The sequence below is a fragment of the Schistocerca nitens genome, chromosome 2 (genome assembly GCF_023898315.1).
Source record: "Schistocerca nitens isolate TAMUIC-IGC-003100 chromosome 2, iqSchNite1.1, whole genome shotgun sequence".
In the NCBI taxonomy this organism is placed as follows: Eukaryota; Metazoa; Arthropoda; class Insecta; order Orthoptera; family Acrididae; genus Schistocerca; species Schistocerca nitens.
Window position 1 is genome coordinate 546,092,012 of NC_064615.1, and position 72,089 is coordinate 546,164,100.

Genomic DNA, 72,089 nt, shown 5'->3' on the forward strand with positions numbered 1-72,089 from the left:
AATACGTACAACAACCAAGACGGAATAATAAGAGTTAACGATTTAGAACAAAGTGCTCGTATTAAGAAGGGTGTAAGACAAGGCTGTAGCCTTTCGCCCTACTCTTCAATCTGTACATCGAGGAAGCAATGATGGAAATAAAAGGCAGGTTCAGGAGTGGAATTAAAATACAAGGTGAAAGGGTATCAATGACACGATTCGCTGATGACATTGCTATCCTGAGTGAAAGTGTATAAGAATCTGCTGAACGGAATAAACTGTCTATTGAGTACACAGTATGGTTTGAGAGTAAATCGGAGAAAGACGAAGGTAATGAGAAGTAGTAGAAATGAGAACAGCGAGAAACCTAACATCAGGATTGATGGTCACGAAGTCAATGAAGTTAAGGAATTCTGCTACCTAGGCAGTAAAATAACCAATGACGGACGGAGCAAGGAGGACATCAAAAGCAGACTCTCTATGGCAAAAAAGGCATTTCTGGCCAAGAGAAGTCTACTAATATCAAATACCGGGCTTAATTTGAGTAAGACATTTCTGAGGATGTACGTCTGGAGTACAGCATTGTATGGTAGTGAAACATGGACTGTGGGAAAAACGGAACAGAAGAGAATCGAAGCATTTGAGATGTGGTGCTATAGACGAATGTTGAAAATTAGGTGGACTGATAAGGTAAGGAATGAGGTGATTCTACGCAGAATCGGAGAGGAAAGGAATATGTGGAAAACACTGATAAGGAGAAGGGACAGGATGATAGGGCATCTGCTATGACATGAGGGAATGACTTCCATGGTACTAGAGGGAGCTGTAGAGGGCAAAAACTGTAGAGGAAGACAGAGATGGGAATACGTCAAGCAAATAATTGAGGACGTAGGTTGCAAGTGCTACTCTGAGATGAAGAGGTTAGCACAGGAAAGGAATTCGTGGCGGGCCGCATCAAACCAGTCAGTAGACTGATGACCAAAAAATAAAAAAGAAAGGGGAAACTGAAAAGAAACCAGAAGACTGGAAAGTGGCTCTCATACATCTCTCGCACAAGAAAGGTGATAAGCAAAATGTAAATCTTTGTTGCCAGTGGGTTATAAAATTTTTCAACAACACTACTAAACAAGGTAGAGGCAACAGTTGGTAGCGATTTGGGAGAATATCAGAGTGGATTTAAAAAGGTCAGATATTGCGTAGAACAGATTTCCAACCAATAGTCCACATAATTCGTCACAGACTTACAAACTCCAAATATATAGTTGTAACATTTGTAGATTTTAAAAACGCATTTGATTCGATTGATAGGAAAACACTAGATAAAGTGATCAGATAATTTGGCATTAGATCTAGGTCAGCAAACCTTATTCGTTAACGCCCACAGACATCAAATTGAAAGTAAGGTTTTGGGGTGAAATATCGAAGGTATTCAACACAAAAACAGGTGTAAGGGAAGGTGATGGTATGTCTCCACTGCTCTTTAACTGCGTACTACAGAAAATTGTAAGGGAATTGAAACAAACACTAAAAGTACAGAAGCTATCACCAATCAGACTGGGAATTAAAAACGAAGCTATTGAAATTCAGTTTAACATTTGCGGATTATTTTGCCATTCTTTCTGAAAACCTAACAATTGCTGGAATACAAATAAATCTCTTAGAAGAAATAGCCCACAAAGCAGGTTTAATAATACCTGAAGAAAAAAAAACAAAATTTATGACTAATATAAATAATTATCCAGAATGCGTAGCAACAGATATTGGTCAGATAAAGAGGGTAAATAAATTCAAATATTTGAGAGAAATTATCCAAGAAAACGGGTTAGAAAAATTCGCTGTAGGAGAAGAGTACATAAAATGGAGAGAGCTTATGAAATAGCTGGAAATATTTGCAACAAAAGGTGTCTGTCTAAAAATTTGAAGATACTCCATTACAATACATTAGTAAAACGTGAATGTCTCTATGCAAATGAGTGTTTAGTACTGAACCACAAATTACACAAACTTGGAGTCCTAGAAAGAAAAATTAGTACTTGGGTCCCAAGAAATACAGAAGTTTATCGCAACATAGAAACATAAATGAAACGCTACAAAAGAGGCAAATGCTATTTTTAGGACACTTAAACAGAATGATTAGCAAAAGTTTAACCAAACAGATTTTTAAATATCTTTGCGATTAGAAGTCAACAATAGCCTGGATTCAAGAAATTGGAAAATATTAGGAAAGAAATGACATAATTGAAAAAGATGCAACAGAAAGAGAGAATTTTAAGAGGAAAGTTTTAAAAATGGAAGGATTCCAAGGCAGGAATGAGAAGAAGACAGTTTCAAAATGGTCCAAGGAGAGAAAAAGGGTACGTAGTGAGAAGATGAAAGAATACTGGATAAAAAAGAAAGAACGACAAAGAAGGATGCATTGAAATTGATGTGTGGTTTTTAGATGACCTTAGAGAAGAAGGAAAGGATAACAATAACAATAATAATATAATAACAATTTTACCCACTGTGTGAAGCAACAATTCCGTTTTTGTTTGTTTGGGTCTCTGTTCTAGATCACGTAATAACTGGTCTATTCAAGACGCAGAATGACTAGCTAAACGTATTATTGAGAAATGTAGGTTAAAAAATGGGAAGAATACACCAGCGATGGATTTTAATCCCCGAAGAAATGTATCATAACTAAGTAGAACATTATGAACAAAAGTTTCACGTTCTATTTAATTGTTATGAGCGGTTTCGAGGTGTTGCAAACAATGCAACTGAACTTTAATACCTCTTATTTAAAAGTGCAGTAATCGTTTTTATTTCTCTCGAATCTAGTGAAACTTTACTAATTTTCATATCATAGAACAATAAATAAAATCATTGGCTTCTCCCGCAGGGGAATGAAATGCTGGTTTCTGTATACGTAACCAAGGTCAGTAACAACTTTAATGCATAATTTGATCTTATGTTGATCTCGTTGTTTTCATAGTTCAGGTTTAACTTAACACACTAGTAAATAACGATCAATGACAGCAGTTGAATTTTTCCTATCAGATTCATAAAAACGGGGAGCAGTTGTTCGAGTTAATGTGAATAATCCTACTGACATGGAGACAGACGGTTCTTTGCCTTTCCTGCACGTTTTAGTTATACAGAAGAATGAAAGCGAGAACAATTCAGCTATCGTAAGCTCACTCATGCCGATTTATATTTACAGTAGTCCACTTATTGTATACTGATAGCGTGAATAAATAACCAACACAGAGATACATATAGTTTGGCTAAAGAGCTTCCCCACGTAAACTAGAGTTATTAGTGAAACGAGTCGCTCGGCTCGTTTCATGTAGTATATTTTATTTTTGTCACCTGTGCATCATATAGTATTAAACTATGTTAAACCTCTCGAGAAATGTAAACCAAGCTTTTTATTTCCTTTCACTTGTCCCAGTAAACCTGTTTCCGTCTATTCTGATTTCCATGAGTGATTTTCGTTGGAAAAGCAACCGTCGGAGAAGAAAGAGGGTGGGGAAGCTAGGAACGGAGCGAGGAATTTGGGTGCGAATTTCACAGGAAATGACAGCCTACCCACCACTTTTTAAAGAAAGAAGCCGTTCTCTAGCCAGCATCGTTTCACATACTGGACAGAAGAAAAAAGGCATTAAAAGAATGAAAAAGCCAAGCATGGAGTGGGAAACCTGGTTGAATATTTCAAACTCGAGGATGCACTCCACACCACTCTTACAGCAGAGGAAGCAAATCACCAGCAGTCGTAGGTTTCAGACTTCATGACTGGTTCACTGTCAGCTGTGCTTCTCAGAGCGGTCGTTTCTGGTCTTGGGAGAAAAACACCAAATGTGTTAATTCTGTGATTTACAGTTTCTTTTACGTTTGCCTGGTTATTATGTGGAAGTGTCTGGTGTTACGTATCCAATTTTAACGGTGTCGTGGGTTCTTAGTGAGCCGAGCCGACTCGTATCGATCAATCGATCGCTAGATCGCGGTAGAGTGTACGATCTTTGGAGGTTTCCACTCAAGGAGCTTTGACCAGGAAGAATTAGAAGGAGGACATGCAGGAGGTTTGCCTCTGCTATCTGGAGCCGATAATAAACGGCTTTTGCAGATCACGGACTTCATCCCTCGAATACGGTGTTTTGGGTTCGCTGTGATGGCGATGTGAGTCTGGAAATTTGACTGTGACGAGCTTGCGGAGATTTTGAGCACCACTTCTCTACCGATTCGTCAAATATTTTGATAAGATTCTTTCTGTGGCTTCTGCGCCTTGTTCTGTTAAAGTCGAAGCGCTGCAACTAGATTCTCCTTCCCGGAAGGTCTGCTGTGTTCGTTACAAAAGAAAGGAAGTTCACTTTAAAGGAAGCGACGCTATTTCATTACAGACTTTAGTTGCAACATTTTGTGAAATGTGGGGAAGTTGCGTGGTCTGTGTTACAGAGTTAGTGGATTTATGTTAATCAGAGCTGCTTGTTTAAGTTGGTCGTATTTCGAGTGACTTACCGTGGACCACCTTGGGGGTTGAAATGTGTGTTGTTCTTCCTTTAAATACAGTGAAGTCTAACTTTGCCAGGGCCTTTTAATTGTAATCATTTTAATTAACCATTTAGGTTTACTCTAATTTAATCAGAGTGCCTTTTTATATCAATCATTTTAGATAGGTATTTGTAAAACAGTTTGGTGGGGTTGTTAGTTGAGCCGCCCCGACATTTTGTATCGTTAATTCTGCTAAAATACAAATGTAAATTTCCAAGGTAGTTCTTATGGGCAACCTAGTAAACGAAGTTTGACATCTTAGATTCGGTTGATAAACTGTTTAAAATAGTGGAATTGACGTTAATAAGAGCTACCCGAGTCGTTACTTATGGATAGTGTCTTACTGCAGAACTTGTTATAAGCCAGCAAGTTTGACTTCTCTTCCATTTCAAAATAGTGTTTAAGGATTGTTCCATCTGTATAGTTCGTACAAGCATCTGTCTGCCAGTTAATGTTGGGGGTGCGTAAGCTTTATTAGTTCCCTCATTCTTGTAATAGGTGTGCTAACCAGTTGTTAAGTGATTTGTTGCTTATCACCATATTCGCTGATTGGGAAGACGTTTCTTTATTCATTTATTTTTGACTCTTAAATGGTAATACAATAAAATATGTGCCGCCCTTTGTTAAGCAATGTATTATTATTACTTTTCTAAGGTTAGTTCTTAGTCTGATGTAGTTCACGTTCTGAGGGACCTGTGCCATCTATTAGCACCCCTGTGGGTGGAGAGCTGACACCGTCAATCCTGTCTGTCGGATTATCACGCCTCTCGCGGGGCTGAATTTTACCTGTATCACTACTACTGGTTCTGAACTTATGTCACCAATGCATGCGACACATCGCTTGGGGGACTGTTAATTGCTAGGAAATTTGCTGCAAAGATCTAAAATTTTGTATTCAAAATCCAATTCAAAAATGATGTAAGAGGTTTTGATTATTAATATGTAACTTCGCTGAATTCATATACCTCTTAACATATAACTAATTGCCAGGTTTCTTAATTGTTTAAAAGTGTTAATCACATTTCTTCGTAAATATTCGATAAGTTGTGTAATCTCTTACCTGTTTTTAGACGCTATTTAACTGACGTCACAAGGTTATTAACATCCATTTACATAAATTATTACGCATGTTATCAACTTTGAACGCCAAGTTCTTGCCTTCTTTTCAAGCCGTACCACTCAACAGCCTATTACGCTGGTAAGTTGCTTTAGCGTAACGACACCCAATTTACTTAGGAGCATGTCATGAGGGAGAGTTTGATCATCACAGTAATCAGTCATGGATGGGCAACTCTTGCAGCTGATGATATTCTGAGATCACTTATAACGAGTTTGCTGAAATAAACCATTCGTGGGTGTGAGAATGACTAGGCTGATATTCTTCAATGTGCTACCGATTATTCTTTATGCTCTGATGCTACTAGCTTTTGTCACGATGCCGCGCATAGTGCTCAGGATATCGGTCATAATGAGCACGTTTATACTTACGGGATTTCGTTAAAATATTGATTTTTTGAATTTTAATAGTTTCGTGGACCTCCAGTTTCAACACACACAGTACTTACTCATAATGCGCTCATCACAGTATACCATAGTGAATAATAGGACTATGAGATTTCTGTACATACCATAAATGAATGTGAGAGAATAAGAGCCCGTTATCACAAGCAATTACCTGAGTTCCTCGGTGATGCGTGCAATTTCTCTCATTTTAAGTCACTGTCCCACAAAATCTAAACCATTGTCTGTTAATGGACCACTTGATGATTGTGGTGAATGTTCTGATAATCATATAAAGAAGAGAAAATGGAAAGTAGTCACTGAAAACTACAGAAAGGTTTTACTGCTTACTTAAAGCATAAATTCCTAAATTATATATTCCAAGCCACACCTCATCTAATCAGAAAGAGGAAGTGGGGCTGCATACCAGTGTCCTTTTAGAGTTCAATCACATTAAAATTGAATTACGTGGAATAGGTCCAAATGTTGTATGTGCTACGTTAGCTCACTTTCCATCACCTATTGCTCATTTCACGTTACTCCATGGAGCGTAATTATATTAACAATTCTTTGGACTGTGAACATGACCTGAGAGAGAAAAGAAAAAATGTGGTTCAATAACAAAGCAGTAAACTTTCATATCGGGACTCTGCCAGAATATATTGCTCTATAAAGATAAGAAGCTTTCATCTAACGACACTGCCAGGATCTCACATTCACAGAAATTTTCTTTAAAACGGGGGGACTTTACGAAGCTTAATAACCCATACTTTCTTTCATGGTAAACTCAATGCCCCTAGTGTCAAAATCCAACATTGTGTAAAGGTGTTGTTAACGAAATAGTGCATGTGCAACGACAGGAATGAGTGTTACTACAAGTTCAAATACTAAAGTCTTAAGCATGATGGGCAGTCAAGAGCATGCTGTAGCCTAAGGGAGCGTCCCACTTCGCGAGGGCGGAGAAAACGACAGCGGTGACGTTAAGCCAAACAAAGGAAGATGCTTATTACGACAATGGAGAGGACGCTAAACTCGGCGCAATAAGCCCTGCAAGGAGAGACGGATGTGAAGACACATTTATTACGCCAAGGGTGGAGTCTGTCCAGATAGTCAACAACCAGTGTTACAATGCCCACTGCACACACCTACTAACCGAAATATTCATGCTATTGTTACAGGGACAACGAGCATTAAATAAAATGACCAATAATGACAAACATGGTAAACAAGGAGTTAAACTGTACTTGCAGAGGATGGGGCTATCACGGAATCCACGTTTCAGAAGGTGATCGAAATTAGGAAGGAGCTTAGTGTGATCACCCAATGGAAAGATCTAGGGGTACCAAAGTTTAGTAAGATTCAACGGAACCAGAACTGGAAGTCACAAATTGGCGACAGAATATGAACAGATAGTGAGATTCACTGGGACAAGAGCAAACAGCGGTGAGATCAGAGATGTAATTGTGGAGGTATATTACGAAGACCGGGAAACTCTCGTACGATTTTGCAGACAAGTCACCCAAGAGTGTTAATGTGAGCTTAGTCATATCTTAAGCTATTTTTGTTATCAATCACTTGCCACAGGATCATTTCCATTATTTGTGGATGATACAAACATTGCAATAAATAGTGACCGAAATATAAATTTGGGAAGGGCAGCTAATCAAATTTTTACTGAAATTAATATGTGGTGCGCAGCCAATTCACTGTCATTACACTTTGAAAAGACCCACTATATGCAGTTCAGAACTTCCAAGAGATTTCCTTCAGGTGTGTGTATAAAATATGATGACATGGAAATAGAAGTAGAGAGTGCAAAATTCTTGGGATTACAACTTGATAAAAAATTCAGTTGGGAGCAACATACTAACGAACTGCTAAAGCGTCTAAACAAGTCTGTATTTGCAATGCGAATGATGTCAGACATAGAAGATGTAAATATTAAAAAAACTGGCTTATTTTGCTTATTTTCACTCCATTATGTCATATGGTATCGTATTTTGGGGTAACTGCACAAACAGAGATAAAATTTTTAGAGTGAAGAAGCGTATAATAGGGGTAATGAGTAGTGTAAATCCAAGAACATCATGTCGAAAACTATTCAAAGAACTGGGCATATCAACCACAGCTTCTCATTATTTTTATTCCTTAAGGAAGTTTGCTGTAAATAATACATCTCTTTTTCCAGCTAACTGCTTAGATCACAGTATCAATACTAGGAATAAGAACAATATACATAAAGATTTAAAATCACTTAATCTTCCCCAGGAAGGAGTCCAGTATTCAGCAACGCATATTTTCAATAAGTTACCAGCAACCATTAAGAGTTTAGTTTCAGACAAGGCACAATTTAAACATAATTTAAAAGAATTTTTGATGGCCAATTCCTTCTATTCCATCCATGAATTTCTCAACAAGTGCAGTAGACCATTTTAATGAAAATTTATTATACTTTAATTTTTGACAGTACTTGGTTGTAACAGCCAAGTAACTACCTACAGTGTGAATGATGGATGTATGGAAAGCAGATGTAAGTCTTAAGTCTGTAAATAGTGGAAGTTTAATTTTAAATCTTGTACATAATCTGACTATTCTTAACTGAGGATCACTGAAATGGATAATTTAATTAATTTTTGACAATACTTGGTTGTAATAGCCAAGAAACTAACAAATGTCTGAATGATGGATTTAATGAAGCAGGTGTAAGTATTACACCTGTAAACATTAGAAGTTTAAATTTAATTCATGTACACTATTTTACTGTTTATTGACTGAGGATCATTAAAATTAATGAAAGTCAAGTTTTTCTAATTACATTTTTGTAATGTGTTTATCTGACATGTTCCACACCCAGCAGGATTTTCTCTTTTATGGGTCTATGGAACAAATAATTAATCTAATCTAAGGGGACTGTCACGAGAAACTGATGTTGTAGTTCACAAGTTAGTAGAAAAATAGATGCACTAGCGGCAAACACAGAACAAATTTCGTTACGCAGGCAGTGGCTGTAGGACAGAGTGAAGAAGTGCAATCCCTGTTACATGTTAAAGAAATTGATTTTAATATTAACGAGCAAAACTGGGAAACACTGCACTATATTTGGCAGCTGCAATCAGATGAGAATTAACTGCATGCAGAAGGATCTGCTCGGGAATTGTAAAGAAAATAACGTGATAAGTGAGAGAAATTGTGCGGACTTGAAGATCACAAGGAAGGACTACAGGAGCTATCGCATTATCTGGAACGTACGTAATGTTTGTTACCGATGATGTTGATTGCCAACAACACTTTATTTTGGTGAAAAGTTATTTTTTATTTCCAGTATCTGAGGAAGTAATTGGACCAAATTGCACATTCGTTACTGCCTTCATAGAGGCCTCTGTTAAATATGAAGTATGTGTGAAGCCAAATAAGAGAGGAAGCACCTGCGAGGAGGCAAATTTCAGTGGACCACTGAAAAAGGCAATTCTGCAGTGCATTTTTGAATGAATTCTTGCCTAAGGGTAGCAGGATTGTGAGAAATTAGGTATCGAAATTATGGATAACTACAGTAACATGAGGAAACACAACCAATATCTCAACTATCCAAATGGTATGGCAGAACTTATCCATATCTCCCTCAAAACGCTGCCATGGAAATAGTGACACGAAATTTTTAGAGTGTGGAGAAACATAGAGGACGTTTACAATTTTTCAGAATTTATTACAAGAATTAGGATATGAGCGTAGGTTAGAGAGATGACAATATGCGAATTTCAGGAGGAGATTCTCCGCTGGATCCAGGAAACAATGATTTAAGAAATTGGCTTCCAGGATTTTCACAAGTCTGGAATAGTACTTGTTGGCAGAGAAACCACAGCCTTGTTTCATGAAGTACACGTCGATACAATGACGAACGATGGCACTTCTATGGGGCTGCGTTGCCCAGAAACAATCGACGGTCAAACCATGCAGTAGAGACGTGGTCAGCTCAGCCACAGATTATCGAAAATCGAGAGAGACAGGCTGGAAACGCGCGGCGTCGAATATAAGGTGCGAAATGACGGAGTTCATTTGTACATCCGTTACCAGAGTAATAAAGAACCACTGCTGGAAGAGGATGAAGCAGTAGAACCATCAGATTTCCCATTGTTAATATCAGTTAATGTGATGTTAGTATCAATGGATGTTATGATCCCATGTATTCTTGCTACAGGCAGCTGAATTTCCATCTTAAGAGAAGTTGTGTACAAGGAATGTAGGTAATGAGAAAATGACCCAATGCGCCCACTGCAGAAAATGAAATTTCGCAGAACATTCCATTGGAAAAAGTGTATAAATTGGGTTACAGTTAAAACTCTAATTTGTTTGCCAAGCACTCATTTGCAGTGAACTTTTTGATTGTTCTGGAATTGGTAGTGAAAGTGAGCCACAGGTAAGGTTCCTTGAATTTGCGTTAGGTGATTCTTCATATAAGAGAAAACATGCCATTTTAAAAGCAAATGGCGACACTGCAACGCTAACTTTAGAAGACAATATTACCAAGATTGATTCGTGCGAGAGCCACTCATATTATAGTGAACTTCAACGCTACATAAAATAACGTCTTAGAATAGGCCATAACGAGACCTAGTAAACGAACATCCTTTCCACCCATCGGACTAAGGTGACATTATGAGACTGTGCAACTATCTTCCACATTAAAAAAGTAGAAAATATTAAGTGCACAGAGAACGGGGAGTGACAGTGCAAGTCCTAGCCAAGTCACACAGGGTATCAAACTTCTATGAAACAAATTTTCGTTGTGAATTTTACTAAACAAAAGCGGTTACACGGCCTTACAATCCAATCGTCAAAGGAAAAAGGAAACAAATAGGTAGTACTTCCATGTTTCGGTCCAAGGTGAATAGACAAGCAGTTGGAGAAGTTAACGCTTACACTTACTAATATCTAATAACCGAGTCAAAATAAGCAAGCACATGTCTCGGCTTATCCCTAGATACTCGACCGATTCTGAAAAGATTACGTCAAAGTTTTCGATGTACTTTACATTACTTTTAGCGCGCGATATTCTCAGGTGATATGGTACCACACAGGCTAACTTGGCGGCCTGTCATCTTTACACCCCTTGTTCGAAACCCGATTACTGTTTTTTATTTTTTTTATTTAAATGTTTCATTTATCTACCCATGACGTAGATAGTCATTAGATGGATGTTTCTTATCAGGTCGTACATTCATTGTATAATATATGTGTGTATGATGTTTGCAGGGGAAGCACCTTTTTAAAATTTTCATGCTCTTATGTTTCATTCTTATATTGTATTCTTGGGTTTGCCTCGGAAAAAGTATATTTGTGCCATCATCTGCACAATTTAATATTTATTCTCTGTCATGTTCCATTGATACAGTCATCTTGAAAAAGAAAAACGTAGTGCGTCAATGTATTAGCCACATACATTAGAAAATATTTGTTTAGATAAATGAGAACAAAAATAAAAATAATAATTGAATTTCGAGCATGGGGAGCTGAAGTGTGAAGCGGTGACGCTATCCACTGGGCTTCCACTTCATTTGAGATAGTTAGGCGCTCAGTGGCACATAAAGTAAATTTGGCGGTCGTTTTCCCGGAAATGGTGGACTATCTACGCATAAGCCTTGTTCGTTCATTTTGGTCCCTCTTCCAGAGAGCAAAGTTTCTGGAAAATCGGTTTGTGGCAATTGCAGTGTTCTCCTCGTGAATGAGCAGAGCACACCGACTCAAAAGATCACCTTACGCTCAGATTCGTGCGAACTCTCGCCTCTGCCGGATTCCGTATGCCGCACGTTGCTCAGGAGAAAGCGTCGGGTGGACAACGCTATTGTGACACGAGCCGTAGTCCCGTAACGCGACTGGTCGCTTACTGACTGCATAGCTTAGTGATCCTGCTTTTTATGCGGATGGAATGTGATGCAACTGTATTAAATCTGGTTCCTGACATTGGGTTGTGACTATACAGGGTATATCAAAAAGAATCATCCGATGTGACCCTTTCTATATTTCTGAAAGAAATACACATATACAATGAACTTTGTTTTTTGATGAGCGGGAAAGTCAAAAAGGCTTTTATTCATACGTTTTCATAGGTGCTTAATATACCCCTATTGAGATGCACGGCGTGTGTGAATTTGTTATTCAGATAGTTCCCACACTGCAGCGAGCATGTCTTGAGTTACGCCTTCCACACCTGCTGTCACGCGGTGTATCTGTTCGTTCATTTTTGTAGTAACGGATGCACATAAACAGAGCCTTTTATAACCCCCCCCCCCCACAAGTAATAATCACATACAGTCATCTCCGGTGACCTTGGAGGTCAGAAATGTAAGAATGAATTATTTGGTACAATGCGATCTATCCATCGATCCCTAATCCTTTGATTTAAAAATTCCCACACTTCCAGATTCCAGTGGGCCGTGCCTGATTCTGTTGGTAAATGGAATTGTTCGAATCAGTCTCAAACTTTGGGGAAAGAAAGTTCTCAAGCATGTCGAGATATGTGCTTCCTATAATATTGTTCTCTATAAAGAAAAATGGACCATATACGTTTTACCGTGAAACGGCACAAAACGCATTAAATATTGGTGAATCCCTCTCATGTTGTACAACTTCATGTGGTTGTTCCGTAGCCCATTTTCTCACATTATGACGGTTCACCTTTCCATTTCAATGGAATATTACCTTGTCACTAGACACCAAGTGTGGAGGACAACTATGATCCTCCATCTTGTCAAGAATGAAATTACGAAACTCCACGCCTCCTTTTTGTTAGTCTCCTTCACGAAGAGCTTTCAGTAGCTGAATGTTATATGGTTTCATGTGCAAACGTCGACGCAGCACATGACAGAATGACATCAGGGGTATGTTGAGGTGTCGAGCTGCGCGGCGAACGGATTTCTGCGGACTCCCTGTGAAACTATGGACACAATACCTAGTACGAAAGTCACGCTGAACAGTTATTACTGACCCGCACTGCGCAAAACAGTTTCTGTTAACCTGACAGCATTTTACTAGAACTGAAGTGGGCTCAACTGCTGCTACATAGCGGGAATCATGTAAAACTCGAGAGTTTGCTCTTTCCAACAGTACGTTGCTCATGCACATATCTCAAATAACATAACAACAGTTATGACATTTTTAAATCGGATGATTATTTTTGATATTCCCTCTATAACTTTTATCTCATTTTTGACCAATCATCAAGCATTCTATTAACCTATAACAATGTTCAGTAGGGTACTACTGTGTAAACGTTAAAATATGATTATTTTTATGACCGTAGGTCCACTTACGGCTATGCAAAGAAAAACTTTGGTATACCTTCCTCTGTACCAGTGTTTCTTTCACTGTTTTGATATCAGCTTCTTTTCTAGCCTACAGTAAACTGTAGAACACGATTATTTTAGAGTGAAGCTAATATTACTTTTGTAATTTTTCATGCTGAGCGTATTTAAGACCACTTAAAATAATTAGAAATTTTGAAGGCCTGGCTCCGTATGACTATTTCCTTCATTCTGTTGGTGAGTGATTGCATTCTAGCTTGAAAAAAAAAATGCTTTGCGGCCTTCCTATATGATGGTAAGAATTGGGTTTTATATAATATTATTGTTATTATGAGTAGTATTACCTATAGTCTAACCTAATTTTTTCTGGTACTGATATAACGATAATTGTTTAACGAACAAATTATAAGGAAACGCTGTGAAATATTCAGCAGGTGTTCCACACGACTACAGCTACAGTTACAGTTACTGGTCAGCAGATGATGGTTAAGTGATCGCTATAGCTATATTCTACTAATACCAGTATTTTTGGCCCTGTTTTGATCACAATAGAGACTGAATCTTCCTACACGTCGGTCAGGGGCCTGAAGATGGAGTAGTAAAACACCGAAACTGGATGCCAAATAAAATAATATTGGAAACTAGACGGCTAAAAGGTGTTTAATTTGACATCTGGAACACGGTTAGGTCCTTCCCTAACATTTCGGCTGAACGTATCTCCGGCTTTAGTGAGTTTTCAGTTGCTATAACGATTTGAGCATCAGAGTATTCTACTAGCGCTTGGAGCTCTGTTACTTATAATTTGTATACCGATGGTTCCTACATCTAAGTTCTTCCTGTGTTCGACTTGTACCCTTTGAGACGGAAGACCTTTTTGTGTTTCCCCTAGACCCTCTAACACAAAAAAAACACCCAGTGCACACCACACAGCCCCCGCTTGCTGCGTGTAATGGACTCCTGATCTTCTCAGCGGAACCCGGAACTTATGGCACAAGTCGAGGAATCTGCAGCATACATGGTTGCAAAACCGTCTGAGCCTCTGATTCAGGCCCTCCACTCGACTCTAAACCAGAGGTCCTCAATCGGTACTATCGACAATGATGCAAATGGTAAGCTCTCGCCTCATCTCGCAAGCAATACTGGCAGGCTTTACTTCAGATTTTCGCTTGAAACCCGACAGAGTGTCTTCTGATATGAAGCGACAAGTATCATTGGTACCGATGTGAGCTACCACCTTCAGTTGGATGCAACCTGTGTTCTTCGTGATATCCGGAAGGACCTATTCCACGTTTGTAATGACTCTGCTCGATATAAATACTGGCTTTTCTCCCTTATTTGGCAGCCATGTCCCTAAGAGGCTCAAAACTACCAACTCCCACTGTTGTTGTGTTGTGGTCATCAGTCCTGGGACTGGTTTGATGCAGCTCTCCATGCTACTCTATCCTGTACAGGCTTCTTCATCTCCCAGTACTTACTGCAACCAACATCCTTCTGAATCTGCTTAGTGTATTCCTCTCTTGGTCTCCCTCTACGATTTTTACCCTCCACGCTGCCCTCCAATGCTAAATTTGTGATCCCTTGATGCCTCAGAACACGAAAATACTTTGAACATAGCTGCTAACGTTCAGTGACCGTGCCAGAATTATATTAGAACAAATAAGCCCTCGGTCAGAAATATTAAGTCAAAATTGACCAGGTCTCCTCGCTGCTATGAGCGTCGTCTTCAGAATCAGACTAACTATTCTAAAACATGTTAGGTATATAATACATAAGTCTTGTTGCAACCCTTGTTCACAGTACGAGCAGCCCTTAGCAAGACAAGTCTTGTTGCAACCCTTGTTCACAGTACGAGCAGCTCTTAGCGGCTCGCCATCTCACAACTATTCATGACGTCGCCTTTCCGGCTTAGATCTTTTTTGATATGTGACTTGTAAGTACTGCATCTTTTCCAGTCAGTACAAACTTTAATTTTATTAATGTATTATATACCTAACATGTTTTAGAACAGTTAGCCTCATTCTGAAGACGACGCTCGTAGCAGCATTGGAAACCTGGTCAATTTTTACTTAATATTTCTGACCGAGGGCTTATTTGTTCTAATATAATGCCTCAGAACATGTCCTACCAACCGGTCCCTTCTTCTAGTCATGTTGTGCCACAAACTTCTCTTCTCCCCAATTCTATTCAATACCTCGGCATTAGTTATGTAATCTACCCATTTAATCATCAGCATTCTTCTGTAACACTACATTTCGAAATCTCCTATTCTCTTCTTGTCCAAACTCTTTATCGTCCATGTTTCACTTCCATACATGGCTACACTCCATACAAATACTTTCAGAAACGACTTCGTTACACTTAAATCTATACTCGACGTTAACAAATTTCTCTTCTTCAGAAATGCTTTCCTTGCCATTGCCAGTCTACATTTTGTATCCTCTCTACTTCGACCATCATCAGTTATTTGGGTCCCGCAATAGCAAAATTTCGTTACTACTGTAAGTGCCTCATTTCCTAATCTAATTCCCTCAGCATCACCCGACTTAATTCGACTACATTCCATTATCCTCGTTTTGCTTTTGTTGATGTTCATCTTATATCCTCCTTTCAAGACAATGTCCATTCCGTTCAACTGTTCTTCCAAGTCCTTTGCTGTCTCTGACAAAATTACAATGTCATCGGTGAACCTCAAAGTTTTTATTTCTTCTCCATGGATTTTAATACCTACTCCGAATTTTTCTTTTGTTTCCTTTACTACTTGCTCAATATACAGATTGAATAACATCGGGGACAGGCTCCAACCCTGTCTCACTCCCTTCCCAACCACTGCTTCCCTTTCATGCCCCTCTACTCTTATAACTGCCATCTGTTTTCTGTACAAATTGAAAATAGCCTTTCGCTCCCTGTATTTTACCCCTGCCACCTTGAGAATTTGAAGAGAGTATTCCAATCAACAATGTGAAAAGCTTTCTGTAAGTCTACAAATGCTAGAAACGTAGGTTTGCCTTCCCTTAATCTGTTTTCTAAGATAAGTCAACTCTCCCTCGACTACGGTTTAGGAATCAGCCTCAATGCGAACTGTAACTGAGCTGGGCCACGGGTGCGGACCGATCGGCGTACTAGTGTGTCGAGCTCGACGTCCGTTGAATGCCGCCGGCCAGTCCACAGCAGTGATGTCCATCCACTGCAGCCTCAGGCTGTGGAATCAAAGCCAACACATCCCGGAGCTGACAACGCAGTGTCATCAACTCATCTCGCATCGGCAAACATCAATCACAGCCGCTATCACTATTAAAGACGTTGGGAAACTACGCCACGCAGACAAAGAAAACGACTATCGACTGGCGCTGTGGAACTCCACTATAGACAATCACAAAACGCAGGAACTGTGTCAAGCGCATTAGATCTACATGCAGTGATTGAAAAATTGAACTGCCAAAGCACACAGGTGAGACCACATAATTCGCTCCTTGTTAGGAACTCATAAAATGTCAGAAAATCTGTTACTTTCAGGCAAAAACGAAAACTCAAGAACTGTGCCAAGTAAATATTAAATTAACTCGCAAAAATTCGAAAACTTAACTAATGAAACACACAGGTGAGACTAAACAATTCGCTACTTTTAAGGAACTCGTAAAATGTCACAAAATCGGTTACTTCTCTCTTTCTGGTGTCGCTCCGTCGGCGGCTGTTGGCACACTGCATGACTCACATTAAAATGGACACCGACAGATAAGTTTCACTATCTGCTAGTCTCTGCAGCTGCATATCCCCACTTCGTGCCATACATGCTAGTCCTTACACTAGCTCAGATCAGCTGTGAGTAAATTGGAAGACTATCTTATGAAGTGAGAATACTAGAAAATCGGTAGATGTACTAGTATTTAAAAACAGATGACAAACATCGAAAAAGGTCGAGGCCAGTTAAAGAGACAGTTTGCTTGCTGATGATACTTGCGGTTATTTTATTGCTGAAAATCAAATGCTAACAGTATTTGTCAAGGAGCATGCTACTCTACGTGGAACATACAATATCTACATTCAGTCGTCTCACATAGAGCTGGACTCAGACGCTACAGCGTAGTTATCGACCGATCCTAATGACAAATTCGAGGGGTTAGGAAAACGACAAATCTTTCCACAATATTCTACTCTTCCAGTAATTACACATACTTCCGTCATAAAAGATTCCAAGGTGGTTTTTTATGGTGTTTCAGAAGCGTAACTTGTGCGCTAATTCGAAATACACTGACATCTCACAATGTTCCTAGACGTTAAACACTATATTAGCTCTTAAAGTAAATGAGTTAAATGTCGATAAAAACTACAATGTATTTGCAACTGAAATCTGTGGGACACAGTTTCTTTGGTGTTTGCATGTTCTGTTTATTAGCTGTAAGAATACAGGGATAACGTCTCTGAAACGGAGTACCAAGAGGAAGTCGGCTTGAAAACCGATGCTTAGGTTTTGAAGAATAAAAGTTTGTGTCTCACGTGCTAACTTGTATTTGATTGTGTTATAATTAAAATTAGTTGCTAATAATTTATAGAAAAGACAATTAAAGGAGCTGGATGAGTTTGAGATACATCCTTCGCTAAATAATGATTGCCAAGGTCATAAGTGGCGAGTAAAGATGAAGAGGAAGAGAAGGATTGTCCCATAATACTGATCGACTGATATAATCAAGAGAAAGGGATTGATTACATTCTATGCTACCCAATGAGTACTTTTCCCTTTGGTTGAGGAGCCAGCCAGCCTGGATGTGGTGTATAGGGGCGTTGCCACATCTACACAGGGTGAACAGCAATAAAACCAACAAACGGCAGGGATGGATCGCTGAATGGAATGAAGGATGAAAGGTGTAATGAAAATGTGTTCGGAAATGCGTCGTTGAGACTCTAGTTGGCACTTACCTATAACAGTTCCTCTGTCCTCGACTGGTTGACTGGTAGGTTGGCCCGTGGAAGGGACTAAACAGCGAGGCCATCGGTCCCGTTGGATTATGGAAGGATGGGGAAGAAAGTCTGCCGTGCCTGTTCAAAGGCCTCGACGGGCTGTGTGTCCCTTGCGTGTTACATGTGATAGTAATGGTTTTCATGCAGGACACACATAATTGTACTTTGAGAACTTATAACATGGAAGCGCGTCGGCAATCGTGAATAATTTAATGATTATAAAGAATCCGCCTCGATTGCAAATAGAAACAGGATGTTGACCAGGGTTTCGGCGCGGATAACCACGCCTTCTTCGAAACACACTAAAACTACAAACAGCCTAGAGAGGCATGGTCCAACATTAATACAGAACGCCCAAAAGGGCAAAAGACTTGCACAAAATGTAAACTAAACCGTACTTGAGTACCATGCCAATAGCTGTACTTAGCTCAAACGTCAGAAACGTGCTTCCTCACTCCAGCCAACGTTCGGTGGGCCGCGGGCTCTCAGGTAAACCTTCCATTTCCAAAAAATCATCATTACTAGAGATCTATGACGTCATTCAATACGAAGCACCTCCAACAACCATACATAAGGTTTCAATACTTCGTCACGATACCCCCTGACAGCAGTTAAAACTTGCCGATTTACCCGTACAATTTAATGAGGAGGTATTCGAGTCCCATATTATTAGCTATCCTCCTCTACATCTGTCTCTTTCCTTAAAGTTCGGGTCTCGAAATCATGTTCCACATTCAAAAAAATGGTTCAAATGGCTCTGAGCACTATGGGGCTTAACATCTGAGGTCATCAGGCCCCTAGATCTTAGAACTACTTAAACCTAACTAACTTAAGGACATCACATACATCCATGCCCGAGGCAGGATTCAAACCTGCGACCGTAACGGTTTCGCGGTTCCAGACTGAAGCGCCTAGAACCGCTCGGCCACTCCGGCCGGCGTTCCACATTCCTTTCAGATGCGAATCCGTCGATAATCACCTTCCAGACCAAATCGGGACTCACCAGTGAAAAGAACATTGTGCCGCTGTTGGACTCTCCACGGGGCATGCTGACGACTCCACTCTAGACGTTCCCTCGTGTGAAAACACGCCGAAGGCACACATACAGCAGGTCTCCGACAATAATGGCCACTCTGTCGAAGTCCTGTCTTCACCTTTTGCCTCGATACAACGTATCTAAGAAATGCTGCTAGTTCAGATGCCAGTTGCTGTGCCGACCGTTGTGGCCGTGCGGTTCTAGGCGCTTCAGTCAGGAACCGCGGTGCTGCTACAGTCGCAGGTGCGAATATTGCCTCTGGCATGGATGTGTGTGATGTCCTTAGGTTAGTTACGTTTAAGTCGTTCTAAGTCTACGGGACTGATGACCTCAATGTCAAGTCATATAGTGCTCAGAGCCATTTGAACCAGTTGCTGTGCGGTCCTAAGGAGGTAGTGTCGTGCTCCCTTTCTGGTGTCACGTGGCCCTGCTGTGGTCTTCGGGATACAGTTTCGGTCTCCATAAACAGTAGCCACATCCGAGAAACAACTGAACGATTCACGTTAAGCCATCGGGCAATATGAATTTTCGACTGTCCTGCTTCCATTGCTCCTATGGCCCTCCACAGCAGAGACTCTGGTAGGCGTCTTCTCTGTGTCATACTACACTGTCTGTGACTGTGTACACAGCGTCTGTGGATGTGGGGCATCTGTTGACAGTTTGTATGATTATATCGTGAATTAGACACAGTATCGGGAAATAGCGGTTTATTGCTTTAATTTTTGACATCATTGTACGTACCACCTCAGCTCCTCGCGAAAAAAAGGTGTAGAGAACGTGCGCACACAGGCACAGTACTGAATATTATGCTACGTAAAACGAGACTACACAATTTTTTTTTCATGTTTATGGAAATTAAGTGAAAAAGCTACATATATAAAATTTGATTTTTTTTAATAATTCTATAAGCAACTGATCTGTAAAATATGTTAACTAGGAGCCCCCTTGATAGGAAGGGGAAAGTGTTATAATCTGCTATGTACACTTTTCAGGCTTCTGGCACTATCCTGTAACAACGTATTTTCGCATTTTATTTTTAAATGATGGAATTTACTATTCCGGAAGTTACAAAAGTTGCTCTGAAAAATACAGCTTTTTCAGTAAGTGGATCCATATTCCATTGGACAACAAGCGAATCTAGGAATAAATATTGTACTGACATTGAAAAGTGCTACAATTAAAAATGTTTTTTTAAGCGCCTCTAATGCTCTGTCTGTTACATTATTACTCTCCTACACACCAATAGTTAACAAGTGAATCAAATTAATTATAAGAACTACTAAAAATTTAAATACTTCTTGAAATACATCTGACTGGATAATAGTACAATTTGCCATTTTCAATACAGGTAATATCGTTAAGGCATTGTGGAAAGCTCAGTTCCTTTCCAAATATCAAAGATTCCATGGGAAAAATCCCTCTTCCGTCTCAAGATACAATATGGTATACGAGGGACGACTTACGACTTAACTGACCACATGTTATATAAATAGTAAAAAACCATATAGCATTTACTCAACTTCAAAAAACTATTACACCGCACATAAATGTACGGAACGCGTAATGTTTACAGATCCTTCCCAATATTCAACGCATGTCAAACAACACCAAAACCTCTAGAAAGGGCGGAAAATGGCATGGAGGTCCCCAATGGGCTACAATATAACAAGGAACTCGTTGATTGCGATGACGCAAAAGGCGAATCATGTTTACGTCATTCGACGCCCCACAAATTGTCTACCAAGCAACCAAAATATTGGCTGCTGACGGCAACAGGGGACGGGACTCGAGGCATCCAATGATGTGGCGTATAAACATCATGCAGATGTGGCATATATAACCCAATGAGAACATAGAAACAGCTAAATTTCACTTAGACTGCACAAGAAAACATAACCTCACAAAGTTATCATAATTTTGAAATCGCCAATAGCCAGCATTCATTAACTCTCTGTCGCAAACGAAATTCTTAAGAGAGCCCACCACAAAATTTAGGCCACTTAAGGGCATGAAGAAAGATTGCGTTAGTTTGCGATTTTATTTGGTATGGTTAGTTTTTTCAGTTGTAAACTTATGCTCACATTTTTGGTGCTAATCATTTCCTCCACTAACCGAAACTTCATCTAAGTTTTATCTGGTGGCTTTAGTTCATGTCAGTCCTATCCCGTGGCTATATAAAATTTAATATCATGTAGTATTATCTAGTAACGATGTCACTCACTGGGCCCACGTCTTTTTAAAGTTTTGAGAATATCAGTTCGGCGTTAATGAATAGCGAATGGTACACGTTTCACGTTGCACATCTAAAGATCTTTTGTGATTCTTCAGTAGTTGTCCATTATTCAACCTGATTACCGTCTGACATAGAAAGCAATTTTCCTCTCGGCCAACTGGTCATATGAACCAGAACCTACTGAAGTAAAAATGGGTTTTCAATAACCATGACATTTCTTTTAAAAATTCAGAACTTCACACGGATAAATTAAAAGAGTCAAATTTCCATTGCCATCATCTTCGTATAATCCCAGTTACGCTCTCACAACATGTTGGTGTTAGTCTAACACGGGTTTACATAAGGGATAAATTTTACAGTTGACGTCAACAGTGTGTGGAGGGCTAGTGACAAGTGGCAGTCTGTATACCGTTTATGAAGAGATGTCCTTAATGTTTCAGTAGGAAGGGGTACACCCTTGACTCTCGATCCCGAAAAATATTATTAGTGCTCAGCTGTTTAGATCTCGATATCATACCAACATATGTAAAAATAGATCTCAAATTATGCAGTCTTCATTAATGATTACAATAATTATTATTCTCACCTGAGGTCTCGTACTGTGCATTTTATGTATTTTGTTTATTACTGCTGCATTGACTGTGCGCATTAATTCATTTTACACGAATATGAGCCGGTTTACGAAACACATGACAGTGATGACTTTGTTGCCATGAACATATAAAAAAACCAGGAAACCGTACCACAGCATAAGAGGCATTGCAAAATCTCAGCGTGTAAAGTCGTCAGTTGGTTATTATACAATAAACATTCAGTATTCTGTATCTTTTGGAACGTTGTTCGTAAGAAAATAGGGAACAAGATGAAAATAAAAGATTTTTAATTAAAAACGGTCTAAGATAGCAAGTAAGTTGTAAAAATTGAAGATTTATAGATCAGGTTATCATGATTATCAGTGCTGCATAGGGGGCTGCACCACGCTACCCTCTCCACAATTGTCATAATGGAGTGTTAATAGTCTGACGATGGTCCTACCACGATCGAAACCAGTCCCCTCACTAAAAGATTTAAAACTGTAGCAACTTACATGCTATCTTACCCTTTTATACTGAAAAGTTTTTATTTAGTATTTTTACATTATATCTTCTTGTCGTGCACCAAAATCCGTTTGAAAATGAGATACAGAGAAATGTTTAAGTTTCAAATATATGTTGGGTGACAATAAAGCAAAACCCCCGGACGGTAAGGTCGGATTTCAATGTAAATTAGTATAAGTACACACTGTAGGCAAGTATGCAAATAATTAGAGACGCAATTCTCTGTGACAAGCGGAACGGCTACTAGACAGTTCGTGATTAGTTTTATTACTACTACTGGCAGGTACTAGTATTAGCAGGTACTGTAAATAAAGAGATTGAACTGTGTAAGATGATGAGTGATTGCTATGAAGAGCACAAAGATGCTTCGTACTTGTGTGACACAACATTGTCAGCTCCTAATGGAGTTAAAGCGTCCTCATTGCGGGTTTCCATTTCACCGACTGATAGAATCGTGCAATATCCGGATTTGTGGCGCATCGAGATACAACAGTTGGCCACTATTTGAGTGCATGGGATCGTGAGGGTAGGTAAATTTCCGATCGACATCTGATCACCACAATGGAGGATTGCCGTATTGTGCACCTTTGCGCCACGCACATCACAACACCCTCAAATCAGCGCATGCCATCCGAGAACTAATGGACACCCTGTAACATTCTGTCTCATCCGCATCATTGGTCGGAGACTAGCAATGCCCGACTGTGCTATTATCGTCGCATACGACGACTGCCGTTTACACCACTTGCTGATGCGTAACGTTGCATTGTATTCAGCGTGCAGTTGTGTTACTTCTGACTTCGTGGGGTTGAGAGCTGGTCACTAAGGGAACTGTAACGTTACAATGGAACGTCACTGGCATACTACGTCATGTGTTACCTCTCATGAGACTGTATCATGATGCCAGTTTTCAACAGGACAATGCTCGTACACACGTGTCAATGTCTCTGCGATCGCTTAGCGAGATGTTGAAGTACTCACGTGACCAGCAAGGTCCTAAGGTCTGTCCCTGATGAAATGTGCTGGAACCAGCTGTGATGTCTACTTAACAATGAAATTTGCCAAAAGGACGTGCAAATTGAGAAGTTCCCTTATTTTATTTTCGCTTCCAGTTTCGGCAGTTCATTATGTCGTCTCCAGCACCAATATTCATCTCTCAAAAATAAGGTGCATAAGGAGCCCGAAGATGTCATAATGAATTTCCGTAATTGGTAGCTTAAATAAATCAAAAGAACTTCTCACTTCGCAACGGCTGTTTGGAGAACTTCCTAGTAAGTATTTGACCAGCCGCTGCCCCCGTCCCACAATGGATCAGCAGACACAGAAGCTGTGACGTCCGTCGGATGTTCGTCTTAGTGCCAATATCCAGGATGTGAATGAGCACGTGCAACAGTAGTGAACCAGATTGCCTGAAGAGAGCGTTCTACCTCCCAACCGCATAGATGCACGTATCCATGACAGAAGGGGAGTAATGTCATCCTGATAAGTGGGCTCATACTCCAAGTTCTGGCTGCTTGATTTTTAATCTATCAGTGTATGACAAATACAGAAGACAACCCAGTGTGAACAGCACCACCATTTCAAAAGTATAAACACAGAGTTATATTATGTATCAAAGTATTTGAAAATGCAACATTCCACTTAAACTATCGTTATTAATGGCGCAAGCCAACATTGAAAATGTAATTGCTGATAATTTCTGCCACGTCTGCGGACAGGCTACTCTGACCAGGACAAAGTTACGCTGCTCATCTATGTCGCTGGTCTTGTGTGTCGAGTCTTCATTCAAGCCATATTTTTATGGCTGGTAGTGACTAACTTGTCATACAGTCTCAGAAAAGAGTCACTGAAGTTGTTCTAGTTTGCTGTTTCTTTCTGTTGATACATCTTAAAATATATGTGAAAATGTGCGTGGCTGTAGTCCATGTAAAGACTAGGAACTGCGCATTAATTACGATTATTAGAAAGGGGTGAACTGTTCCCGAATAGCTATAACAGTGCATCGCTTTCCTGATGTAAAGTGGGAGGCGATGTACGTTTGGTATCCCTGTAACACAACCAGGACCGAAACACTTTGGAGGTCGGATGTGAGTTTGGAGTGCAATTTCGAATCTTCCCGGTAAGGAGTAACGGCAAAAATTATGGTACATGTCGCTACAGGGGGGACCACAAACGTATAGCGACTACGTGCCTGTTTGCAGGTAGGACAAATTTCCTATATCACCCATCTTACATTATCTTCCCTCGTCTTACAACAAAATTTGGAATTTACTCCATTTTTGCAAAGAATGGTCTTAACTATTATGAAACAACTACATGCGTCTATGTAAGGTGTTTCAGAATAAAATTCAGTGACAGTTACACAGATGTTTTTATTTCTCTTTACCAGTTCCTACAAATTAATTTCTGAGCGTCAGAAGCGTACAGAATTAGGGGTATTATAAATCATTAGACTTTGGCCATACTGTTATGTAAAATATAAGAAGTCTGTTACAGAAATTTACATTGTATTAATGTAGCAGATGTCAGTATCTTCTTCACGGAAAGATAATGCCACCATGGCATGACCAAAACTGTACATGTCGTATGTAATTATTGTAAACACAGATTGATAGACTGATAATTTGCATTAAACAAATTACACCTATGTACACGTCAAGCTGTTGTGTCAACAGCAAGGAACACATATAAAAGCACATAAAATATAGCTAATAATATTCACATTTTATAGGAGGCTATAAAATCTAAATGGTTTATTTCAGTGCAAAGAATCTTTCGAATTTAGGTAGCAATGTTTAAATATTTGAAATTCTTCTAAACGTTCATTTTGTGGTTCTTGTCAACTATACACAAAATTTCCATTTTAAGCAAGGATGGACGAGGAAGTGTCTATTTCTCAATTTTGAGATGTTAGTGTGAGAGAAACGTTAGCTGTGTGTCAGCGTGTGTAAAACTTCATAAAGTACGCTTTGCAGCCTCAGTGATGTGTAAAAGCAATTGTGGAACGCAACCCACGACGTAGTAGTGAGTCCCTGTGCTAATATTACCCTCTGAAACTTCTGATCACTTTGATTAAAAGGAAGTGTTCGTGATATTTCCATACAGACTTCATGCGCTAAGCAAATTAATTACAAGGAGCATAAATCATACTTTTTATGGCATACCCGTATTGATTCAGCCTAACTGTAGTTCAATGAAGGTGATATGTGAAATAAAACTTAGCGCTTCTTCATATAAATTTAGTATATTTGCCTTTCGTATACTGATCTTTTACACAAGTTGCCATTTATTGCGAAAGTATTTATTAAGTGGAAGACAAGTCTAAACTTCGATTGTGTCTAATAAAATTCACGTTCACGTCGCACAGCATTTTTCCGCAGGTGGGCGACTTTAATGGAATCAGCAGAAGAATCAGACTGCGACTCGTCCGATCTCTCGTCGTTGTCGAGTACCACCGGCTCCTGCTGGTGTGCCTCCCTCAGGGGACAGCCGGGCGCGTCAGACGGGCAGCGATCCAGGGGCACCTGCCGCAGCCCTGCAGAACAAGAGCCAGCTTACATCAGTCACTGCTTCATCCCTTCATCCCTTGGTAGTATTGCTTACTTGATGGGAACGTTAAACCTGCCCTCTATCGAAGATGGCTAATCCCCACTTGTTAAATTAGCAGTCATCAAATTACATTTGTGATGAATAATTAGATACAGAGATCCATCTACGAAGAATGTTCCCCTGTACATAGTGGTGTCAGATCACGTACCCCACTGCAGCGCACCAGTAGTGATGACGTTTGAATAGACCAGTTTTTTCTCACCTTCTTTTAAGATCGCCTTTCGGTTTTCCATTGTCATTGCATGTACATTAAAGAGAGTGTTGGGATGACTGCTTTTAAAAGGACACGTCTGATTCCCCTTCTTCTTTTCAATGAAAAGCGGAATACATTCTGCCTGAGGAGGAATTTAAATGACTTTTCTATACAGTTCTTTTTGTTTCCTTTTTATTTAAATATGGTAATATAATTTTGATGACAAGTACTTCTAAACCCATACATATTAAGCAGCATACCTCTCACACAGATGTTTTATGTAGCCTTCCTATAACCATGTCGACCAGAATGAAAAACGATTCTATAGCAAAATTCCAAGTACATTTTTCTTTAAGTATCCACGCAAATGTTACAATCACACCAGCAAAAATATGAAGTAACAAAAGAATACGACAGATTTTGTTGATTAGATAAGTGTAGAAAGGAAGCGCACTCTAATTTTTGTAGTAATGGTTTACGTAACTGAATTCCATCAGTAATGGTTCGTTGTTGATATGGAGAAACCGGACTACAGTTAATAAACAAATCAATAACCTCAACTAAAGGGTTAGCATTTAGTTGAGTAATTTAGGTCTTATTCAACAGCCAACTTGAGACTAGCTATTGCTAAATGTGCGGACGTCTGATGTGACCAAGCTTTTTCGTGTGTGTGTGTGTGTGTGTGTGTGTGTGTGTGTGTGTGTGTGTGTGCGCGCGCGCTTGTCAGAGTTTAAGACTGGACGACGGTAACAAACAGAGGATAGGAGTCAAAGCTGATTATTCTACCCCAAAAACCCAAATAATTAGGCGCTGAATATTTTTACTTTATATAGGTGAGTGTGATAATGGAATGAAGATGTAAATGATTGTCAATTAAGCAGCCCATCTGTTGGCAGAATGCAGAATTCGGTCACTGTGGTAAATAATAAGGTACGTCTGAACAACATATCACTTTATTAAACTTCATCGTATTGAACATAGTACACCTTGACAGCCTCCTATTTGAGTGACGATTCAGTCTGGCCACTAAGAGACGATACAGCGTCAAAAAGGGAATCTGAGTGACACTGCTGACATATTTTTAAACATTTATGTGCGATAATACTTTTCCTTCGACACTCGTAAGTTCCCCTTGTCATGCAGACACGGTTATACAAATACAAACATGTTTCCAACCTCTTTATGCCATCGTCAGTCAAATCAGTGAAACGTGAACATGATTTAAGCATTAGTTATTCTACGAAAATTAATCCTATAAAGACTTTTATCCCTTGCTATCGTTTGCTTAATTTTGCGCATTATTGCGTTATGTAGGACCCTGTCGTCATTATCGGATAATGAACACTAATTCCACTCTTGTGACTTCTTCATCTCAGAGTAGCACTTGCAATGTACGTCCTCACTTATTTGCCTCATTTATTCCAATCTCTGTCTTTCTCTACAGTTTTTGTCATCTACAGCTACCTCTAGTACCATGGCGGTCATCCTCTGATGTCTTAACATATGTCCTATCATCCTGTCAATTCTCCATGTCAGTTTTTTTTCCACATATCCTTTTCCTCTCCGATTCTGCAAACAACTTTGTCATTCATTACGTTATCAGTCCACCTAATTTTCAACAATTATCTGTAGCACAACATCTCAACTACTTCGATTCCCTTCTGTTCTGTTTTTTCCACATTCCATGTTTCACTACCAAATAATGCTGTGCTCCAAACGTACGTTCTTTTCGTCAAATTAAGGTCTATGTTCGATACTATCTGACTTCTCTTGGCCAGAAATGACATTTTTGCCATTGATAGACTTTCCTCCTTGCTCCATCCGCCTTTCGTTATTTTGCTGTCTGTGTAGTAGAATTACTTAACATCATCTACTTCGTATCCATCAGTCCTGATGTTCAGTCTCTCGCTGTTCTCATTTCTGCTACTTCTCATTACACTCGTCTTCCGTCTAGTTTACTCTCAATCCATATTCTGCATTCATTAGAGTATTCATTCCATTCAGTAGATCGTGTAATGCTTCGTCACTTCCAATCAAGATAGCAACGACATCAACGAATCGTATCATTGATATCGATATCCTTTCACCTTGAATTTCAATCCTGCATCTGAACCGTCATTTTATTTCTATTAGTGCTTCCTCGATATATAGTCTGAACGGTAGGAGGGAAAGACTACATCCCCATCTTACACCCTTTATAATCCGAGGACTTCGTTCTTGGTCGTCCACTCTTATTGTTCCCACTTGGCTCATGTACGTATTGTATACTACCGTCTCTATCTGTAGCTTACCTCGTCTTTTCTCAGAATTTGGAACCCTTTACGCCATTTTACACTGTAGAACGCATCTTCCAGCTCAACAAATCCTATGAACGTGTCTTGACTTTTCTTTACTCTTGCTTCCATTATCAACCACATTGTTAGAATTGCCTGTCTGCTGTCTTTAGCGTTCCTAATGTCAAACTGATCATCATCTAACAGACCCTCGATCTTCTTTTCCATTCTTCTGTATAGTGTTCTCGTCAGCGACTCAGATGCAGGAGCTGTTAAGCTGATTGTGCGGTAATTCTCGCATTTTTCTGTCCTTTCAGTCTTGGGAATTGTATCTATGATGTTTTTCAGAAAGTCATATGGTATGTCACCAGACTTATACATTCAATACATCAATATAAGTATTCGTTTATTATCATTTCTCCCCATTATTTTAGAATTTATGAACGAGTGTTATATTTCCTGTCCACCCTATTTGGATCTTAAGCAGTCCAAAGCTCTCTTAAAACCTGATTCTAATACTGGATCCCCTATCTCATCTGAAGCGTCTCCTGTTTCTTCTTCTGTCACATCAGACAAATCTTTCCCCTCATAGAGGCCTTCTATGTACACTTCCACTTTTTCATTCTCTCCTCTGCAGTTAAGAGTAGAATTCCCGCTGCACTCTTAATTTTACCACTGGTGCATTTAGTTTCACTGACTGTTATTTCTACTTTACTACATGTTGAGTCAGTCCTTCCGAAAATCATCCCTTCTCGATTTCCTCACATTTTTCTAGTAGCCATTTCCTCTTAGTTTCCGTGCACTCCCTATTAATTTCATTCTTCAGTGATTTGTATATCTGTATTCCTCAATTTCCTTTAACATTTTTGTACATTCTTTTTTCATCGATTAACTGAAATATTTTTTCTCTTATCCATAGTTCCTTCGCAGTTACCTTCTATGCATCTACGTTTTTCTTTCCAACTTCTAAGATTCACCTTTTTAGAAATGTCAATTCCTCTTCAACTGTACTTCCTACTACAATATTCCTTATTGGTGCATCTATTGCCATAGAAAACCTCAAACATAACTCTTGATTCTATACTACTTCCGTATCCCACTTCTTTGCTTATTGATCCTTTCTGACTAATCTCTTGATCTCCAGCATACTTTTCGTTGTTATTAAATTGTTATCTGAGTCTACATCTGCTGCTGGGTACATCCAAGAATATCGTAACTGATTTCGAAATCTTTGTGTGGCCATGATGTGATTATCTGAAATCTTCGTTTATCCCCGGGCCTTTTTAAAGTATACCTACTCCTCTTGTGAATCTTAAACAGAATATCCGCTATTTACTAGTTGAAAATTATTGTGGAACTCAGTTAGTCTTCCTCCTCTCTCATTCCTTGCCCCGAGCCCATATTCTCCTGTAACCTTTTCTTCTACGCCTTCGCCTACAACTGCATTCTAGTCACCAATTTTCGTTTCCCTTTACGTACTGCATTATTCTGTCAATACCCTCATATACTTTCTCTGTCTCTTCATCTCCAGTTTGCGACATCGGCATGTATATCTGAACTACTGTTGTCGGTGTTAGTTTGCTGTCGATTCTGATAGAAACAACCCTGTCATTGGAGTGTTCACTTAAACACACTCCCTACCCTACCTTGCTACACATAACGAATCGTACTCCCGTTATAATATTTTCCGCTGCTGTTGGTATTACCCTATACTCATTTGACTAGAAATCCTTGTCTTGTTTCCATATCACAACTGGACATGTGGCTTGTAGTTGAAAACGTGTCATGATGATCACTCCATTGGGAAACGATTCCTTAACAATCTCCCATTCGGATCTACGGAAGGGGACTGCCAAGGATTAGGTGACGATGAGAAAAAGGTTGAGTAAGCAACGAAAGGATAACGTTCTACATGTCTGGGACATCACGATCGGACGGAGATTCCGAAATCAAATACTGGATCTTAAGGCTAGCAAGGAGCATGTACAGATTCAGATCACAATGTAGTAGTGATGAAGAGTAGATTGAAGTTTAAGAGATTAGTCAGGAAGAATCAATACGTAAAGATGTGGGATACAGAGATTCTAAGGAATGACGAGATACGCTTGAAGTTCTCTAATGCCGTAGATATAGCAATACAGTTGAAGAGGAATGAACAACTCTAAAAAGTGAAATTACAGAAGCTGGAAAGAAAAACATAGGCACAAAAAAAGGTAACTCAGAAAAAGCCATGGGCAACAGAATAAATACTTTAGTTAATCGATGGCAAAGGAAGTACAAAAATGTTAAGAAAAATTCAGGAATACTGAAATACAAGTCGCTGAGGAATGAAATTAATTGGAAGTGCAGGGAAGGAAGACAAAATGGCTACATGAAATATGTGAAGGTACCGAGAAAGATATGATTGTCGGAAGGACTGACTCAGCATATAGGGAAGTTGAAACAGCCATCGGTGAAATTAATAGCAAGATTGGCAATATTGGGCAACGGGAATTCCACTGCTAAGTGCAGAGGAAAGATCTGATAGGTGGAAAGAGCACACTGAAGGCCTCTACGAGGGGGAAGATTTGTCTGATGTGATAGAAGAAGAAACAGGTACTGATTTAAAGGAGATACGGGACCTAGTATTAGAATCGGAATATAAGAGAGCTTTGGAACACTTAAGATCAAACAAGACAGAATGGATTCATAACATACCGTCAGAATTTCTGAAATCATTGGGGCAAATGGCAACAAAACGCCCATTCACGTTGATATGTACAATGCATGAGTCTGGCGAAATACCCTCTGACTTTCAGAAATTTATCATCGACACAATTCCGAAGAAAGCAAGTGCTGACAAATACGAGAATTATCGCACAATCAGCTTAACATCTAAGGCATCCAAGTTGCTAACAAGAATAATATAGCGAAAAATGGAAAAGAAAATTGAGGAGGTGTTGGATGTTGAACACTTTGGCTTTAAGAAAGGTATAGCACCAGAGTAGCAATTCTGTTGTTGCGGTTGAAAGTGGAAGCAAGAGTAAAGAAGAATCAAGACAAATTCATATTGTTTTTCCACCTGGAAAAAGCGTTAAATAACGTAAAATGGTACAGAGTGTTCAGAACAAACAGCGCTAATCTATATTTAGAGACGAGTAATGTACAATATGCGCAAGAGATAATAGGGAGTAGTAAGACTGGACGATCAAGATCGAAGTGCTCGGATTAAAAAGGGTGCAAGAGACTCGTGTAGTCGTTCGCTCCTACCGGTCCATCTGTACATTGAAGAAGCAATGATGGATATAAAAGAAGGTTCAGGAGTTGAAATGAAATTCGAGGTTGAAGGATATCAATGATACTATTCGCTGATGACATTGCTGTCCTGAGTGAAAGTGAATAAGAATTACGGGATCTCCTGAATAGAATGAACTGCTTACTGAGTACCGACAACAGATTGAGAATGAATGGGAGAAAGATGAAGTAACAGGAATGAAAACAGCAAGAAACTTAAAATCAGTACTCATGGTCACAAAGTATATGAAGTAAGGGGCTCCACTACCTAGGTAGCAAAATAACCAATTGACGGACAGGGCAAAGAGGACAAAGTCTGCTGGTATCGAACATTAGCCTTAATTTGAAGAAAAAGCTTCTGTGAATGTACTTTGGAACACATCATTGTATGGTAATGAAACATGGGCTCTGGCAAAAACCGAACAGAAGAGTATCGAAAGATTTGAGATGTGGTGCCGCAGATGAATGTTGAAAATTAAGTCGACTGATAATGTAAGAATTGAGGAGGTTTTGCGCAGACTCAGAGAGGAATGGTATATGTGGAAAACTCTGAGAAGAAGGGGGCAAAATATAGGACATTTGTTAAGACATCAGGGAATGACCTCCAAGGTACTATAGGGAGCTATAGATGGCAAAAGCTGTAGAGGGAAACAGAGACTGGAATAAAACCAGCAAATTATTTGCAAATTACAGTTTGCAAGTGCTACTATGAGTTGAAGAATTTGGCACAAGAGGCGAATTCGTTGTGAGCTGCATCAAACCAATCTGAAGAATGATGATTAAAAAATGAATGCAGTGGTTTCCACTGCATTCTGCATGCTCATCAGGTTGATTATTGCTGATTCTTCAGCATTTTAGTGAGAGTTACCTACCCCAAGGACAATAGAGTGGCCTAAACATCTGTTCGCTCCTCTGTTCCCATTGACAAGACCTTTGGCAGTACGATCGTGACTTCTTTAGCCGGATTCTTCAGCCGCCAAGCTGATTTATTAATCAAAGTTTAAGAAATGACAGGTTTCGAACCCGGGATCGGGGACTTTATGGTTGCTAATGAAAGACGCTATCCCTTAACTAGGGATACAGAAAATTTAATTAAACTTCAGCGGTTTTCGAAGTATCAGCTCCGAGAGCAGATTTGCCCAACTACACATGTGCTGGCCACCTAATAACTCACAATCGTAATCCAACAAAAATAGAAATAGATTTAAAAATACTAAAATCCAGCATATAATATATATTAATCAACAATTTACAAATTTCCACGTGTAGAAGGCAATAGCAGAAGGAAAACAATACACTACATTGAAAATGGCACACTAGTTAACACATCAAAAATTTTTACAGAAAAAGCGACACAATCAACAAAACACACGTACATACATGCGGACATTATAGGGAGGAATGTTAAAATGTACATCGCGTACACACAAACACGCACGCACGAGCGGGCCCACACACACACACAGAGAGAGAGAGCTAAAATTGAAAACAGTTATTTATGAACGAAGTTCCTCAAAACATGTGTAGTGTCTGTTTGTAATTGTCATCCAGGGAAAGCTAAATATAGGTAGTCGAATATAGAAGGTGATCCTTATTAACGTGTACAACCTCCGAACCGACTTAGATGACGCAGAGACAATAAATTATGAAAAGATACACGGGGAGGTAATTGTGGAGAAATTAAGACGAAATGGCTGCATGAAAAATGTGAAGAAATCGAAACCGAATGATCGTCGGGTGGGCTGACTCACCATGTAGGAAATTCGAAATAACCTTCGGTGAAATTAAAAGCAAGTGTGGTACCATTAACAGTACTGCGGAAATTCCACTGTTGAAAGCATACGAGAGAGAGGATAGGTGGGAAAAGGGAATATTTATCTGATGTGACACAAGGAGGAACAGAAGTCGACTTAGAAGAAATAGGGGATCCAGTATTCAAATTTTAAGAGGGATTTGGAAAGCTTGAGATCAAATGAGGCAGAAGGGATAGATAAAGTGTAATGAGAATTTCTAATGTCATTGGGAGAAGTGGCAACGAAACAACTATTCACGTTGGTGTGTAGAATGTATGAGGCTGGCGATATTCCACAAGACCTGACAAGTGCGAGAATGCCACAAGTGAATGACAACAGTTGTACATGTGACGTCACCAGATGATGTACCCCACCGCATGTGCAGCGGTTGGGTTTATCGGTCTGTGGGATATGATCTTCGCAAGTCAGTGCAGTATTCACTTCTGTATGGCTCTAGGCTCACTCGCGAGACCTTTGCCCATGGAGCTCAGGGTTCGTGTCTTGAGTTTTGCAGGATTTTTTATTTATTCCGTTAGACAAAGTCGTTTTTACAACGATGTAGGATTTATCATTATATTTACCATTCTTGCTGTTTCCGCAGGTTTTTTTCAAAGCGCACTACAGCAAAACCCAACCGTATTGCGTCACAAATAAATGAGTGTAAGCTTCCGAAGTTCGTCATTACCAGTAGATCGTGTACGTTTTCTTTACTAAATAATTTCTGAAGCAAAAGAAGAAAGGATAGAAGCAAAGGAACACAAGATAGAACAGCTTTCTCTTGATTACAGTGATAATAATAACTTGGTAACTTCTATGTTTACAACAGGTCGCAATTACAAATGTTGCTCGAAATTTCGACCGTTGCCTCGAATGCAATTATCGCATCACTCAGGCACCCCTTCACGCCCAAGCGCAACCACTGCACGTGCGATAATGTACGTCATCTGGTTACATGATATGTTCAACATTTTTCATCCATTTTTGGAGTTTTTGCCGACATTTACGATCCCATGTGCCCTGTGTCAAATTATTTGTCTCAGCGTCGTCTATACTGCTTCGGGATTTTTTAAACGTTAATAGGAATTACCTCGTAGAGTCGCGAAATATTTTCGCGTATCAAAATTAAGTTTATAGATAATTTGATATGCTAAGTCACCAATCAAAACCACATTAACATCACTTATTTGCAGATTACATGCTACAAATATCCGAAAGTTCAGCGGGCCCTGCATAGCTCATGTAAAAGGTTTCATGTCTGTTTTCGTAGGATAAGTATCACTTAAAACAAGTTCATATTTCACAGATTAGAATAAAGAATATGCACTGATGACGTCACAGAGTTGTCTGGGTTTATGTGAAAGAACAGTGTTTGCGTAACAGGCAGACCTTATTAACAGTACTTAAAGCTAGAAGTGAACGTTTGCGGTATACTGAAGTACTCACGCATTCTACAGGCACACATGCGCAATAAGCAGTGGTTGTCGAATTTGTAGAGGTGGCCCCTCCTGTCCTCGGCACAGACAGGTACGTATTCCTTGGTACACACTCTGGGACATGGTATCAGCGTGGTGATGTCCTGGTACTCTTCAGATCCCAACTCGTCAGACTCCGCTGAATACGCGCTGGCGACCGCCGCAGCTGGAACAAACGATAGCTCTCAGTGATATTTCTTTCCTGATGTCCGCTGCGTTTGACTTTTGTTGTAAATCACAACTCTGTGTTACGACAAGACACCCTATTAAATTATCATCGCTGTGCAATGAGGCAGATACGCTACAAATGGTTATACAGGGTGGTTATAATTACACTTTCGCTGCTTGAAAGGACCCCCGTAGAAGAAGACTGATCTTAGGACTGTGCAAGTTTGTGGAAACATTTGTAAGGGTATATGGAGGGAAAATAATGAACAAACTATTGGATGGATACATTTTAATGTGCATACGAGAAGGAAGCACGTGTTGACTGTGTACCGTGCTTACGTTCCAGGTTGGAAATGCTGCTCAGTGCAACGACCATCTGCATCCACGACTTCCTGGGAGCGTAAGAGATACTATTTCCTGACAGTTTGCAGCACTTTCGAATGGTGGTCCATGGAATGTTCAGTTGTCATGACACAGCTCGTGCACCCCTTCAAAATCGCACGTGGAGTGGAGCATTCTCAGCCGTGGTAATAGGTAACTCCATCATAAATTTTTTGCGTGACTGGACGTCGGCTTGCCGGCCGTGGTGGCCGAGCGGTTATAGGCGCTTCATACCGGAACCGCGCTGCTGCTACGGTCGCAGGTTCGAATCCTGCCTAGGGCATGGATGTGTGTGATGTCCTTAGGTTAGTTAGGTTTAAGTAGTTCTAAGTTCTAGGGGACTGATGACCTAAGATGTTAAGTCCCATAGTGCTCAGAGCCATCTGAACCATCTGGACGTTGGCTTCTCCCGAGACCAATTCCAAAATCGCCAATTAATTCTAACTTCCGAATCACATACTGCAATTCCGGTGCAGAAACAACACCACTCCATACTCCTATAATATATCTACATCTAAATCTACATGATTATTCTGCAATTCACATTTAAGTGTTTGCCAGAGGATTCATCGAACCACAATACTATCTCTCTACCATTTCACTCCCGAACAGCGCGCGGGAAAAACGAACACCTAAACCTTTGTGTCCGAGCTCTGATTTCTGTTATTTTATTTTGATGATCATTCCTACCTATGTAGGTTGGGCTCAACAAAATATTTTCGCATTCGGAAAAGAAAGTTGGTGACATCATCTGGGGGATATATCTGCCACACTCTCTCCCCTGTTACGTGATAATACAAAACGAGCTGCCCTTTTTTGCACCCTTTCGATGTCCTCCGTCAATCCCAACTGATAAGGACCCCATACCACGCAGGAATATTCTAACAGAGGACGAACGAGTGTAGTGTAAGCTGTCTCTTTAGTGGACTTGTTGCATCTTCTAAGTGTCCTGCCAATGAAACGCAACCTTTGGCTCGCCTTCCCCACAATATTATCTGTTTGGTCTTTCCAACTGAACTGTTCGTAATTTTAACACTCAGGTACTTAGTTGAATTGACAGCGTTGAGAATTGTACTATTTATCGAGTAATCGAATTCCAACGGATTTCTTTTGGAACTCATGTGGATCACCTCGCACTTTTCGTTATTTAGCGTCAACTGCCACCTGCCACACCATTCACCAATCTTTTCTAAATCGCTTTGCAACTGATACTGGTCTACGGATGCCCTTACTAGACGGTAAATTACAGCATCTTCTGTGAACGACCTAAGTGAACTGCTCAAATTGTCACCCAGGTCATTTATATAGATCAGGAATAGCAGAGGTCCCAGGACGCTTCCCTGGGGAACACCTGATATCACTTCAGTTTTACTCGACGATTTGCCGTCTATTACTACGAACTGCGACCTTCCTGACAGGAAATCACGAATCCAGTCGCACAACTGAGACGATACCCCATAGGCCCGCAGCTTGATTAGAAGTCGCTTGTGAGGAACGGTGTCAAAAGCTTTCCGGAAATCTAGAAATATGGAATCAACTTGAGATCCCCTGTAGATAGCGGCCATTACTTCGTGCGAATAAAGAGCGTTGCACAAGAACGATGTTTTCTGAAACCATGCTGATTACGTATCAATAGATCTTTCCCTTCGAGGTGATTCATAATGTTTGAATACAGTATATGCTCCAAAACCCTACTGCAAACCGACGTCAATGACATAGGTCTGTAGTTCGATGGATTACTCCTACTACCCTTCTTAAACACTGGTGCGACCTGCGCAATTTTCCAATCTGTAGGTACAGATCTATCGGTGAGCGAGCGGTTGTATATGATTGCTAAGTAGGGAGCTATTGTATCAGCGTAATCTGAAAGGAACCTAATCGGTATACAATCTGGACCTGAAGACTTGCCCGTATCAAGCGATTTGAGTTGCTTCGCAACCCCTAAGGTATCTACTTGTAAGAAACTCGTGCTAGCAGCTGTTCGTGTTTTAAATTCTGGAATATTCCATTCGTCTTCCCTGGTGAAGGAATTTCGGAAAAGTGCGTTCAATAACTCCGCTTTAGCGGCACAGTCGTCGGTAACAGCACCATCGGCACTGCGCAGCGAAAGTATTGACTGCGTCTTGCCGCTTGTGTACTTTACATACGACCAGAATACATCGATACTCGCGAAAAGCAGCAACACTACTGCTGTTGTTTTCATAAAACAACATTACGAGTAGATTCCTGCTCACCTTCTCCAGTCTCATATTGACTGTCCGCAACCGTAATGCCCACGATGCTTGTGTTTCAGCCCTTTGCCGCTATGTCAACATCGTAGCCTAAAGACGAATCATGAAACTAACGCTACTAACGAAACAAATCCTGAAGCGGACGGTCGGAACATCGTTCCTATAAATCAAGGTGCCCATTCGGTAAATAGTTTTCCGTCTACAGTGGCTCAAATAGCGAAAGTTTCATAATAACTACCTATAAATATCATGTCAGGGTCAAGACGGACAGGGGGGGTTACTTTGGTTACACAGAGTAGGGGTTTGGTAAAACAATGAAACATTTGTAAAGAAAATTTATAATAAAACATATAACTTAACACTTTTTCACAGATTTTTTTATTTTTCATAACTGTAAACACTTACTCCCAAAGACATGGAATGTAAATGCTAACACTAAGTCTTCTTTATAAACTTAGCATCTGACCTGATATAGAGGCATCCTGGATTATTTTTTCAGGTTACCGAATAAGAAGCAGCGCTGCACAAAAAGAAAGTAATTTGTCGTCACTATGGTCCTGACATCAGAACGTCTACATCTACATCTATACTCCGCAAGCCAACCAACGGTGTGTGGCTAAGGGCACTTTACGTGACACTGTCTTTACCTCCCTTTCCTGTTCCAGTCGCGTATGGTTCGCGGGAAGAACGACTGCCGGAAAGCCTCCGTGCGCGCTCCAATCTCTCTAATTTTACATTCGAGATCTCCTCGGGAGATATAAGTAGGGGGAAGCAATATATTCGATACCTCATCCAGAAACGCACCCCCTCGAAACCTGGACAGCAAGCTGCACCGCGATGCTGAACGCCTCTCTTACAGAGTCTGCCACTTGAGTTTGCTAAACATCTCCGTAACGCAATCACGCGTACCAAACAACCCTGTGAAATGGATATGAGCTCTATGGGACTTAGCTTCTGAGGTCCCCTAGAACTTAAAACTACTACCTAACTAACCTAAGGACATCACACATCCATGCCCGAGGCAGGATTCAAACCTGCGACCATTGCGGCCGCGCTGTTCCAGACTGTAGCGCCTAGAACCGTTGGGCTACCCTGGCCGGGTGTCATCAGAAGACAGTGTGTATTATGATACAATGTATAGAGTATAGCGTGGGCAGCGACTGGGAGTGAGAAATTAAGAACCTCAGGCCTTTTATGTTATTCAGTAACTATTTTGTAAAACAATATTGTGAAATAGGGATAAAACGAATGAAGTAGCAAGTACCATTTCAAACAGAAAGACATGTATTCGTGATGGTGGAGGCTTCAGTCTTCATGCGGCCATCCGTGGTTTCCCTGAATTACTTAAGGTAGACACAGGGATAGTTCCTACAACAAGATCACGGCCGAGTGCCTGTACCAAACTTCTCGAACTAATCCTGGAAATGTGTAAATGCCTGTAAATATTAATTGTGCTATTTTTGTTGTTCTTAAATTACATAACCAATGCATGTTCAGTATCCTAGCAAAAGTAGCCTACAGACAAATAGACTACTACTGCCACTATCGATCAAACTCAGGTTGTTGAAGTACACAGACCATCATATCGCCTGCTTGATTTCCAAATGTGTCCCGTCACAAGCGTTAAACATTCTGTGGCGTTAATGTAGGCATTCAGTACGAAATAGTAATTACTTGAGTTTAATGGAATACGTATTATAGAACGCTAAATGCTAGAGAGCCTAAACATGAAAGTAAATGTATGAAGTCTGTTGTCTTACGTATTGTCCGGCAGTTGTTAAGATTCATATGCTGCTACAAAAGATTTCCATTTAAGGGGACTTGAATCTGCGGTAGGATGTTAGTTAACCAATTTCAGCGGTTCCCAGGTTTTAAAATTAAAGATAACTTCCTGCTGTGTTTGCTAAATTGACTATATTCTACAGTTTCCTCCAGGCAAGTGTGTAGCGTAATAAATGACTTGAAAACAGCCGTTTACTCAAAATATTTACATTTCAGTTATGAAAAAAATATTACGTTTTCGTCCATAAAAACTGAGTGCTCTTTTAAATCTAATCAAATACGGTCCAAGTAGTAGAGCACTTGCCCGCGAAAGGCAAAGGTCCCGAGTTCGAGTCTCGGTCGGTGCACACAGTTTTAATCTGCCAGGAAGTTTCACGGTCCAAAACGTCTGTCAAATCAAGTTAAAAATAAATGTGTCAGTTTCAGGTATTTGACATATGGAGGAACCATTTCTATACGAATTATGTGGTGAAATAAAAAGGCTTGGTCTTAATGGAAATTTCTGGAATAAATTATCTGGACGCTTATTGTTGCATTTAAAAACAGTTGTTTTGCTCATATCATTCACCATAAAACAAAATTCTCATTTCAGTATAAAGTTTGTTAGTAAGTGAAACTTAGTATTCCATAATGTCATTAACCGAAGTTTCTATGCGTCATGATCTGTGTGAGGCTGATAGGATGTTTGCAAAACGAACGGTCCCTCTCTAGTAGGTTGACTTCTTGTACGTTCCTTCAGAACGTGAGACACGGATAGCGAAGACAAGAGACGGAAAATTTTTGTCGATAATCAATACATGTCCGTTAACGAAATGATCAGCACGTGCTGCCAGCTTTTCTAATGCTCAAGTAAAGAAATACAGCACTTACCGGCCAGAAGTAGCAAGACTGTTCTCATCATCTCGGTTACTGACCCACAGGACGACGCGGTGACGCCTGAGCTGGTTTTATAAAGTCCTTTTGCTGCATCAGCCCCATCTGCAGTCACATAAGTTATCAGTGAGTGCTAAAAGTAGGTCACTTTTCTGAGCGACTTCGCGCTTTACATTTTGCATCAGTAAGCACGCTCTCTAATCTTAACACATTAATTCATTATTCAAGTGGTTTTCTATCACAATAAAAGGCTTCTCATTACCAGTAGCTAAAAAGCTAAATTTTCTTCTGGACTTAAAAGTAAGCACCTTCCAAAGCGCCACTATATAGAAGCCCTCTTATACCTGTTCCTTTATTGTTGTATTGTATGTCGACAACGCATAATCAAAACATTCGTGAGTATTTTCCAGCTGATGCAGCTCCAGACATTTTTAAAGTGGATATGGCGTGTATCATGAGATTTCTGATTTATTACATCATTTCTCAATGTGATACATCGTGTTGGTATTTAATAATGCGATAAATTAATTTTGATGCTGTATCCGTGCTGATTTATTACATCATTTCTCAATGTGATACATCGTGTTGGTATTTAATAATGCGATAAATTAATTTTGATGCTGTATCCGTGCTCTAGGTTCAAATGGTTCAAATGGCTATGAGCACTATAGGACTTAACATCTGAGGTCATCAGTCCCCTAGAACTTAGAACCACTTAAACCTAACTAACCTAAGAACAGCACACACATCCATACCCGAGACACGATTCGAACATGCGACAGTAGCGGTCACGCGGTTCCAGACTGAAGCGCCCAGAACTGCTTGGCCACCACGGATGGCTCGTGCTGTAGGGGTAACGTCTTTGAGTAACAATCAGAACTTCCTGTTTTCCGGTTTCGAACATCGACATGATTAAATTGCGAATAAAAATCATCAAAAATGGCGGACGAAGACTTCCTGCACACGAAGTCACCTTCATTCTACCAATGGCCATCTCAAAGAGGGCGAAGGAGCGGACAGACCTTTAGGGTACTCCTGGTTCTTAGGGTAGGAAACTGATTGTAAAAGACGAAAGAATAGGCAATTGTCAACGGCATGCGGATGCAGAACGCAAAGGTAAACACTACATTAAGGAAACATAATGCGTATACAAGGAAATGGGCAATGTAAAATAGTGTCGTGACGATTTCTCCCTTGTTAAAAGATTCCAGGCTAGTCTCCCATTCGGATTTTCGGGAGGGGACTGCCAATCGGGAAGTGACCACGAGAAAAAAGTTGAATAACCAACGGAAGCGTAAAGTTCTACGATACGAGGCGTGCAAATGTCAGATGTATGAATGTGGTAGGGAAGCAAGATAAACTGAAAAGAGCATTGCTAAGACTTAATATAGATACAGTAGGGTTCAGTGAAGTGAAATGAAAAAGAGGACAAATATTTTTGGTCGGATGAGTAAGGGGTCATATCAATAGCAGCAGGAAATGATATAACGGAAGGGTGATTGATTATGAATAGAAATGCATGTTGCTAGTGATGTACTGTGAGCAGTTCAGTGACAGGGATTTTCTCATCAGAATCGACAACAAATCAACACAGAAAACGATAGTGCAGGTATACAGAGCAACTTCGCAAGCAGAACATGAAGAGATAGAGAAACTCTACGAGCGCATTAGGCGTGTAATTCAGTACGTAAGGGAAGATGAAAACGTAAAATTCATTGGGGTAAGAATGCGGTTGTGGAAGGAGTAGATGAAAAGGTTACGGGAGAATATGGGCTTGGTACTAGGATTAGAGAACAGAAAAACTGAGTTCGGCCGCTGATTTCAGCTAGTAGGAGGAGGTATACTTGGAAACGACTGGCATGTACAGGAATATTTTTGGAAATTTGTGGTAATTTCCTGTGGGACCAAACTGCTCAGGTCGTCGGTCCCTAGGCTTACAAACTACTTATTCTAACTTAAGCTAAATTACGCTAGTGGCAGCACACACACCCATACCCAAGGGAGGACTCCGACCTGCGACGGGGGGAGCCGCGCGAACCGTGCAAGGCGCCTCAGACCTCGCGGCTACCAGGCTTGGCGGGCATGGGAAGATTTCAGTTAGGTTACATCATGGATCAGGCAAAGATTCGGAAATCATATATTGAGTTGTAAGGCCTACCCAGGAGTAGATATGGGCACAGACACAAATTTAATAAAGATGAAGATTAAAATGAATTTTAAGTGATTTGTCCGACAGCACAAATGTGGGAGGAAGTAAGATACTGAAGTACTGAGGAATGACGAGACGTGGTTGAAGTTCTTTAAGGAACTCGATACAGCAGTGAGGAATACCATTCATAGTTCTGTTGAAGGGGACTGAACAACTCTAAAAACAGCAATAAGAGAAGTTGGAAAGACAAACCTAGGTACAAGGAAGGCAACAGTGAAGAAACTATGGGTAACAGAGCAAATACTTCAGTTGATCGCCGAAAGAAGGAAGTAAAAAAATGTTCAGGGAAATGCAGGAACACAGAAATACAAGTCATTTAGGATTGAAATAAAAAACAAAAATTGCAGGGAATCTAAGGGGATATGGGCTGCATGAAAAATACAAAGAAATCTAAAATGGACTAAATGTGTGGAAGATTGACTCAGCATACAGAAATATCAAAACAACTTTCGATGGAATTGAAAGGATGAGTGGTAAAATTAAGAGTGTAATGAGGATTCCATTATTAAATGCAGAAGACATAACGCATAGGTGGAAAGAGTACTGAAGTCGTTTGGGGGATGACGGAGAACGTAATTGAAGAAGCTACAGAAATCAGTAGCAAAGAGATAATGGATGGTGCATAACAATCGCAATTTACAAGAGTTTGAGTTGACTTAAAGTCAAAAAAGGCAGAAGGCGTAGCTAACATTCCATCGGAATTTTTAAGATTATTGGGGGAAGTGGACAAAACGACGACTATTCACGTTATTCTGTAGAATGTATGAGGCTGGCGATACACAATCAGACTTTCGGAAAAGCATAATTCACACAATTCCGAAGATCTAAAGGTCCGAAAATTGTGGCCTTTATCTTACAATTAACTTAACTGCTCATGCATCAAAGCTCTTGACAAGAAAAATACTCAGAAGAAACGAAAGGAAAAGTGAGAATGTGTTATATGACGATCACTATGGATTTAGGAAAAGTAAAAGTACCTAGCAGGCAATTCTGACGCTGCAGTGTAGCAGGGAGCAAGACTGAAGAAAAGTCAAGGGACGTTCATAGGATTTTCTACCTGAAAAAAGCGTTAGACAATGCAGAATGCTGCAAGATGTTCGAGATCCTACTAAAAGTAGGGGTAAGCTATGGGGAAATGCGAATAACTTACAAAAAGTACAAGAACCTAGAGGGAACAATAAGAATGAAAGACCAAGAACAAAGGCTCGGATTGAAAAGTACATAAAACTTTGATCTGTTTTTCCACCTATACATTTCAATCTATACATCGAAGAAGCAGTGAGAGAAATAAAAGATAGCTTCAAGAGTGGAATAAAAAATCAGGGGGAAAAGGATGTCAGTAATAAGAGTGGCTCATGACGTTGCTATCCTTAGTGAAAGCCAAGAAGAATAACGGGATCTGCTGAATCGGACGAATAGTATTATGTGTGCAGAATATGGACCAAGAGTAAATCGGAGAATGACGAAAGTAATGAGAGGCTGCGGATTGAGAATAGTGATAAACTTAACATCAGGACTGGTAATCACGAAGTAGATGAAGTTAAGGAATTCTGCTAACCTAAGCAGCAAAATAACCCACGGCTAGTGAAGCTAGGAGAATAAAAAAGCACATTAGCACTGGCAAAAAGGGCTTTCCTGACCAAGAGAAGTCTACTAGTATCAAACGTTAGCGTCATTTGACGAAGAAATTTCTGAGAAAGTGCGTTTGGAGCACAGAACTGTATGGTAATGAGACACGGACTGTGGAGAAACCGGAACAGAAGTGAATCACAGCAGTTGTGCCCTGGTGTTCCTAACGAATGTAGAAAAATAGGTGGATTGAAGGAATGAGGAAGTTATCCAATGAATCGGCGACGAATGAAATATGTGGAAAACACGAGAACGACTCCCATCGTATTATAAGAAGCTGTAGACGGTAAAATCTGTAGAGAAAGACAAAGACGGGAACACATTCAGCAAATAATTGAGAACATAGGCTGCCGGTACTAGTTTGAGATGAAGAGGTTTGCACAGGCGAAGAAATCGTGGTGGGCTGTTAAAATCGGTCAAAAGACAACTCAAAAGAAAGAAATTCTCCTGGGTGGCCCCACAACCTAAATTACATTGAAAAACGACATTATTTAACCAGGTTGCGTTTTAGAATCTTTTATTTTTAGTAATAGATTTGAATGGTATCTATTCTCTAGTGCATCGGTAGTAATAGATTTGGATACTCAGTTATCAGTTCGTTAAAAAATTGCGTTCCATGTGGATTCATGCACGCCACGATTATCAACGGCCCTCATTTTGTAACGTTTGCTACAAATCACGTCATACACACTTGCTAATGTAACTTTTTCAAATGTTTCTTAATAGTTACGTGCACTCACCGTTGCATCTACATAAATATCCTATACACCGCTCCCAAGTCTGTATAACACACAGCAAACTTCATAGCGTGGCTACTAACGTACTTTACTTTATTTCTTTGATTTGTCACACAGTCCGCCTTTGGTCGCTGAGTGGTCAAAGAGACGGAATGTCATACCTAACGGCCCGGGTTTGATTACCGGATGGGTCGGAGATTTTCTCCACTTAGGGACTGGGTGTTGTATTGTCCGTATCATCATCATTTCATCCCCATCGACACACAAGTCGCCGAAGTGGCGTCAACTCAAAAGACTTGCACCAGGCGAATGGTGTACCCGACGGGAGGCCCTAGCCACTCGCCACTTCCATTTGCTTTTGTCCCACAGAGGTGGACAAGAAATATATTATCTTTGTCTGCATAAGATTTTAAATTACATATTTGGTTATATGAACAATTAGTAAACTTACATTATCTGTTCACTTCATACAACATTATTTTAAGCCAACATACATCTCCGTTTTTCTACGTGAGATGTTGGTATAACTATTTGCGCATGAAATCGAGCGTTACATCTGTCGTATTACAGTAAATTTAGGCAGTTATGATAGGCATATATTTTATGTACCTATACTGGTTGTCTCATATAAGTTACTGTATTATGGAAGCAGTGCCCATGTGAATGTGACAGTATCTTGTTTCACACTAGTGCCTGTGAGTCTATGTAATCCCTTACTTCTACATATTTCGTATTCTGTTACCGCTATTGTCATCGTGACATGCGTAAATTTGCTGTTACATTCAACTTACAGAATACGTAGTATGAGTGCCACAGCTACTTTCCGTAGCAGACGACACACAGGTGTTACTCGTACTCGTAGAGTCACTGTGTATGGGGACCATTGACACCATCGTTGGTTGCGTCAGTGAAGAATGATAAACTGTACAATCGTCCAATCGTCACTAAGTGGTATGGAACAGTTCTCAGCGTTAATGCCGATTGCAGTTGTAACACGAACGAGTGCACTTCCTATCCCATTTTATATAGATTGACTATACAATTCATATCGTCATATCGTAACATGTAACTCTATACAAATGTGAAGCATTTATGTTTTTATGACATGTGATGAGCGAAATGAGTGGATTCCACCTCCACTCGCTAAAATATTGCATAAGGTGTTACTGAATGAACGATGTAGCTGCCCTAGATCGGAGTTGGGAGCAGCGCAACAAAACTTGTGGACCGATGCAGGATTTGACATGCAAATTGCATAGCGCGACCTAGTAATTGCTTTTTGCTTTGTAATTAGTTAAGTCTCTTAGACATTTTATTCAAGCCATTGCAGGTTCAAGATAAAGTCACGCCAGTGATGGATCATTGCCTCACATAAGGCAGAAAAATGAAATTTGAAATACATTGGTGGTTCCCATAATAATGAAAATTGGTATGGCAAAACAGTATTCGAACACATTTTGATTCAGATTTAACTTTATATTTTAGAAATCATACAGAGCTACAGAACAGGATGCGTACATAAAAAAAGCGAAGTGGCAAAAGACCAAACTGAACAGTACGATATCTCATAACCATTGAACATAGATAACATAGACTGCGCGAGACGTCATTATACTGAAACCAACATCTGAGTCACGTGACTCGGAGCAGGACTCCGAGTTTCTGTTATTAGGAACGGAGTAGTTGATTTGACAGTTACAGCTTTTCTCATTGATAGCGTAAATCAAGCATTGATTTTAACAAGAAAGTAATTTACCTTATTGTTATTACACATGTAGTACTGCAGTTAACCTGATTTCTCCGAAATCCGTAATATTAAAGCTATGATTATCGGTTTTGCATGAGGCCAGATGAAACGTACTGACAGGTCTGTTTGCAAGCAATAAAATTACAGTTGTTCAGTGAATACTTGTTTTTGTTGCACTGTGAGTCCTCTAGTTTACCTTTTCCACAAAATATTTTCTTCAACGACACGTAGGAAATATTTTGTTATGCTTTTAAAGGCTTGATATCCATTTACAACCATAAGGGTTGGTTTTTGTACAAAATAAGTGTTTATATTTTATGACTTTTGCCACATAGTGAAGCCAGTACGTAAAGCAGAAAAAGAAGATTTCCAGTTTACGTTGAAAGAATCTCCTGAGGCAACTAAACTGTTTCACCCTACAAGATCAGATTTTATAGGTATAATTAACAGACTACATTCATCTTGAGTTGTCTATGACACTGTCAGAAGTATCAGAAGCAGATCTACAGAAGGACTTCCATACTGGCATATTACCTCACTCAAGACATGCTTGAAGTATTATTTAATGCTGTGTTTTTTAATCAGTCCAGCAGTCTGAAGCTGCATCCAACATATTTTTGTCACACAATCAGACTGGTACGTCTACTAGTGTTGATTTCTCTGCCATTGTAATAAATAACGACTGTGGCTATGTATCTTATCCAGTTTCTTCACTGTATCTGGCTATGAACCTGAACTAAAAACGGGAATTCTGCGTTTGGCAAATTTCACTGTGTTCTAAAATTTCTAGTACCAGTGTCTTGAACAGAAAACGCAGAGATCTCTTACATATTATGTCCAATGATCACGTTCATCTGTGCAAATTGGGCCAGAAAGTATTAGACAAATGTTCATTTTTAATGTGAAAAACCATTTTAAGATATTATACCTTAGCTTTGCAGAACATAAAGAACGATGCTTTCCTTCAGCTGGATAAACATGTTCCAAACAGTCCTCCCATTGATAATCACATTCTTCAACTAAAAAAGCTGTATTAATTGAATATTGTAAAACGAGGCTACGTGAAGAAGTGAGACTCAGCAACAAGAAACTATACCATGCTCTGATTAGAAGTGTCCACACAAAAATAATCAGTGATTTGGTGATTGTTTAGAAAATAAACTTACATACCCATGTGGTGGCACATACAGCTGCCGAAATCAACTCACCTACATCTGAACTGTAGTTTTTGTTTCTGTTTGTGTGAAATAAAGTAATGAATTTCAGTCCCTTTCTGTAAACCTTCTCTGTATTTTTCAAATAAAGTAATGAATTTCATTCTGTAAACCTTCTCTGTATTTTTCTTTAACTCTGTTGCTGACAAAGTGAGAAAACAGTGAGTTGTAATTGTTTCAGTGTGAAATTGAGACTATCAGTTTCTAAATTTCTATGCCTTAAAACTACGTTATCATATTAATTTTGAAGGTGGTTGAACTAATTTGTTCTTCTTTCACCTCATATAGAGTTTCCACTGCAGCAAAAATTGGATTAAATAAAATTGATTCCCAAAGATCTGTGCTAAATGATTCAGTAATAAATTTCCACAGTTCAAGTTTTGCAGAAGTTTGTTTTCCTGGGACAAATTAAGTGCTTGTATTATTATCATCAGTACTTTCATTTTTATTTTGTGTTAAATGCTGATTTTAGAGTTCTGTTCAAGTTTTTGTCACCAGGTCAGCCACTGAAAACGTTGTCATCAGAAATGTACTCACCCTGACACTCTGCCAGAAAAATCTGCAGCCTTAATGCACATAATACAGCCAATTGCAGAGCCTAAAGAAATTATGTAGCTGATAATGATCCTGTTAAAAAAATGTCGTTTACCTTATTCTTCCAAGAGAGTAGTTCATCTATAAGAAATACATAATAAAATTGAGGCAAACACAGTCGTATCATACTTGATTAATGCCTGTATAAAGTTCTTAGGATGTACATTGCTGTCCATATAAACGATGTATTTTCTTGGATGTGGAGAGAGGGGGGGGGGGGGGGGGTTGGGCATTGCTATGGGCAAACTTTCACTCTGCTGTAAATCTGGTGTTAGAGTTTTTGTATTTCCCCTAACATGACGCTGTGAATTTATGTGAGTAGGTGACATTTTATTATGTGTATGTTTTCATTGACTTATACTTCAGTTGACAGATTCGGGACAGTTTAAAAGTTTAGTCAGGAATTATTTTAATTCTAGTACAATCAACTGATGAAAGTCACTCAACAGAGTTCCGGTAGAATGACCCCTGAATGACAACGAGACAATTTGTTGTTTCAGCTCAGAGAAAAAAAAAAACAGTTTTACATGTTCGACAAGAACAGTCCAATAGAACAAGTTCCTGACACTGGTTTGTTCATCAGTATACGTCAGTATGACCACTAAGTAACACTGTTGTTCTGTGTGCGGGACTGGAGTTCAGACACATGTCGTTTTTACACTTGAGACAATGCAGGTCCAAGTCCAGTGGAGGAGTGATGTCAGATTTGGATAAAATCAACAGGCCGGCCGGTATTATCTTCCTCAGTATGGCCCGCGGCCCATGTACACAGCAATGTACTATTGCTTTTCACTTCAGTGTCTACTCAGAACCGTGCTCCACTGGTTACGCTCGTGGGATTCATGAAACTTTTGGACCATGGTATCAGTGCCTTGAAAAAGATGCACAACTACGGTGCATACTAAGTTAAAATGTATCTCGTAGAAAAATACATATACAACACATAAAGCATGAATATTACAAGAGTTTAGAAATTTCATACTGTTTTCAAAATTAATTACTTTCTTTCACTTGATTTTACTTCATGGGGAGATTTGGACAATGCGCAGCGTCAAAGTACAGCTTTAATTTAAACAACATTAAATGTTCATTTCTCCTTTTTCATAGCTACAGTGCTCTGCTTATGTACAAACGAAAAAGCCGAAAAGTTCAGACGAATATTATCATATCGACATTTAGTTTACATTCACGCGATTTAGCGTGTGCATTTAAATGTTCAATAAAAATGTTTGGTGATTATCAAGTTTTGCTGTAGACGTGAACATTCGACGATGTGCACCGTGCTTATATGATATGAAGTCTTCTCACCGGGGATTAGTGTCGAAGACGTGTTTGTGATCCTGTACAGTGGAATCCACGAACACCCCTCGTTTGGACATACCCTCGGAGGAAGCAGCTTCACTTTCTCCACGAGTTAAGTGCACACAAAAGTTCTGTTTAGTTGTCTTGTTGTTCGAGTAGTACCCTCTATGGATCGAGATTATCCACAGGCACTAATCCTCCAGCACAACACACCAAAGTGTACTGTTACTCACACACGCACTACTACTTTATTTTCACAGTAATACAACTTCAGGTACTAACGTGCATATTCTTTACCTACTGTACGCTTTTCTACTTATGGACTCTCTTCAAGTTATTTTATCTAGTAAATTATTTTTTATCCAGGCACATAGTTTTTAAAAATTTTCATTTATCCTCTTTGCATCTCTTAAAATATGCCTTAAAATCTGAGTGTACTTTTCATATGTCGTATACGTAACATTTCATTCACTTACATACCCAAAAAGTTACGTCCGACAAAAATCACCACAACACAGCAATATGTAAAGTAACTGAGATGTTCACTCACAAGGAGCAGTAAATGTATATCTGGTCACAAGTTTCGCATCAGCATTGCAGTACTATTTAAGTCACTTGGTAGAGTTTTTGTGTTAGTGTGCTACTGATGTTTAATTTGTGTACAGACTAGTGCGTAACGTACATGCATGTGATTGTGTTGTACTTGGTTAGTACATGGAACACAACCCAGTGTAACAGTGTAAATGTTAGCCTTTACTGACAGTACGTCAGTCTCTGTCATTTTATCACTCAATCAGTTTAATCATTTAATTATCATTTTTTACTCTTCCCGCGAAATAAATGTCATATTATTAAAATACGGTAATCAGAGAGGGTGTTCAGCAATGAGTAAGTCTGAGATGTATCTTTGCACTTAGAGAAACAACCTTATACTTGATGACTGCATGACACGAAGCTTTACGCATCGCCTGGGCCCATCAAACCGACATTGGACTGTTGATAACTGGGAACATGTTGCCTGGTCGGACGAGTCTCATTTCAAATTGTATTGAGTGGATGGACATGTACTAGTATGGAGACAACTTCATGAATCCATGGACCCCCTAGCTGGTGGTGTGAGGCGTGTGCAAGTGGAGTGATATGGGACCCGTGATACGTCTAGATACGACTTGACAGGTGATACGTACTTATAAATCCTGTCTGATCACCTGCATCAGTTCATGTCCATTGTGAATTCCGACGGACTTGGGTAATTCCATCAGGACAATTTGACACCCCACACAACCAGAATTGCTATAGAGTGGCTCCAGGAATACTCTCCTGTGTTTTAATTCTTCCGTTGGCCACCAAACTCCCAAGACATGAACATTATTGAAGATATCTGTTATGCCTTGCAACGTGCTGTTCAGAAGGGATATCCACCCCCTAGTTCTCTTACGGATTTATGGACAGCCCTACAGGATTCACGGTGTCATTTCAGTCCAGCACTACTTCAGACATTAGTCGAGTCCATGCCACATCGTGTTGTGGACTTCTGCGCGCTTGCGGGGCCCTACACGATATCAGGCAGGTGTACCAGTTTTTTTGGATCTTCAATGTGTAATGCTCATTCCAAAGCGAAGTCATGATACGTGATATTTCAGGTGTTTTAGTTCATCCGGTGATCTGGACGACGAATATTCTCTTGGCCGGTAGTCACTCCACATGATGTTTAAGTATTGGTTTTTACGTTCACTGAAAGTTTTTCAAACATTTGTATGGGTACAGATCTTGAAAATTATTGGTTCTAAGGTTTGTGAGCAACTAACAACCTGGGTGTGGAATGCATTGCATGATTTATGGTCCTTCTTAGGTAGCGCCCACGTAGTGTTCTTTCGAAGATTTGCATTGAGCATCGAGTGAAACATAATTTCCTACTTCATAATTCTGTGTGTTTTTCAGATTCTCATCATACGGAGAATTTCTAAGCTAAGCTTGACGAGTGAGTGCAATTAACACAGATCTTACCTTTTATTCGTGAGACTGTCCTTGCCTTGGAAATTTTGGAAGGTGATCTACTCACATGTTGCTTTCTTCGACATTCAACATCAAGTCTGCAGGAGTGCATGGTGTGTCATAAAAAGGGAGATGGCTGAACATCTGCTCAGGCTAATCAAGATACTGCATGCAGGAAATTTGTTGCTTTTCATGAATAACTGTGTATGAATCTGTTTAATTCGCGGAACACTTGTTTGCAAGAATTTGCTCGCAGTTTAAATTGTGATTTTACAACTGTATACCATTTTGTCGTAAAAGCTCTCTCCATTTGTTGCCAATGATGTAAGATGCGTTGTTCGTCAGCAGGCACTGGCGTGACGTGATCGTTTGAAATTCTTTTGATAACTACTGAATCCATAGTGAACGTACAGCGTATAACTTCATGAACTTGGAAAAAAGTCATATAAAGCAGTGACGAATCTTAATTCCTCAGGGGTGGTTGGATATAGATCATCAATATCAACAGTTTTGTTTTGGTTTGTTTCGAAACGTCCCCTTTGAAAAATTAATGAATTTCTGTGCTGATAAACCTCTTATGTTATTTGATTTTCAAACAGCTGAGCAAACTGAACATACTCAGACATTTCTCTCTTTACTTATTCTGATCATCACTAAACTGACACACAATATTTTTAGCGCAACACAACCTGACTTTCTATAATCCCTACAAAAGAATGGCCATAACTAACAATAACCTTTACCTTTCATGAACCACTTACCTCACAAAAATCTTCGTTACTCGAACTACTGCAATACAGCGAGCGCCAATACTGCCAGCTAAATAAAGGATTCTAAGTACTGAAGGCACTAATTACTGATAGGCACAGTTAGCAAATGAAAGATTTTGATAGAGAACAAACAATGTATTTACCTTAATAATATTCAAAAGTCATCATATACATATCAGTTCATGATATACAGTATTAGAAATTTACTCTTTCTGATGGACACATGTCCAGATCGTCCGCTGTGAGAATACTGCCATCTCTCTCTCCACATCCACCACTGCTGGCAGCTCACCTCCAACTGTGGAACACTATGCATTGTTCACATCGAACTGCCCAACACTACAATAGCAAATATTCTAACTACGCAAACCAGCCACAGACTTCACACAGCACAGCTAGAGATTTTCATACAGAGCCTTACATGACGTTACCAACATTAAAACCTAAACAGCCTACTTACATAGCCCCATGCTCCCCAGAAAAAATTTACTGATTATTTTGGGCAGTGGCCAATAATGATTTGATAAAATTTTTCATAATTACAATAACAAAGACATCAAATACACACACTTATTGATGCGATGTTAGTCAAAAGCAAAAATTATTCTCATAAAGACAGTCCTGATCATTCATCAGAATTTGCTCGCAGTTTAAATTGTGATTTTACAACTGTATACCATTTTGTCGTAAAAGCTCTCTCCATTTGTAGCCAATGATGTAAGATGCGTTGTTCGTCAGCAGGCACTGGCGTGACGTGATCGTTTGAAATTCTTTTGATAACTACTGAATCCATAGTGAACGTACAGCGTATAACTTCATGAACTTGGAAAAAAAGTCATATAAAGCAGTGACGAATCTTAATTCCTCAGGGGTGGTTGGATATAGACCATCAATATCAACAGTTTTGTTTTGGTTTGTTTCGAAACGTCCCCTTTGAAAAATTAATGAATTTCTGTGCTGATAAACCTCTTATGTTATTTGATTTTCAAACAGCTGAGCAAACTGAACATACTCAGACATTTCTCTCTTTACTTATTCTGATCATCACTAAACTGACACACAATATTTTTAGCGCAACACAACCTGACTTTCTATAATCCCTACAAAAGAATGGCCATAACTAACAATAACCTTTACCTTTCATGAACCACTTACCTCACAAAAATCTTCGTTACTCGAACTACTGCAATACAGCGAGCGCCAATACTGCCAGCTAAATAAAGGATTCTAAGTACTGAAGGCACTAATTACTGATAGGCACAGTTAGCAAATGAAAGATTTTGATAGAGAACAAACAATGTATTTACCTTAATAATATTCAGAAGTCATCATATACATATCAGTTCATGATATACAGTATTAGAAATTTACTCTTTCTGATGGACACATGTCCAGATCGTCCGCTGTGAGAATTCTGCCATCTCTCTCTCCACATCCACCACTGCTGGCAGCTCACCTCCAACTGTGGAACACTATGCATTGTTCACATCGAACTGCCCAACACTACAATAGCAAATATTCTAACTACGCAAACCAGCCACAGACTTCACACAGCACAGCTAGAGATTTTCATACAGAGCCTTACATGACGTTACCAACATTAAAACCTAAACAGCCTACTTACATAGCCCCATGCTCCCCAGAAAAAATTTACTGATTATTTTGGGCAGTGGCCAATAATGATTTGATAAAATTTTTCATAATTACAATAACAAAGACATCAAATACACACACTTATTGATGCGATGTTAGTCAAAAGCAAAAATTATTCTCATAAAGACAGTCCTGATCATTCATCACAATAGTAATTACAGTTTTCTTTTTTTCTCAAAGTCTGAGCAGTATAAGAAAAGGCACATGGAAGTAGTGGATTTCCATGCAGTCTTGAAGAAGTAGTGTTGTCCTTCCAACGGAAAGACAATGCTGACTCTTGACATGAAGACAGGTAATGGGCCACAACAGAGCAAACCCACAACAGAGTCACTGGAAGTTTTGAATAATATTGGTAGGTAGGTCATCACAGAGCAGACCCACTGTAGTACTGGTAGAGAGTATGGTACTGGTGGGCCATCAAGGGTGTCAATCCACTGCAGTCCTTGTAGAGATGGCTAGCAGCCATCTGTTGCGACTGTGCAGATGCACAATCACCATCGAAGAGTCTTCCGGACAGTATAGCAAGTCCATAAACCACCACTTGTGCACTGAAAAAGTTGCTGGAATTGTCCTTAGAACCAGCAATGCTGTTAACCAGTCCATTGCTGAATTATTAACACATGTGCAAACACTAACAGTACGAACTTCTCACACAATGTGCATATACTATGACCAACAGAAATGTGTGCACTGAAATGAATCTTAATTTGAAGAACTAGTGTCTATACAATTATAAATTTATAACATAAGAATAGAATTACAAAAGTACAAAGTACATCACTAATGAACATAACAATACAGATAACATTTGTAGTATAATGGGCTTTAAAAAAGAATCGAAATAAAATATACATTAGTGTTACATTAATTATGACATAAGTAAATACATAAAAGATCAGAATAACTCTCGAAACATCAACTTCACAAATGAGCATTACAACAAAACAGTATAAATAATGTCTAAATATCTTTATAAAGTAAATAACATATTAGAAAGATTGTACAACATAGCTCTTATCTGATAAACACATACAGACAGGAAGAACACAAATACACAAGGGTTCATAAACACATAGTGGAATAACACAAAAGGAAAGCGCAGGGCTTGTTTTCATTGCAACTACTGCAGTCCAACCGAAAACTTCATTCCATAGATCTTTCCTCTGATTTCAACATTTGTTCCTGCAAAGAAAAATCATATCCAAACCTGTTGTCCCTAAATCCTTCTGTTTTGTTCATATCCTCTCCCAAAATAATTATTTTTCATTGTATAATACTCATTTTGGCCCAAATCTTTTTCATATAACTTCTCAATGCATTTTTTTCCTGTTCTTCATAACTCATTCTCATATATAGCCTACCCCCTCTTAAATTAACTTAAATCTACTGAGCTTAGATATATATACTAAGGGATGATGCAATGCAGCAGCAAAAAAATTAACCAAATAGCAATCACAAAAAAAATGGAAATTGGCAAAGCAAGCAGCAGTATATCTAAATTAGCAAGGCAACTAATATAAAGCAATGTGCAGCAAACAAGAAAAATGAATCAGTAGTAAAACTGTTTTAACACAGTAATAAAAAGTGAAATTCAGTAGCAGAAAGCCTGGCAAACAGCAGCAGCAAATGCAGTAACATATCTAAGCATGACAAACCCATAAGCAGAAGAAATACTACACTAAAGACAACACTGCAGATAAGGGAAATGTCTATTCACTTCTTATTGTCTATGTCATTAAATTGGTGCACCACAACAACTTATTCTACAAAAAAAAATTACCAAGCAATTCAAACGAAATGAAATGAAATGAAATGTCGTGTGACGAGTGTCTCCCGTCAGGTAGACCGTTCGCCCGGGTCAAGTCTTTCAATTTGACGCCACTTCGGCGACTTGGGCGTCGATGGGGTGAAATGATGATGATTAGGACAACACAACACCCAGTCCCTGACCAGAGAAAATCTCCGACCCAGCCAGGAATCGAACCTGGGCTCTTAGGATTGACAGTCTGTCGTGCTGACCACTCAGCTACTGGGGGCGGACAATTCAAAAGAAAATTATGTATGCAGTTACTGTTATTAGTCCCTTCTTATTGTTCTTTCCTTCCCAAGTGCTCCTTTTTTCAAGGAATTTGGACCCTAAAATTATTATTTAATAGATCCGTTGACAGAAAAAGCTCACATTTGCAAATGCATTTTATTTTACTTTATAAACACAGCTGGAAACCAGATATCAAATTTAAATAAGCAACTAGGTACAAAGCAAAGCATAAAAACATCATTCAATAGTAATGTGACATTTCATAAGTCAGTAAAAATTCTGTCAAGTCACGTCGACACTTGTCATAAACAGGTGTGCAGGTGTAAGAACATTTCCCATCAATTCACAAGCATTTCAGTAAGAAAGACAAAGTACAAGCTCCACAGTATAATCATATGTTTCCAAGTAATAGCATGTCATATTTGCAATGCTTTCTAAAAAAGTAATGTTAACAGTGAGGTTAATGGCCTCTTTTCTCTCCACCTAATGGCTTTTTCTCCAGGCGACTGGCGCAGCTTTCTTACCGAATATTTGCGACAGCAGTTTGTGCTTCAGTGACAGTCTCATATAAAAAAACTCCACAGGTCGACAATTTGCATTACAAATGTGTAGAAAAACATATCCTGTAAATATAACAGTGTCCAAACAATTTTTGCTGGCAGTGTGATATATCACACACGTACACACATATCATAACTCTTAAAGTACGATTCTTGGCTTGCAACATCCTTTTTCACAAGTCAGAGCCTCTTACCACTACTCATTATTCCTTACTTCATTACACATATACATATTCGTCGACACTGCTTCAATATATCATCATAATAAATACGTAGCATAATCAAATTCCTGATATAGCATCAGCTTATTGATCATACCTCAACAGCATAATACACATCGTCGTCGTAATAATAACATCAGAACAGATCAATCACATCTCAAAAATGTCGCAGCTTCTTTCAATAATTTCAAAACCTTCAATAAAGTCATCTACCTCAAATGTACTTCAAAAATCATGATCCCTTACCAAATACGAGATTCAAAGCTATCATAGTAACACAATGGTTCCAAAAATATATGAACAGTTCACAAAATACAGACAAAATACAATTTCATTATTGTGGACTTATCCAACTGTGTAGTTGCGTAAACATCTGTCACTGCTGTAGTAAAAAACTTGTTTGTTTCTCTGTTAAATAATCAGATAGCTGAGTAAGTCTGTGTTAGAGAAATATGGTACCGATGTGTAAAGTTGTATAAGCAAATACCATACTAGCTAGGACTTCTAGCACTCACTACACGCTTAGCACACAAAGTAGGCGTGTATCCCCTGTGGATTAATGTAAATATACCCTCAGGTGTTGCAGATTACATCAATAGAATGAAATTTATGACCGGAAACTTTATTTTTGTCTTTGCGATTCAAAAATCTTTAAAATTAAATGTTTTAAGTACAAAATTAATCGCTGAAATACGTGTACTTCAGCGTTAAACGGTGCGTCTTGTTGTAAGATAATCTCTGTCATTACTTAAGGGGTAAAAAACGTATCAAATATCTTTATTATCGTCGTCCCTAAGCAAAGTTCTGTAGAAGTCAATGTACTTACCTCATAATAAACAAAAGTGAAATGCTATGCATATAGATATCGTAGTTATTGTGTACATTACTGTGATCAAGAAAGTGCTACACTGTACTGTTGTGCTACGGAAAAGGCTGTCTCATTGTAGCTATACCACAAAAGTTACTACTAAAACATGTTGTACTTTCCAGAAAGATATGAAACAGATACAGCGTAAAAGCAATAATATAAATTGTCTCACTCATTAGGAGCGTCACGATATAATAGTGTAGCTGTCAAATAAACGAACCACTGTGCATCTGGTATCTCTTAGAAAGCACTTTAAATCCATAATGTATTTTCAAGTAAACCAAAATGTAGCATTACAATGTCATTAGCAGTCCTGGTATATGTTCTAAGTATGTAAGCCTTATAGTTATTACGTGGAACTAACAAGCAAGAATGTACACACACAATAACACTGTGTCGCCGGTTCACTATAACAATACATTCGTGATTACTGTCTAAATATGTTCCCTAGGTTCTAGACTGGATAGTTAACTTCAAAACATTCTTGCATGTTAACAGTTTCTAAGTGTGACAAAGCATACTATTAAAGTGAAGTGATAAAATTTTATGGCAGAGACTAAGTTAAAAAGCAGATTATCTTTCAATAAACGGTTTTACATGTGAAATATGGTGTAAACCTTTCGTATTCCTAGTACGCAAAGTTTCAACTTCAATGCAGTTGTCATGTGGTATACGTCAGATTCTACAAGGTCCATTGTAAACCAGAAAGACTTTGTGCCTCAAGTGTTTCTTCTTATGTGGCAATGAATGAGCTTTAACGAGAACTTTCTGACCAATATATAGTTTCTTTGCATTTGCTTTACCGTGTAGTTTTCTTCTTTCGTCTGCAGCAGAATTTATATTTGTAATAGCCAAATCAATTATGTCTTTGTGTCGAAGTTTATGTGTATTCGGAAAAGGAACAAGCTCTCTGATTCTGTTCGGTGGTTCTTCATTCTTTAGTACAAGAATAGGTGGTAAAGCATTGGAGTCATGAGACATTACATTCTGCACGTTTTGAAATAGGTGTAAATATCTGTCCCAATACTTATGCTTCCTGTGACAATAAATTCTGCAAAGCTTATTGATTTCTTTCATAATCTGTTCAGACAGGGTTACAATATGGTGAGTACAATGAAATTAAAACAGGTTTGATTTTATGATTGCGAACAGCAGATCTGAGTTACGTTCTGTTATCTGAAATGACTTTACTAACGTGTCTAATTTCACGTAAGAAATTTTTAACAAAGGCGTTGGATATAGACCATCCAGTGGCTTTACGTCACGGAGTGACAGGAACAATGAAGTAACTTCAACACCGACTAGAACGTATGAAAAACCATCCGATGTTCTGACAAGGGGTCCCAAGAGATCAACAACAGCAAATTCTTTTAATGTAGAAAGAATGATAGGAAACAACGGAGTACGATGTGGGATAGTAGATGGTTGAACCTTTTGACGAAGTTTACAAATATACAAGACTCTTCCAATTCTCTTTTCCATATTGTTAAAATAACAAGTCGTCCGAAGAATATGATAACATTTTCTTGGACCAAAATGTGCGTAGCTGAAATTAATGTACTAGATGAGCTTATTAACAAAATCGTCTGGAAATCAAAGTACCCATAGCCTATCATCAACATTGCAGCGTTTGAAGAGTATGTTGTTTCTAACCAGATAATAATGCCGAATCTGTCTGTATGTCTTTTCATGCCATTTGCTTTTGATGTCTTTCCAAATCGGATCTTTATCTTGTTCATGAACAATGTCCTTTAAAGATGTGGTGATGAAGTTTTCAAAGGCGACTTTCTGAATATAAAGAATACTGAAATTTTTCTCCACTTGGCCTTCTGTGTTACTTTTGTCAAGCCCAGCCGGTACGCGTGACAATGCGTCCGCAACAATGTTCTCCTTGCCGGGAATGTAGACTACTGTGAAATGGAATTCCTGCAGAAACAATGCCCAACGTTTTAACCTGTCATGATTGAATTTTGAAGACATAAGAAATTGTAATACACGATGATCACTGTATACTTTTACGTGCTTACCAGAAAGAAGGAAACGGAATTTGTTAAGTGCCCAAACGATAGCTATAGCTCCTAATTCAGTAACAGAATAATTTTTTTCGGATTTTGTTAGCACTCGGCTAGCAAAAGCAATGGTTTACTGAACAGAAGTGTCAGTTTCTATGGCTTCTTGAAATAAATGGGCACCAAGATCAACTTTAGAAGAATCCGTCCTAAGGTAGAAATCTTGTGAGAGATCTGGATGAGCTAGTATTGGCCAGTTAAGTAGCGCTTCTTACAAAGAACTGAATTCCAACTGTGTCTGTTCGTCCCACTTCCAAACAGCATTTTCTCCAGTGAAAGAACAAAGTTTTGGTGTAACTAAAATTTGCATATTAAGAAAACGACGGTAAAAATTTACGAGACCTAGAAAACTGCGGACTTGTTTTTTTGTGAATAGAACAGGAATGGTTCTGATTGCTTCTTTCAGGATCCACCTGAATGCCTTCAGAAGAAATTATGTGTCCCAAAAACTCCACCTCTCTCCTGCCGAATACAGACTTTTCCAAGTTAATTGTAATTCCAGATTCTGCAAAAATACGTAACACACTGTTGAGGATACGATTATGTTCTTCCCATTAGGCTTCTGCTATCAGAATATCGTCCACATATTAGGTGATGTGACGTTTTAAGAACTCAGGTTCAAATGGTTCAAATGGCTCTGAGCACTATGGGACTCAACTGCTGTGGTCATAAGTCCCCTAGAACTTAGAACTACTTAAACCGAACTAACCTAAGGACATCACACACATCCATGCCCGAGGCAGGATTCGAACCTGCGACCGTAGCGGTCATGCGGTTCCAGACTGTAGCGCCTTTAACCGCTCGGCCACTCCGGCCGGCAAGAACTCAGGTAATATGGAATTTAGCACACGAATGAATGCTGCCAAACAAATGTTCCAACCAAAAGGAAGTATCCGAAATTGATAACAAACGCCGAAACAAAGAAAAGCAGTGTATTGTTTACATTCTGCATGAAGTTCCATCTGATAAAAGCCGGATCTGAGATCAACAGAAGACAACATTCTTACACCATAAAAATGTTGAAGAAGTTCTTCCAACGTTGGCGGTCTGGCTGTTTCAGGAATGATGACAGTATTGATTTGTCTCGAATCGAAGACAAGCCTGATTGATAGATTTTTTTTCTCAAAAAAGTGTAATGGATTGTTGTATGAGCTTACTGCAGGCTCAATAACGTCCTCGTCAAGGATAGATTGTATTTCTGTTCTAACACGGTCCCTATATTGTGCCGGAATTACGTATGGTCCAACACAAAATTTTGTATGCTCACGAACACGAAATTGGTATTGAAATCCCTTGATTGTTCCTGTTTTGTGAGGAAAAACTGTGGAACGTGCTTGTAAAATCTCAAAAAGGTCCTGCCTATCAGTGTGATTACAATTCTCAATTGTTTGAATTTTATTCTGAATTAACTCACAGTATCAAATACACCGTCGATATCATCCCTGTCAATACTTACAGACTGATTGTTAGTGCCAAGTTCCGTCGAAAATTCCAAACTGTTGTCTAACAGAAGGTAAAGCCGATTAATTTCCTCGTCATGGTTTGAGAGCCAATCTTCAAATATCAAAGCTATTGTTTTACCTTCTTTCTCTAAACTTATTTCAGCATTGTGAAAGTTTAAGATTGCTTTGTATTCATTCAACAATTCTACTCCCAATATAATTTCCGTCGACTATAATGAAACAATAAGAAAGTTCATGGAGAAGCTGTGGCTTTGACAAAGGAATTCTAAGTTGGTTTGTTGGCATACATCCACACTTTTACCAAAAATCGCACCTTGTAATTTAATCTTACGTAAAGCAAGTGTGGGGTAATCGTTCGATTTGTTGCATTTGCTAAAAGCTGTTTCATTAATTACTGAAATGGGACTGCCAGAGTCAAGTACTGCCGCAAATTTTACATTTACTGTAATGTGAATTAGAGGAAATGCAATGTTCTTCTGTTCTACGTCGTATTTCTCGAGTAAAATAGTGTTCAATTTTTACGTAATTAATAGCCACGGCAGCTACGTCGTCAGCTTCATAAGTACGTTTTGTGGCTGACAGCGGTGTGAAGCATTGCCTACTGTCTCTTTGTTGGCGCGCATCGTTATTGGGATTAGGAGACCTAACTTCTACAAATTCACCTTGCTGTGAGGGCACTGCCCTGTTTGAATCCCGCTAGTTCTGATGAAATTCAGGTCTGTCGTTATGTCGGTAGTTTCCATAGTTTCTTGTTTGTCGGTCACGTGGAGGAGAATTTCTCCCGGAATCGTAACTGCGCGGTGGACCGTTGCGTCTTAAGTTATTGTGTCTCTTTTGATAATAATTATTTTGGATCACATATTGTCTGTTTCTCTGATTGTCTCTGTCATAGTCTTTACCGCGTAGATGTGATCTTTCCCTATAATTATTACTAGTCTGCCAACGGTTGTCATACGGGTGGTGTCGGTTTTGGTCACGATTTGCGTTGTAAGAATAGCCTTGTCGTGTCTAGTTATTATTTCTGTCATCGCGGAATTGTGACGGATGTGACGTGTAATTGTTGTGTTCCTGCTTTCGCGTCCCGCGTTTGTCAGTGTCAATTTCCAATTCTTGTAAGAGTCCCTGAAAAGCTTCAATGTCGTCTTTGCAACGTCCTACAAAAATAAAGTGTCGTAAATGTTCAAGCAATTTGATTAAGCAAATGCGGATGGGTTCTGAGGGGCTGTATGGGTTAACCAGATACTGATTCTTTGGCAACATGTCTTCAAAATATTTCACAAGACTGGAAAATTCAGATTGTTCGAAATGTTTCATCATTATGGCTATGTTTTACTCAGTCTTGTGTAGCTTGAGATCAATATGCTGAGAGGAAGGCATGATAAAATTCTCCTTCACTGTGGCAATCGTGAATGACCGATCGCATTCTTCCAGCTGGTTCATTCTCTAAGTAGCCACACATAAAATCTAATCTGTGCTCTAATGACCAGTTGGGAGGAAAACAATGAGAGAATAGATGAAGCCACGCTTGTGGATGAATGTCGTTGCTAGAATTCTTAAATGTTTTGAATTTACTTGTAGTAATGAGCAGCTTATTGTCAAAATTATCATGTCGGCGAGTCGCATAAGAGTCATTGTTACTTCGTTTCGGCGGTTCCATCTCAAAATTCGGTGTACCTCGCTAATTTCTTTCATAATTTCCGAAGTGCCCTGTGTTATTATTTAGTGGCTGATCCGTATTTCTACGTCATTCTTCCCGTACTGGAGCGCGAGTGTCCTCTGAAATATTTAATTCTTGTATTACCTGTGTCAACTGATCTTGTACTTCCCGGATTTCTCTTTTGCACTGTGTACTGATTTGATTTTGATTTTGTTTAAATTTTCTAATTTGTTCATATTCTTCTGAGTCAGTGAAGGCTTCGGGTCTTGAGTCATTCAGATCATCATCTACCTTTGTAGATAAGTTAGTGAACCTATCCGAAAGTTCGGCTACTTTCTCCGATAGTGAACTGATTTCCACAGTGTGTTTCTCTGAACCAAGTTTCAGAGTGTCCATTTGTGTTGAAATCGTATCTACTGTGTCCTTTAAGTCTTCCTGAGTTTTTGTAATTTGCGTAACCGAATCGGTAGATGCAACTGAGTCAATTTTAGCTTGCAAGGTGTCGTGATTTTCATGAAGAATAGTTTGCAGTTCTTTTATGGATGCTTCGTGATTCTGTAATGGGTTTTCGTAACACCAAAAAATAGGTTGAAAATGCTCAAAAATTTGTGTTTTTACTTCATTACAGACTTTCTGTCACTTATATTCGATTTTAAGTAACTCTGGAGTTAAATCTTCACGTGTTTGTTCAAGCGTTTGTTCCTTTGAGTCTAACTTTTGAAGCTGTTGGTGTGTTTGTCTCTGGTGTTGTTCCATTGTGTCTAACTTTTCCTGTGTTTGTCTCTGATTTTGTTTCATTTGTTGCATTGATTGCAGTAATAATGTATTAGTGTCTGGAATCTGTTCCTCTATGCTTTTCGCAGTGCGTTTGCAACGGCAACATTAAAATTTTGACAAGCAGAAAATGTGTCTAGACTTATTTGAGAAACCGGTGAGGACCCAAAACCTGAATCTACAGTATTTGCAAGATTGTGTCCTGTCATTTCGGATTCCTGAGGCGAGCTGTTGCCGACCGATCGATCGATAACGCTTCCCTGTTCAATAATTGTTTCATTGTCTACACAATTATTTGCCGCCCGCTCCATTTCCCTAGGCACAATTACCAAATTACTACTTTGAAAGTCTGTTAATTCATACACGGTGGTGCTGATAAGCTACAATCGTCGTCACTATCATTTCTCAGTTTACTTTGGTGCCCAGTGTTACGTTTTTCACACGCCATAATTATAACGTATTTCACATGATAACAAGAAAAGCACAATTTGAAGAGCAAAAACAATAAAACACACTAGCATAGCACTGAAAACAATATCTCGTTATTTGCAAGCGCAGCTGCGAAATACTTGGTGCAAATCTACATGCATGCCACAAGTGTTTTACTGTACAACAGTGAAAAACTACTACTACAAACGAAATTCTCTCTATAATTACGCGCTATCAATAAACAATAGCTATGCTAATTGCACAAACTACAAGAAAACATCAGAAGATTCCAGTGAGGTATCGTCGGCTAAGGGTTAACATATGATACGTCCCCATAAAAAAATTTATGAATTACTGTGCTGATGAACTTCTTACGTTATTCGATTTTCAAACAGCTCAGCAAAACTGAACGTACTCAGACATTTCTCTCTTATTCTGATCATCACTAAACTGACACACAATATTTTTAGCGCAACGCCAGCTGACATTTAATAATCCCTACAAAACTAACAATAACCTTTACCTCTCGTGAATCACTTACCTCACAAAAATCTTCGTTACTCGAACTACTGCAATACAGCGAGCGCCAATAGTGCCAGCTAAATAAAGAGTTTTAACTACTGAAGGCACTAATTACTATTAGGCACAGTTAGCAAATGAAAGATTTTGATAGAGAACGAACAAAGTACTTACCTTAATAATAATCAAAAGTCATCATATATATATATATATATATATATATATATATATATATATATATATATATCAGTTCACGATATGCAGTATTACAGCCGGCCGCGGTGGTCTAGCGGTTCTAGGCGCTCAGTCCGGAACCGCGGGACTGCTACGGTCGCAGGTTCGAATCCTGCCTCGGTCATGGATGTGTGTGATGTCCTTAGGTTAGTTAGGTTTAAGTAGTTCTAAGTTCTAGGGGACTGATGACCTTCGATGTTAAGTCCCATAGTGCTCAGGGCCATTTTTTGCAGTATTACAAATTTACTCTTTCTGATGGACACACGTCCAGATCGTCCGCTCTGGAAATATTGCCATTTCTCTCTCCACATCCACCACTGCAGACGGCTCACCTCCAACTGCGGAACGCTACGCGCTGTTCACATCCCACTGCAATAGTAAATATTCCAACAATGCAAACCAGCCACAGACTTCACACAGCACAGCCAGTGATTTTCATACAGAGCGCTACGTGACGTTACCAACATAAAAACCTAAACAGCCTACTTACAGTTTGTCATAACAGATTGAAAATCATTCTTACTAGTTTTCGTGATGGATGTAGCTTTCTGACAGATGCAGAGGTGCTTACTTCTCGATGTACTTTTCGTCACATATTTGTAAAGTAGCAACATAGTCTAAGTTTCCTTAGACTCTTTGTTGTACCTTAGTGTCCCTGGCAATCCGTGTATACAAAATAAGTTTAACCAAAACTTTCTGGCAGTATGCGTACATACCAAGTGTCTATTTTGTGGTGCCTTCTATAGACAACACATTATTGTGTAAACTGTAATGTTGATCCAAGTCATTTTCATTATTCTGTTCCAGTTGAGTTCTCACCTTGTAGCAATGTGTGATTCTTGTGGTGCTTTCATGTTTCTCCACATGCCGGTATAATATATTTGGTAGTATTGTCTGTCATGAGTAAGATGCAATGTTCTGCTACTTGTACTAGAGTTTCTGCATTTCCGACTAGACCATGTGGTAGTCTAGTCTATGCGTCAGGTAAAATGTTTTGTTTTCCTGCCATGAGAATTACTCGAAATCAATTTTCTGTAAAGATAATGCCCAGTGCTAGTTGTGGGTTTTAAAATTTGCATGGCATCAAAAAGCTCGAAGCTTGGTGAGCAATATATAGGTTTATGTTTTTACCATAATTGTGGTAATGCCCACACAGTTGGTAGTGTTTCTTATCCTGTAGCTGAGTAAAATCACTCACTTTCAGGAAGTAGTACTTTCGCAAAGATAATCACTCTAACTTCTTACGTACCCAATTTTCGGTCAGGTTGAAACAGACACGAACAGAAGCTTATATATGAGGCATCTATAGGAACACTAACAACTTTTCTCATATCATGATTACATAAGATATCTGTATTAAACAACTTTGCTTTGATTGCATTAAAATCACTGATGAATTCCTGAGATCGAACCAATAGGGTATTCCTCTCAAGTAGAGCTACTATGCTGAGCTTTTTAATCTCAGAAACGAGACATCGGAAGAAAGAACAGAGACCAAGAAATGCTTTTAACTGATTTTTGGTGTTTGGATCGGAAAAATACTTGTTTGCACTGATTGTATCAGGATATGGTCGTTTTTCCTTTGAGCATATAATGTGGCCTAAATATTTGATTTCCTCTCTTACATATTTGGACTTCTGTGAATTTGGGGTCATTCCTGCTTTTGCAAACTTCTGTAATGTTATTCCTAGAATCTGTGGGTTTTCTTGTCTAGTATTCGTTGCTATGAGAGTGTCGTCATCAAGAATTGTTAGACTCTCTAGCATATCTGGACGTAGTACTCTGTCTAAATAAGTGATGAACACTAAAGAACTAACATTAAGGCCGAAAGACATGAGGCAAAATTGATAACTCCTACTGTCAAAAATAAATTCTATATATTTTTTAGATTCTGGCAGAAGTGCCATTATTGCCCGTTGGAGGTGTGCTTCATTAACATTTGAAAGGTGAGAGACGACGTACTGGCGGAAGTAAAGTGATGAAGATGGGTTTTGTGTCGTGCTTCGCTACCCCATCGGTAAACCATTGCTCACGAAACACTAAGGTCCCGAGTTTGAATCTAGTCCGGCAGACAGTTTAATCTGTCAGAAAATTTCATATGAGCGCACACTCCGCTTGAGAGTGAAAGTTTCCTTGTGGAAACATCTCCCAGCCTGTGGCCAAGCCACATACTTTCTTCCAGGAGTGCTAGTCTTGCATGTTTTTCAGGAGAATTTCTGTGAAGTTTGGAACATAGGAGATTATGTACTGGTGGAAGTAAAACTCTAAAGATAACTCGTGAGTCGTGCTTTTGTAATTCAGTCAGTAGACCACTTCCCCGTCTAAGACAGAAGTCCCTAGTTCGAGTCTCGCTCTGGCCCATGGTTTTCATCTGCCAAAATATATGACTATTGTTATTTCGCTAGTCGCATATGGCTTCCTGGATTAAATCCAGTGAGTCGAGTACAGACAAAAAGTATTCTTTGTCTTTCTCTGGAAATTGTATAAGCTTTTCACGTTCGTTGAATGGTAATTTTGGTTTTACTATCCGCAACGCATCACATTTGGAGACAGGACCGTCCAAATAGTACGTCATATTCAGAGTCTTTCCAAAATAACGTCTCCGGCTTCTCTGATATGGATTAAAGAATTACAGCTCAAAAACGTCTTTCCTAATCTGTTCTGCGCCGAGCCAGACAAAAATTTGTTCAGGAAAGAGCGTCAAAACTGTTCATAGTCGATACAGCTTTCAGATGTTTCGTTGGTCCATATGGCGACCCCGCCATGTATGTAGCCTATCATATAACCAACCTCTTTTCCGTCAATCAAAGTTCAAGGCAAAGCCGGTTTGAATGATTTAAGAAATACCACAGTGAGGACAGTCTTTTTCTCTGGGATGTGTACCCGAAATTGATGTTGTTTTCGTAAACTCTCGCCCACAACACGGTTGACAGGTTAAGAACTGCCCGGGGACTGTTCATCATGCGAGAACCATACACATTCTCATTACAAAAATGTCGTGTATTTTTCACATGATTTGAACTTGCATGCCCGTGTACAGCTGTAAGTGAGGAATGCGTTACATTTTCCTGTGCTTGCCCTAGTATCTTCTACAAATTAAACTCTAAAGGCACAGTTTGTTGCCAAAATGGCAGATCTTTGTCAAAAGATTGTTTAAGTTGTCTAATTTCAGTAACCCGTTCATGTTTTTCAACCTCACTGCTTGCAGAGTATTCGTTCACAGACCGTTGCACGCTTTTTGGTAGTTCTACAGTAACACATTTATCAAAATGTCTATTTTTGTTGTGTGACAATGTAACAATTGCTGATGGAGGTATACATCTGGTCATCAAATTATAACTTTAATCTATTCCCTTTTAGTAGCGAAATTTTCTACTTGGGTCCGACGCATATGTACAGGGCTATGGAATGCGGTAGGTTCGCCAGTGAGTTTAAGTGAGTTTATCAATGTTAGTAGATAAAATCTCAAACATTTGATAATTTTGTTACGTTGGTAGCTAACGTTTTTTCTTTGCTGTTGCTTCAAATTATTATTCTCTTGGTATGTTTGCCCTTCATCTGGGGAGTTGTTACTAATCTGTGACTTTAGATCAGACACAGCCGATGAAAGCTCAGAAATTTATGTTGCAATGATTTTTGTTGCTTCATCTGGCTTTGAAATCCTTTTATATCATTAAAGCAATTTAATGTTTAAATGTGGTCACTTCAACCTTAGTGCACACGGTGGACATATCGGTTAAAACGTTTTGCAACATTTGTCGAATATCGACTTCACCTGAACTACGTACGTGCGGGGATGCAGGGTAGCTAATGGGCGAACTATTGCGTTCGCGATCTGTTCATTAGTTGGTAGTTGATTGTATCTATGACTGAAATGTATCACTTACAGATTGCATATATGTTCCACACACCGCAGCATTAATACTCTCTGTGTCAGCTTCTGCTTCGCTATTTTTTCCATCAGGAGAAATGTTACCAGAATTTGATTCTGCCATTTTTTGTTACTTACCAATTTTTTTCATAATACTGAAAGATTAAGAAAGGGCAGGAACGTATTTTTTACATAAGTAGCCTTAACTGACAATGGAAAATATAGCTACTGAATGACCACAATGCTGATTCACTCACTTCTATAATAGAATTCAACATTAGACGCGAGATGCAACGAGCTCGTCCATCCTGGACCAACTGAACTCCATATTGTTAGGTATGCTACTGTTAACTATATTGCGTTGTATGGAATTATGAGACTAAGTAAGGTAGAAAAGTAATGTACTGCAGAAATATTTAAATGAAAAAATCATAACACTGAATCCTAACAGTCACAACACCTAACAATAAAGCATTTAATACATTTTCTTTTACCTTAAATTTTTCCATTCTCCGTCGGCTTGTTGATTTTTCTTACATGATTCTTCGTCTTTTCTTTCGGTCTCCATTTCGCCGGGTTTTAGTTTCCAACTGATCTATGTACCCTTACTCATGTTTTGAGAAATCGTTCGACAGTGAAAGAAAGACAAAAAATTTGAACAATGCAAAGAATTACATTTTTATACAATAGCCATTGTTTAATAACTGTATGGGGATGGTCGCCAGTGTGAGTTGGCTTCCACCTTCGCTCAGTAGAGAATCGTTGAAGCTGTTTCTGAATGCACGATGTAATTGCCCTAGTTGGAGTTCGGAGCAGCGCAGCTAAAGTTGTGAAATGTCAATTGCCTACCGTGACCAGGTAATCGCTTTGTATTTGTAGTTAGTTGAAACACTTGTATTTCTTTTCCAAAAGACTGGGGGTTCAGGCCTTCAATAAGCAAAAAATAAACATTCCTAACTTGTAAAGAAGTGACCCAATGACAGACAGGTACCACGTCGAGATATTGCGTCTCTCCCACAAAAGGCTGAGAAATAAAGTTGATAATACATTGGTAAATAACAGAAATATGTTAACCCGTGTGGCAAGAAATTATTGGAACACATTTTGAACTAAACTTAGCTTGATGTATATTACAAATCACTCAGAGCTACAGAGCAGGATGCTTAAATAGTGAAACTGAAATGGCAAAAGACGAAAGATAACAGCCAGGCATCTCCTACCTATCCACGAAAATGTGAAGACCGTACCTTCTTTTATTTGCACAGAGAACGCAAACATTAGCATATCGACTCTTTGGTCACAAGTTTCACACAGTTTTTTTTTTTTTTTTTTTTTTTTGAAGGGGCACTAAGTGAGTCACATCACCGTGTTACGATATACTTTTCAGTGTCTTAAATCATAGTTTTATGACATGGTATTGATGATTTTATATTTCACCTAAAATGATGCTGTGAATACTTTTATGTGAGTACGTGACATTTTATTGTGTGCATGTTTTATTTAACATTTACTTGGTTGACAGATTCGTGACGGTGTAAACCCTAAGGTCAGTCATGTATTATTTTAATTGGTGTGCAACAATTTGATGAAGATCAGTCAACAGAAACTTGTAGAGTAAATAATGAATTTTATCAGTGACTCACCGCGGTAACATGACATTTTTCAAACAATTAGGAGCTGTAGTGCACCAGTAGTTTTGCCTTCTTTCCCTTCTTCCTTCTAGCCACATTGCACCTGTATTACTCTTTCATTTCTCCTAGAGGGCTTTGAAACTTTTCACTTTGCTCTGAACGGTTCGTTTTTTTTTTTCTTATTTCTTCCTCCTTATCGGCATTTAGCTCGGTTCGGCTTTGACGTATTTGAATTATGTCATTGGGTGTCTGGCAAAAAATTTAAAAAACCTCTAAGTTATTCTTCTCTTAGCTAACCTTTTTAGTTGACCATAGAATTCAGCTCTTCTCTTCATCATCGTATCTAACAATTTGTTTCATTCTTTCAAAGAATTCTTCGTTACTTCTTAATTTATATTTTCCATTATCATATTTCGGTCTCAAGTTTCCCTATATTCCTTCCCGTTTTTTTCTGTTTAGCGTAATTTGTCTGACTGTACATAACGACGACATTCTAGAGCATGAAGGGAATCTGGTTTAATGTCAGTGTTTTAGTGCCGGAATTTTGGAAATATAGACAAAATCTTCCCTTTATACAGGTTTCTAATTAATTGAGAAGCCATTTCCACATTTACCGTCCTTTCACCTAGATATTTACACTATGTAGCCCTTTTTATGCTGCTGAAATCATTTTCCACGTATTACAGCGCCTCTTTGACGTGGGTCATATAATGCGTTTACTGCAAAGGATGCACATAAACCTTTTCTTGAACCTGTCTCTTATAGGAGACTCAGCTGCATTGCTGCATTTCCCATAGGGGCAACTAGGAATGCAAGACCATCTGCAGAAGCCAAGCAGTCAGATCTAATAATATCCACGTTTCCCCCCAATTATATACCTTTCTATTCTTTCCCTTCATCTTCTTCTTCTTCTTTTTCTTCTTCTTCTTCTTCTTATGCGGTTTTCCTCCATTCTCTAATTACCTCTTTCAGTACGTAACTGAACAGCAGTGGAGAAAATACTTTTTTTTCTCTTAAATCAGTTTTGATCTCATAACCTTTGGAGGTTTTACTGCTTCCTGCAGGTTCTTCGAAGTGAAGCACAACAGCTTACTCTAAAATGTAGTGAAGTTGTAGGTGAGCTTCCAAAAAGAGCCCTTGTTTTGTTCTCTACTGACGATCTTCAATATTTAAAACACCTTTCGGTTTTCTAATAGATAGTAACTTGCGTAAATTAAACTTCTTTTCT